General features: G+C 43.5%; 1 protein-coding gene across 1 annotated transcript; it reads right to left on the bottom strand.

Annotated features, from left to right (window-relative positions):
- Positions 1-27,094: 27,094 nt before the first annotated feature.
- Positions 27,095-56,208, bottom strand: BEND3 (BEN domain containing 3). Its single transcript, XM_082252108.1, is given in 5 exon segments — positions 27,095-27,764; positions 27,766-29,988; positions 34,821-35,020; positions 35,446-35,497; positions 55,940-56,208. Coding segments are annotated over 5 exon segments (2,673 nt in total). The 5' UTR covers positions 56,114-56,208; the 3' UTR covers positions 27,095-27,740.
- Between the last annotated feature and the right edge of the window lie 4,740 nt (positions 56,209-60,948).

Consider the following 60,948-nt stretch of genomic DNA (forward strand, 5'->3'; position numbering starts at 1 on the left):
TGCGCAACGGGGGGTTGAGCAGGGTTCCTTGCCAACCTGGGGGTTGGCGACTAGGGCAGGGATGTCCTCTGGGCTCCCTGCGGTGGTTGTTGTGCTGGAGAAGCAGATGTTTTTACCATCCGCGGGCACTCCCAGCCGGATCCGGCCAAAAATTTAGGCTGCCTTGTTTTTGGCCTACTCGTCAGAACCTATGTGAGGCAACCCCTGTGAGGATGGCTGAGACCACTGCCTCCCATTTGGGCATCCACCTTCCCCTCTGCTGCCCCAGGGTGGTCGGCTCCCGTGGGGCACGCATCCTGGCGCCCTCAAAAACTGTAGGCTGCAGCTTGCGGCCTACTAGGCCATGCAGTCGAGTTAGGCACCACCATTGGGGGGCGGCCTCAGTGCTTGTAGCTGAAGCCCCCACTCTTCCTTTGGGTATCTGCCGGGCTGAGGATCCGTGAAATTGCGGCTGGGGCCCCCCACAAAATTTTAGGCCTGCTGGGCCATATGATCAGCTTGGCACCTACCTTGGACCGGGAGGCGCTGTGGGGGTGCTTCATATTTAATTACAGTCTTGCCCCCATTATTGTGTGGGGCACCTCTGCCTTGTTTTAGCGAGGGTACCCTACTTGCGTGTCTGCATCACGGCAGGCCGCTCCCTTTTAAGGGGGCCATGTCCTATGATGTCCTCTATGGAGGGCTCGGAGGATGACCCCCTTGTTTTTTGCAGGGTCCAATAGATGGTCCATTTGTGGACTCTTGGCCTTGGCAGGTGTTTGAAAAATGACTAAAAAAATATATATATATATATTTTTTTTTTTTTACACAAAGTTGTCATTGAAATGATATATTGCTCACGCCTGCCATAGGTATATGTGTAATTACACCCCAAAATATATTCTGCTGCTTCTTCTGAGTACAGGAATACCACGTGTGAGACTTTTTGGGAGCCTAGCTGTGTACGGGACCAATCACCACCTTCAGGTTTTCTAATGGCGTAAATTTTTGATTTCACTCCTCACTACCTATTACAGTTTTGGAGGCCCAGAAATTTCAAGATAGCACAAACCCCCCCCCCAACCCAAATGACACCATTTTGGAAAGTAGACACCCCAAGCTATTTGCAGAGAGGCATGGTGAGTCCATGAAATATTTTATATTTTGTGAAAATAAATTGGTGCGCTACAATGTGTTCTGATGTTTACATAAATAATGATAAAGCATATACAGTGGGTACGGAAAGTATTCAGACCCCCTTAAAATTTTCACTCTTTGTTATATTGCAGCCATTTGCTAAAATCATTTAAGTTCATTCTTCTTCCTCATGAATGTACACACAGCTCCCCATATTGACGGAAAAACACAGAATTGTTGACATTGTTGCAGATTTATTAAAAAAGAAAAACTGAAATATCAGATGGTCCTAAGTATTCAGACCCTTTGCTGTGACACTCATATATTTAACTCAGGTGCTTTCCATTTCTTCTGATCATCCTTGAGATGGTTCTACGCCTTCATTTGAGTCCAGCTGTGTTTGATTATACTGATTGGACTTGATTAGGAAAGCCACACACCTGTCTATATAAGACCTTCCAGATCACAATGCATGTCAGAGCAAATGAGAATCATGAGGTCAAAGGAACTGCCTAAAGAGCTCAGAGACAGAATTGTGGCAAGGCACAGATCTGGCCAAGGTTACAAAAAGATTTCTGCTGCACTTAAGGTTCCTAAGAGCACAGAGGCCTCCATAATCCTCAAATGGAAGACGTTTGGGACGACCAGAACCCTTCCTAGAGCTGGCCGTCCGGCCAAACTGAGCTATCGGGGGAGAAGAGCCTTGGTGAGAGAGGTAAAGAAGAACCCAAAGATCACTGTGGCTGAGCTCCAGAGATGCAGTCAGGAGATGGGAGAAAGTTGTAGAAAGTCAACCGTCACTGCAGCCCTCCACCAGTCGGGGCTTTATGGCAGAGTGGCCCGACGGAAGCCTCTCCTCAGTGTAAGACACATGAAAGCCCGCATGGAGTTTGCTAAAAAAACACCTGAAGGACTCCAAGATGGTGAGAAATAAGATTCTATGGTCTGATGAGACCAAAATAGAACTTTTTGGCCTTAATTCTAAGCGGTATGTGTGGAGAAAACCAGGCACTGCTCATCACCTGTCCAATGCAGTCCCAACAGTGAAGCATGGTGGTGGCAGCATCATGCTGTGGGGGTGTTTTTCAGCTGCAGGGACAGGACGACTGGTTGCAATCAAGGGAAAGATGAATGCGGCCAAGTACAGGGATATCCTGGACAAAAACCTTCTCCAGAGTGCTCTGGACCTCAGACTGGGCCGAAGGTTTACCTTCCAGCAAGACAATGACCCTAAGCACACAGCTAAAATAACAAAGGAGTGGCTTCAAAACAACTCCGTGACTGTTCTTGAATAGCCCAGCCAGAGCCCTGACTTAAACCCAATTGAGCATCTCTGGAGAGACCTAAAAATGGCTGTCCACCAACGTTTACCATCCAACCTGACAGAACTGGAGAGGATCTGCAAGGAGGAATGGCAGAGGATCCCCAAATCCAGGTGTGAAAGACTTGTTGCATCTTTCCCAAAAAGACTCCTGGCTGTATTAGATCAAAAAGGGGCTTCTACTAAATACTGAGCAAAGGGTCTGAATACTTAGGACCATGTGATATTTCAGTTTTTCTTTTTTAATAAATCTGCAACAATGTCAACAATTCTGTGTTTTTCTGTCAGTATGGGGTGCTATGTGTACATTCATGAGGAAGAAGAATGAACTTAAATGATTTTAGCAAATGGCTGCAATATAACAAAGAGTGAAAAATGTAAGGGGGTCTGAATACTTTCCGTACCCACTGTACATATAAACAAAACAATCAATGTGTTATCCACATAGTGAATACAATTGCTTGTTTACATTAGCCGCCTGCCTTTCTCCCTCTGCACCGACGATCGTGAGTGACCGGCGGACGATCGGGTCCGCCGGTCACACGTGCGGGGGGGGGGTCCGTGAGACCTCCCGAGACCCTCACAGGCTAGCGACCTAGTACTACGTCGCTCTGCCTGTAAGGGGCTGACCGCTGCAGTAAATAGTCGTGCGGCAGTCGGCAAGCGGTTAAAAAAACAAATTGTCACCTTCCCGAAACTTAGGGCAAATATAAAATACTCCATGGACTCAATATGCCTCTCAGCAAATAGCTTTGGGTGTCTGGGTGTCTACATTCCAAAAAGGGGTCATTTGGGGGGGTGTTTGAACTGTCCTGGCATTTTATGCTCAATCTTAGCCACACATCCCCCACTCTTCTAACCACTTAAAAACCAAGCCTTTTCTGTGACTTTTTGTTTACATGAAAAAATTTTTTTTACTAGAAAATTACTTTGAACCCCCAAACATTATATATTTTTGTAAAGCAGAGGCCCTACAGAACAAAATGGTGGATGTTGCAAATTTCTTTGTCACACGGTATTTGCGCACAGATTTTCCAAACGCAATTTCTGCAAAAAAAATATATATTTTTTTTAATTTAATGCACAAATACACTATATAATTCCAAATTGTTTGGTAAAATTTAAATGATGATCTTATGCCGAGTACATAGATACCAAACATGCCATGCTTTAAAAATTGCACACGCCTGTGCAGCGGCAACAAACTACGTACATTTTTAAAATCGTTTAAAAGTCTTTACAGGTTACTACTTTAGACTTACAGAGGAGGTCTACTGCAAGAATTACTGCCCTCGATCTGGCGTTTGCGGCGATACCTCACATGCATGCTGCAATTGTGGTTTACATATGACACTAGACCAACGATTGCGTGCGCCTTTGCACGGGGGGACAGGGGGGCTTAATTTTTTTTTTTTATTTATTTATTTTGCTTTTTATGTTATTTTGACACCTTTCCTTTCATTTTTTTTATATAATTTTTATTGTTATCACAGTGAATTTAAATATCCCCTATGATAGCAATCTGTAGTGACAGGTACTCTTTTTTTAAAAATTGGGGTCTTTTAGACTCTAGATCTCTCTTCTGACCTTAACGCATCTGACCACACCAAGATTGGTGTGATAAGATGCTTTCCCAATTTCCCAATGGCCCTGTTTATTTCTGGCAAAACAGAAGTCATGAAATGCTCATAGCTTCCGGTATCTTAGGCCATAGAGATGATTGGAGCCATTCTCGTCTCCAATCAGCTCTATGATTAGATAACTGAACCACTGGCTGCACTCTCGGGTTAACTGGTGGGACAGGAGAGCCTGAGAAAAACCGCGGAAGGCGGCAGCCCGAGAAAAACCGCGGAAGGCGGCGGGAGGGGGGGGTGTAGTTCCCTCCCACTGCTTGTAAAAGCAGTCTAGCAGCTAATTATCTGCCAGGATCGCTAAGCCGACCGCTGGCTGTAAAAAACGATACCAAGATGATGCCTAAATCTGCAGGCATCATCCTGGTATAACCACTCAAATTCCAGCAACGTACCAGTACATTGCTGGTCCTTGTTTGGCAAATAGTGTAGATTTTTGTTTTTTTTTCATGCAGCCTGTGGGCTGAACGAAAAAAGAGAACCTAACAGAAATCTCTGCAAGAAAATTGTGTAGTATATCCACCATTAGCCGCCCAAAACATCCAAACCCACTTTCTAATGATAGGTATACATGACAAAATTCCAAGTATACCTAATGGTTTTTTAACTGCGGTGGTGAAATCGCCTCCTACAGAGCTACAATACAATACAGAAAAATAGGCAAATGCTATATACTGTCTATAGTATGCAATGTGACAGGGGGTGTAGGGGTTAAATCTTTATTGGGGGGGTGGCGGGGACCCTAAATCTACTTGGGACAGAAACTAACTCGCTAGCGCTAACTGAAGTCACAATCACACTATCACAGAAATACAGAACACCACTATATTACCTGTATATAGTGTGCAATGTGACAGGGGGTGTAGGGGTTAACTTGGGAGGTGATCGGGGGGTTAATTGTGCCTAGCCAGGTGTGTGGAAGTGTGCTTGTGCGGTACTCACAGTTTTGATCCTCTCTCTTCTCTTGATGAATCCAAAAAGGATTTTGGGAGGAGAGAGCGGGTCATTTGTGCCTGTTTTTACATTACACAGGCACAAGTCAGTTTCTGATTGGGCAGGACCGATCAACAGGTCCAGGCCAAAAATAATTGGCCTGGACCTGATGACTGATCAGTTCTAAACCCAATCAGACCATTAGCGGGGTAAAACTGCGGCGGGCAGTCGCTAAGTGGTTAAATTCTAGGCTGTCTGTATCAGCAGCGGCCCTTCTGCGTATTTTCTAGCTGAAATGCTAGTCTGCATGCTAGACTTCTAAAAAGCCGTTATCTTACCTCCCTCTTGTAGGGGGGGGGGGGGTTGCCTGTTTGGAGCTTCCTTGGATGACATCTTTAAGAGTCCCACGCGGGGAGGAGTACTCTTCTTCCGCAGGCTACCAAGGTCAAGGAGCCCCGTGGTAGACCTGGGCCATTCTCCCCAGCTCCTAAGTGGCCTCTTCATCTCTCAGGATCTCAAGATTAGGGATCAAAAGTCAGGGCCTCCACCAGAGGTTCCAAGAGGTGCATGAAGAGGTGCCCTCACCCGTATCTGGGGACTTCTTCGCTGGTTCTGGATCCCTGGACCTCCCTGGTACAGGTCAAGTGGATCCACAAAATGATTCGGTCAGGCTATGAGATAGAGTTCGGTGTTGTCCTCCGGAAAGGTTTTTTCCCTTCCAACCTGCACTTATCCCCAGATCACTTACGGGGTCTCTTTGGGGCAGTGCAAGACTTGTTATTTCAAGAGGTGATTGTTCCTGTTCCAACTTTGGAACATTTTCAAGGGTTTTTTACTCAAACCTCTTTACAGTCCCCAGGAAAGAAGGCAAGGTACGTTCTGGACCTCAAGGCGCTAATGCTGCTTTGTGTTAGTACAGAAGTTCTGCATAGAGTCCATTCACATGGTAGTGGCGTCCCTACATCAGGGGGATTTCTTCTCACTTCTTTCACGTCAAGGATGCGTACCTTCACATTCTAAGATGGGCTGGTCACCAGCGCTTCCTTCGTGTTTCCGTGAACGAGGAGCATCATCAGTTTGTGGCACTGACCTTTGGTCTCTCACCTCCGCACCTCGAATCTTCACAAAAAATGGCCTATCTGGGTCTGACCATGGATTTGGCCTCAGCCAGAGTGGTTCTTCCTCTGGAAAAACTCCAGACATTGCAGGAGGCAATTCAGCTTCTGTTGTTCAGCAGACTGTCATTTCTCCAGGCTTGCCTGCACGTGCTGGGCCTTATGGTGTACACCCTCGAGGCAGTCTGTTTGCACAGTTCCACACAAGATCTCTGCACTTTTCATCCTCGCTCCTTCTCAGTGGTTTGGATTAGGGATCGCCCGATTATCGGCAAAGCCGATATATAGAGAGGGCCGATATGCACTTTCCCCGATATATAGGAATCGGCCCCGGAGGTTACCGATATTACAGACATTTCAGGAAAGTGCTTGTACCGGAGTGATGCCTGCAGCTAAGGCATCACCCTGGTACCAGCATCTTTAGCCGACGGTCCGCTGTCTTGTAATGACACGGCTGCTGAAGGCCTGATCAAAGCCGCATTCAGCTCTGATCGGTTTTCTATGCAAAAACCCCGAAGTGATGTCATGACTTCCGGAAGTTCCAGGTAATGGCGCCAGATTAAAAAAAATGACAGCATTCAAAACAGCCAAACTTGGCGAGTGCAGCGGAGGGGTTTGAGGTCCCCCAGATCCCTCCACAAGAGTACCTGTAAAGTAAAAAAAAAAAAGTTTTAAAAAAGGTACGAAAATAATCAGCCGATTCCGATACGCGACGACAATATCGGTCGATCACTAGTTTGGATCATAACCTTCCTTCAATGGGGGTTGAACAAAAATTGGCCTTGAGTACCATCAAGGGCCAGGTATCTGTTTTTGGTGGTCTTTTTCCAACGACCTTTGGCCACACACTCCCTGGTGCGTACCTTTTCTTCAGGGTGTCCGACATTTGATTCCTTCAGTGCGGGCTCCGTTATTGCCCTGGAATCTTAATGTGGTGCTTTCAGCTCTCCTGAAGCCTCTCTTTAAAAGTATTTGGGAAGTTTCCCTGCTTACACTGACCCAGAAGGTGGCCTTCTTTGGTGGTTATCACCTCTGCATGCAGGTTGTTGGAACTGATGGCGTTATGCTGTCGTTCACCTTATGGTGCTTCACAAGGATAAGGTGGTGCTTTGCCTCTGTCCATCATTCCTTCCTAAGGTGGTCTCTGACTGTCATTTGAATGAAGATGTTGTGTTGCCTTCCCTGTGTTCCAGGCCTAAACATCTGAAGTAAATTGCCTTGCATGCCTTGGATGTGGTCCGGGCAGTTAGGGTGTACCAGGCAGTTACAGAGTCTTTTAGGAAGTCAGACTATTTGCGCTCATGGACAGACCTCACAAAGTGTTGTCCGCTCCCTCTGCGATCAATTCCGGATGGATCAGACAGACGGTGGTTCAGGCCTATAGCATCAGGGGTCAGGTTCCTCTTTTCCCTGTAGGCACACTCTACTAGGGTGCTTAGTGTCTCCTGGGATTTCCGTCTTCAAGTGTCAGTGACGCAGGTTTTGCATGGCAACCACCTGGTCGTTGGTGCACACTTTTACAACGTTTTTTTGTAAAGTGGTCGTGTTGGCATTTGCGGATGCTTCTTTTGGCCACAGGGTTTTGCTGGCTGCTGTTTAGAGCACCTGGTCCTCTTTGAGGGTGTATTGATTTTCAGGTGACCTGGTTGGCCAATTTTCTCAGATTTTTTCCCACCCCTCATGTTTAACACTGCTTTGGGATTTCCCAATATTTAAGAAGAATCAGGAGCTGTGTCCGTCAATAAACAGAAGAGAAAATGTGATTTTTGACTTACCGTAAAATCCATTTCTCGGATGTTCATTGACGGACACAGCACCCACCCCTCTGTGGAGTTGGCTTTATTCTGACACTGCTTATAACAAAACTGAGTGCCTCTAGCTGAGGTGGGTGTACTGTATACCCTCTGGGACTGCCCATAGGCGTAGTCAAGATTTTTCCTGCCTGGTGTCTTACTCCTGTAGGGAGCAGTGTAACCCAATGGTGGAGAAGAATCAGGAGCTGTATCCATCAATGAACATCAGAGAAATGGATTTTACTGTAAGTGAAAAATCCCATTATCAGGCATCCCCTGCAACAGTAATGTCATTTTTCCATACTCCCAATAGGAAATCACGTCTCAAGGGATGCAGGCCCAGCAGTTTCCCTCATTAGTGCCTTGCAGCTGATTGAGAATTATGAAACCACTCCCATTTTGATTGAAAGCTCTGCATCATAAACAAGGAGCAGAAGCTGTTTGTGACATCTTGGTCACTATGCTGGGAACTCAGAAGAGCAGTTCCCCTTGGGCATATAGGTATGGCAGATCAGTGTTAAGGCCCACCCACCGTGCTGCCACATTATACAGTATGCCTACAGCTGTTAGGAACTGATTTAACACCTCTCATACACAAATTACACACATAAAGTACACATGCGCACTATGCACATTTTGTGTGTTGGTGTGCATTAACCCCTTGATGCTGATGTAACACATATGTGGCTCCACTGCACTAGGCTTTTTTTCTCCAAAGGGCCGCATATATACGTATCTCCCTTTGTGCTGGAAGTGCATCACACAGCCCCATGGTCATATACTAACGAACAGGACCCAGATCTCCTGATTCTGGGTCACCTGATTGCTGTGGTAGCCTCTGATTGGCTAACCAAGTGATCAGTCACTGTGAAGTCCACCATTGTGTTTCTATTTGTGAATGCTGAGGAAAGATATAAATGTAACTTTCTCTCTCTTTGCAAAATAAATCAAAATTAAGTTTAATCTAGGTCAGTGCTAGGGTTAGTGTTTGGGTGAATGGTCAGGGTCAGTATATTTTGGGATGGATTTTTTCTTATTTTTTTAAAATAGCATCAGTGTATTTTAGGTAGGACACCAAAAAAAAAAAAAAAAAAAGCAAAATAATGCACACAATGGCTTCTGGGCTGTACTACGGTGTTTAAACAATAAATAACATACACACATGTGGTATTGCTACGATAGTCAGGAGCAGGAGAATTTATTTCATATTTGGTGGTAGGTTATGGTAGTAACAAGAAATATACAGCTAAATTTAAATAAAAAAAAATAATATTTTTTTTTTACTATTTTGGGCCAGTTTTGCTTTGATAAGGAAAAAAAAACGAAATCAGGGAGATATCCATAACCATTTACCACCAAATGAAAGCCAAAATGGTCCTGAAAAAAACAAGCTATAATCCACCTGGATGCACAAAGTAGTTGTGATGATATGTACAGTTTTAAGAACACCATGTCAAAGTAGCAAGATTTTACTTAGGCGTTCAGATTTGTTTTACCCTTAGGTGTGAAGGGGTTAAGGCTCGTTCACACTAGTGGATGCACATTATGGTACACATGTAAACATATGGTGCAGTACATGGTTACAACCCATAGCAATGCTTATTTTTATTCTTTTTTTTTTTTAACCAATATTACCATTATTTAACCACTTGCCGACTGTCTGCCGCAGATACACTGCGGCAGGCTGGCTTGGCTGCACAGACTGCTGTACCTGTACGCCGGTTCGCAGTAGCGCTCCTGGAGGTGCGTGCCCGCCCATACTAGCCAGCAGAGATGCCGATCCACGGGACCGGTGGCCGCAATCGCTCCCTGCTGAGAAAGAATGACGGTCTGCTGTTGTTGTAAACACAGCAGACCGTTTTTCTCTCTGAAATGAACAGAGCGCCTGTGATTCTCCTATTTAGGATCACAGGTCTCTGCGTTCACTTACAAAGTCCCTCCCCCGTACAGTTAGAAAACACTCCCCTAGGCTCACACTTAACCCTTTCATTGCCCCTGGGTTAACCCCTTCCCAGCCAGTGTCATTATTACAGTAACTGCATATTTTTGCACTGATTACTGTAGTAATGTCACTGGTCCCCCCAAAAGTGTCAAAAATGTCAGTTAGGGGTCCGATCTGTCTGCCGCAATGTCGCAGTGCCGCTAAAAGTCGCAGATCGCTGCCATTACTAGGAAGAAAAGAAAAAAAAGACAAATCTTTTCCCTAGTTTGTAGTTGCGATAACTTTTGCGCAAACCAATCAAAATACGCTTATTGGGATGTGAAGAATCTTTTTTTTTTTTCTTTTTCAGAATTGTCGCTATTTTCTTGTTTAAAGCACACAAAATAAAAACTGCACAGGTGATCAAATACCACCAAAAGAAAGTTCTTTTTGTGGGAAAAAAAGGAGATCAATTTTATTTCGGTTCAGTGTCGCACGTCTGTGAAATTGTCAGTTAAAGTAACAGTGCCGAATCGCAAAAAATGGCCTGGTCATTAGGGGGCAAATCCTTCCAGTCCAGAAGTGGTTAACACTTGCCATGTTATGCGATAAGTATGCTTGGATCATTTTTTTTTGCAATACAACACCAAGGCAGCACAGACCCCTTTGCAAATCAGATGTTACCGCAACACTTGTGAATCCAACCTCCAGATTTGTAGCCTAAGCGGTTTACGGTTTTATGTACTTTAAATTTTCACAAAAGGCACCATTTAAAATGTGTTATTTTTTAACTTAATACAGGTTTTTTTTCTAAATTCAGTTGGAATTGTTAAGTTATGTTGGGTTTGTTTGTAGGCTAGTAATAATTCTAGTGTATTTTTTTTAAATAGTGGTTTGATAAACATTTGTGCAACTATAACAGAAGGCAACTATTACAAATATGGTCTGGCCACCTGAGGTTAAAATTGGAGCGCATTGGCCTGGCAGCGAAAGGCTTCAACAAAGCTGCTTGAAAGTTGCTGAATGCTTTGCAACCTTGTTGAAACCGTTTCCTTAGCATTCTTTCCTTGTCCAACTTGTATACAGTTTGGTTTGTGGAGTATAGAAGTGGTTCTAAAAGCAGAAGGTTATTTTACCCTAATGCAATCTATGTAATAAGGTAAAAAAAAAAAAAAAACTTCTGCGTGCAGCCCCCCCTCCTTATATCCACCTGAGCCTGACCTCGATCCAGCGCTGTGCATGAGCGCAGCATCTCTGCTCACTCATGCCCTCTCTTACCCCTCATTGACCCAGAGGCCATCACAGCCAGTGAGGAGAAAGTGAGAGCTAGGTTGAGCCACACCATGTGTCAATGGGCACACAAAGTGCAGCTCAGTAGCGAGCCTGCATGAGTGCCCCCATACCAAGTGGCTTGCTGTGGGGGCATTCAGCGTGTTGCGCCAGAAGCATAGGCGGGAGATCAGATAAGAGGAAGATTGGAGCTGTTCTCTGCAAAACTATTGCACAGAGCAAGCAAGTAGAACATGTTTGTTAACAATTTTTTAAAAAGTATATTTTTCCCTTTACAATAACTTTAAGCAGTTCAAAAATAGATGTCAAATAGAATCCTAAGTACAAAGTTTTTTTTTTTTTTTTTTTTTTTTTAATATTTAGCTTTAGATATTTTAGAAGTGTTTTTTCTGTAAGTATCTAGCTCTAGAATTGTATACCGCCAATACAATTATTAAAAACACATAAAGCAGGTTTATTTGATAAAAATGTGTTTACTTCATCTCAATTTTTGGCAAGGAAAACAACTGGTGCATTATTCTTAAAGGAAAACGTGTTAGTAAATAAGTAAATAAAAAAAAAGTAGATTTTCTGATGAAAATATTTAATGGCATACATATCTAAATACCAATGACTAACCTGAGATTTAGAGCATTTTGTACAGATTCCACACCTGTCGCTGATGTCAGACAATTCAATGAATGAGCTGCCACTAATAACACTAATAAAATGTATACATTACATCTCCCTGTGGGGTTTAAAAGCAGGTTGGTAACTAAAAAAAAAAAAAACACAAAAAACGGTAAATGAGTAGTAATCTTAGCCACCTAGGTATAGCTAGGGGACTGCTCAAAGGTCTAGCCTGGGAAATGTTTTACCTACATATCTTTTCACTCATTCTAGACTTTTCTAAATTGTGGAGTGCTGCCATTTGGAATTCCAATAGATTTAATGACACCAATCTAATAAGCTGAATAGAGTTTACCTGTGTTACATGATTTAAAAAAAAAAAAAAAATACAGAAGGCCCCAGAATGTACGACTACAGTAAACCCCCCTCCATTGCGGGGGTTACGTTCCGGACCCAGCCGCGAAAAGTGAAATTCCACGAAATAGAAAAACCCTATTAAAATGCATTGTAGGCATGTTTTTTTACTGTCACTCTACGTGTAAAAGCATTTTAAGGTCTTTTAACACACTTTTAAAACAATAGAAACTAATTTAAACACATAAAAGATACTAAGAGACAGAGCAAGAGCTGTGAAAAACACAAAAATATTTCATTTTTAATGATTTATATAGTAAAATAACATTACAAAAAAAAACGCGAATTACCGGGACCGCAAAAACTGAACCGCGATGGAGCGGGGGATTACTGTATACCCAATATAGCAATTATGAAGGAATTAGCTATTGCAAGTCATGAATAATAATCTGTAAAAGTAATGATTTACTAAAACAAAAACAAAAAATTATATATATATAATTTTAACATCTTCAGAAGCACCAGCAAGTCTGTTATTAAAGTGTAATATGGCACATGATTATTCAGAGAAGCAACAAAGTGGTAAAAGGGAAGTATAAAAGAAAAGAACAGCAGAGATCCACAAAAGAGATGGATAAGACCATGATGAGACAACTATTAACAAGCCACTCTACAAAGCTACAGAGCTCTAAAGCAGGCCTTGTATGTGCAGACCTGATAGGCAGCCCAACAGCCAACCCAGAGATAGCAAGTGTCAGACTGAAATAGAAGTGCTGTGCTGGCAAGTTTCCCAGGCAAAAAAAAAAAAAAAAAAAATGCAATGAGGTATATCAGACATACCTGCAGTTTTTTTTTAAACTACTAAGGATTTTCCCCCTTAATGACCAGGCCATTTTTTGCGATACGGCACTGCGTTACTTTAACTGACAATTGCATGGTCGTGGGATGCTGTACACAAATAAAATTGATGTCCTTTTTTCCCCCACAAATAGAGATTTCTTTAGGTGGTATTTGATCAGCACTGCGATTTTATTTGTGCTATAAACAAAAAAAAAAAAAAAATAAAGAGCGACAATTCTGAAAAAAAAAAAAATATATATATTTCTTTTTTTTTTCCTTTTCTACATTTGGCTATAAAATATTTACAATAAAAAAAAAGTAAAAATCTATTTTTTTTTATTATTTTAGGCCAATATGTTTTTAGTGGGACTGCGACATTGCGGGGGGAAAGATCAGACACCTAACTTACATTTTTGGGGGGACCAGTGACATTACTACAGTAATCAGTGCAAAAATATGCGCCGTTACTGTAATAATGACGCTGGCAGGGAAGGGGTTAACACCAGGGGCGATCAAAGGGTTAAATGTGTCCCTAGGGGATGCTTTCTAACTGTGGGGGATGGGCTTGATGGATGAACACAGACCTGTACCAGTATAAGTACGGCGGCTGGTCGGCAAGTGGTTAAAAAGAGTAGGAGCCTATTTATGAAACAAATTCCTGATAAGGTATTTCAGGAAAATACCACATTATCGCCACTAGATAGTGTGGGCAATCACAAGAAAATATGGGATTTTAGCCTTACAGTAAAATCCATTTATATGATGTTTATTGACGGAAACAGCTCCTTATATTCTTAACTATTGGGATATACTGCCCCCTAGAAGAGTAGGACGCTAGGCAGAAAAAGTCTGGTTACGCCTATGGGCAGTCCCAGGGGGTATACTCCTTCTCTCTGCTATAGGTACTCAGTTTTAGAGAAAATACAACTCCACAGAGGGGTGGGTGCTGTATCTGTCAATGAACATCAGAGGAATAGATTTTACGGTAAGTTAAAAATTCCATTTTCTCTTTCGTTCATTGACAGACACAGCTCCTGATATTCTTAACCATTGGGACGTTCCAAAGCAGTGTTAAACATGAGGGGTGGGAACAGTAAAAAATTCCTAAGGGTAAAAACAGTAGCCAACCAGGCAACAGGGGCTCAACCAAAACAACTGGAGCCCACCTGGAAAAAAACAATACACCCTCAAAGAGGACCAAGTCCTCTAAACAGCAGCCTGAAAAACCGTGCGGCCAAAAGAGGCATCTGCAAATGCCAACACATCCACTTTAAAGAATCCAGCCGAACTTCCTCAGGGTCCATATGGAGATCTCCAGGTTTTCCACCAGTGCAGTAGAAGATTCCGCTCCCAGAAGAAGGTCATCCAAGTAGCCCAGGATCGCAATCCCCTGCTGACGCAAAAATGCTAGCACCGGGGCCAACATTTTCGTGAAGACCCAAGGAGCAGAGGCGAGACCAAAGGGTAATGCCACAAACTAAGTATGAGCCGGTGCGGTAGGTAAAACGGGATCATCCATCTTCTTCTGCTGGGTACCGTTGTGGTAAAGGAGTGTTGCAGGGTGCCGGTAGCGCGTGGAGGCTGCTGTTTGGCAGCATGTCTAGTGGTACTGCGGTGGTGGAGGACTCTCGGCGGGGCTTCGACTTCCTACTTCCGGTCAGCCCGACATCACTGCTCAGTTCTGCTCCCCCCGGATAGATTATCATGTTCGCATGGCTGATAGAGATAACACTTTGTTCTCGTATGATTTCTATTCAGTTAATCGGGTTAATTCAGTTAGACAGGCTGCCAAACCAACAGCCTCCACGCGCTACCGGCACCCCCCAACCCTCCTTTACCACAACGGTATCCAGGAGAAGAAGGTGGATGATCTAGTTTACCTACCGCACCGGCCTATACTTACCTCAGAGTAGGTCACTACATGTTTTTTTGTATTAATAAACCTTATGCCTCACTAAGCCGGCGCTGCTTTCTTTTTGCTTATACTCCTCAGAGCCTCTCCTTGCTCCAGCTGGCAGCCGCTGTACGTGCCCCCCCCCTCCCCCCTTCCACCTCATCTTTCAACATATTTTTCTACCCATTTTTACCTTTTTTCCCCTCATGGTGTGCCACCCACCAACATCAGAGAGCGCCATGTAATCATTGACTTAATGCCACAAACGGATAATGCTCCTCCCCCACGGCAAAGTGGAGGAAGCGCTGGTCCCCCTGATGCAGGGAAGCCACCACCATGCAAATAGACTCCATTCTGAACTTCTGCACCTGCACAAGCAGTTCAGCACCAAAAACTCCAGGATTGGACGCACCTTGCTTTCCTTTCTGGGGACTGTAAACAGGTTTGAGTAAAACCCCTGAAAACATTCCGAATTTGGAACTGGGACAATCACCCCTTGAAGTAAAAGGTCTTGCAACGCCCCAAAGAGAGCCTGTAAGCGGACCGGGAACAACCGCATGTTGGAAGGAAAGAACCTTTCCGGAGGGTGAGAACGAAACTCAATCTTGTAGCCGGTCCGTATGACTTCCTGCATTCTTTTGTCTTGTACTGGGGAAGTCCACGGGTTCAGGAACCAGTGAAGACGTCCCCCCACACCAGATACGGGTGAGAGTGCACCTTCAAGCTGAAGGGTCCTTGTCCTCGGGTCTGCAGAAGCCCGCTTTTGACTTGCTAGACCAAGGTCACTTGGATCCTCCAGAGGAGACCCTGAAGGGATTCGATCCCTTGTTAGTCGACCCTGAAAGACGAAAACAACTTCTTATGAGCCAAGGAGGAGGGCCCACATCTAGGACGAGGGTCCTTGCCCTTAGTAGCCTGTGGAAGAAGGGTACTCTTCCCCCCCTGTGAAACCTTTAATGATTTCACCCAGGGTAGCACCAAACAGGCGATTTCCTTAAACGGGTAGATCAGTCAAGGCCTTTTTAGAAGTCTGGTCCGCAGACCAGCATTTGAGCCTAAAGACAAGCCGAAGGATCACCGTCGAAACAGAGCAGAGCAGAGCCACATCCAAAGAAGCATCACAGATAAACTGCAGCCCTTGGACCAGCTGGTCCGCCAGCTCAGCAAAGGCAGGGGGGAGCCGTTCTCCCTTCAGGTCACAGCGTAAAAGGTTAGCCTACTCGGTCAGAGTGTGCGACACCAGGGCAATGGTGAATATCGGCCTCAGTGCCGAACCAGCCAGGATGTACATATTGCGGGCCACAGCCACCGCCTTTCTGTCAGCCGGGTCTTTAAAAGCCAGAGACTCTTCAACCAGAATCATGGTTGCCTTGTTTAATCTAGGCGTACATCCGAGAGTACTCAAGGAACTCAGTAAGGTTATATCTAGACCACTGTTCCTGATCTTTGCTGACAGTATTAGGACAGGAGATGTACCAGGGGATTGGAGGAAGGCTAACGTGATTCTGATATTCAAAAAGGGCCAGAGGCATATCCCGGGAAATTATAGGCCTGTCAGTTTGACATCAATAATATGTAAACTTCTGGAGGGGATGATAAGGGACTATATCATAGAGTATGCTAAAGACAACAACATCATCAGCAGTAATCAGCACGGGTTTACAAAGGTTCTTGTCAAACCAATCTCTTAGCATTCTACGAGGAGGTGAGCTGTGAGCTAGATAGGGGCAGACCAGTGGATGTGGTGTACTTGGATTTTTGCTAAGGCGTTTGATACAGTTCCCCACAAGGGCTTAATTTATAAAATAAGGTCTGCAGGTATCGACAGCAGGGTTTGCTCTTGGATACGGAACTGGCTAAAAGGCCGTGTCCAAAGGGTGGTAATAAACAGCGCATACTCAGACTGGTCTGAGGTAGTAAGCGGGGTGCCCCAGGGCTCAGTCCTGGGACCAACCTTGTTCAATTTATTCATAAACAGCATTGAGGACGGGATCAGTAGTTCGTTATCAGTTTTTGCAGGTGACACAAAATTGGCCAGGGTAATAACTGCACAGCATGAAGCAGATATCCTACAGAATGACCTGGACAAAATAACGGAGTGAGCAAAGACATGGCAAATGAGGTTTAACGTGGAGAAGTGTAAGGTTTTGCACTTGGGGACTAAAAACATAAAAACAAAATACACGTTAGGAGGGGAACCCTTGGGGGAATCAAAAATGGAGAAAGATCTGGGAGTCTTGGTTGATGATAGATTAGGCAACAGAATGCAATGTCAAGCGGCAGCTGCCAAAGCCAGCAGATTATTAGCATGCATAAAGAAAGGGATGTATTCCAGAGATAAGACTATAATCCTTCCACTTTATAAAACTCTGGTCCGACCGCATCTGGAGTATTCTGTCCAGTTCTGGTCGCCAGTCCTCAGGAGGGATGTGTTGGAGCTGGAGAGAGTCCAGAGAAGGCAACTAAACTGATTAGGGGGTTGGAGGACCTTAACTATGAAAAGCGGCTGCAATTGCTCGATTTATTCTCCCTGGAGAAGAGACGTCTGAGGGGGGACATAATAGCAATTTATAAATATCTTAATGGGGATCTCAGCTTAGAAAAAAAGCTGTTCATTCGAAGGAATTGCATGAGGACTCGAGGACATACAATGCAATTAGAGGAGAAACGTTTTAACCTCAGGCAACGAGGAGGGTTCTTTACTGTTAGGGCTACAAGATTGTGGAATTGTCTACCACAAGAGGTGGTTTCTGCGGGTAGTATGGTGGCTTTCAAAAGACTTACATCTCAAGGATCATGACATTAAGGGGTATGTGAGATGATTACAGCCACACACACCTACACAGGTTGAACTGGATGGACTATTGTCTTTATTCAACCTCACCTACTATGTAACTATGTAACTAATCTGGAAACCGGAGGGTCCACCACGGGTGGAACAGTCCACTTCTTAAGAAGGGACTCCTTATAGGGGTATCGCCTAGCAAAGCGCTTAGGGACCCCAAGGGGACGCTTCGGTCATCCCCACTCTTTAGGGACAATTCTGTCAAAACAGGATGGGAAAGGTTACACCTTTGCCGCTCTGGATGGCTTGTGAGTGGCGGCTGACTCAGGTTAAGGATCAGAGGGGACAAATGAGGCAGGAGAAGGCGGGGGCGTTTTTTTGCCAGCCCGTCGCTCAAAAGCCAACTCCACCCGGGACTCAAAGGACTCCAGGACTGCCGTCAGTACGTTGATGGATGGTTGGGACCCGGAGGGCCCCGCGGCCCCAGAGAGGGGATCTGCTCTAAAAGTCTCCATGAGTCACCAGGGGGACCCCACAAAAAAGCGTAAAACACTACTAAGGGAAAACACTGCTCTGGCAGCACACCCGGTTGCCAGTCACAGAGCCCCAATCAATCCTCAGCAGAGAGGGAGAGGACCCCACCAGACTCCCCACCCCGCAAAAACCAGGAGAATCTGCACTACACGTACGGAGTTCAGGAAAACAAAGGATCCAGGAGTCAGCACCAGGGGATGAGGAGGGGCTCCCACCACCGAAATCGCAGCCCATAGGGCTCCACTGTCATGGCCACCTCTGTTTTCTATGACAAACCACCGCAAAATGGCTGCCGGACTACACAAACATAGCCACCGTGCATTGCAGCAGAAAGGCTACAAGAAATTGGCAGCACCACAAGGCTCCCAGGAGGAATCTTTAGGCTTCAGGACAGGCAGGCAGGATGGAGGCCCTAGCAGGAGCCTCCACCAGGTACATCCTCTCCGCACAGCTGATCGTCCGGTGGCGCACCCCCGACCAGCATAGTGCCCTGCCCCCACCCCGGGAGGTGTTCCAGACCAACCACACAGCCCCAGCATTAGTGGAGGGGGGGGTAGGATGGGTAAACAGGTGAGCACGGTGCCCAACAGGAAGGAGGGGAAACCTGGGGTCCAACCTTCCCATGGAGGGGCACGCACCCACCCCAAAACCCTTCAGGGGGATAGGGAGGACAGCTACTCACCATACCAGGAACCAGGCGGGCACCGCTCCAGACAGAACCCATCGCCATCAAAATGGGGTCAGGAGGAATGCTGCGACTCAAGCCGAGACCTGGTGTGTTTAAGGTGTTTAACTCGCAGGCCAGCACCCGTCCTGTGGGGCTATGTCACGGCCGACCTAGCGCGGAGCTGAGGTCTGCACGCGCTCTCTGGCCAGACTGGGGTAACCACTGGATCTAGATTATCCAGCCTGCGCCCAGTCCGGCAATTGATTGTAGATCTCCCAGGAAAGACCAGAGAAAAAAATCTATCTAAAAGAAAAAAATTTGCCAGGACCAGAGATCCCAGCAAGGAACTAGGTCCTTACCCCCGTCTAGGCAGAAAAAAAAGTACCTATAGCAGAGAGAGGGAGTATACCCCCTGGGACTGCCCATAAGCGTAGCCAGACCTTTTTCTGCCTAGTGTCCTACTCCTGTAAGGGGCATTATAACCCAATGGTTAAGAATATCAGGGGCTGTGTCAGTCAATGAACGAAAGAGAAAAATGTAAAATATACTTATCCTACTCTGACGTCTGCTGTAATCGCCAAGGTTAAGCGGACAATACTTGGCCTTCCCCTTGGAGAGCTAGAGATCCTTAATCCCTGCAATAGGCAGAAGCACATTCCCTGTGACAACCAAATAATTAGTAACAGGACAATCTATTTGAGAATCTTAAAGACTGTTCATGAACATCCAGATGCACAAAGCTTGCAGAGACACTCAAAAATAGTTGCAAATAAAGGTGGTTTCTAAGACCTATTGACTGAGGGGTGAATACTTACGTAACTCAAAAATATCTGCATAAGATTTATACAGTAAAAAATATTTTGTACTGTTAAGGTGTTAAGCATGGTGTGTAAATGAAATGGAAGCATTTTCAATTAAATACATTATCATATTAGTTTTTACACCGCAAGATAATTAAGGAAGGAACACTTATGCAAAGCACAGTTTGTCCCTAAGGAACAATGAAACTTTATTAACATTTTATGTAAATCTAATCTGAAACACCCTATTTGTGCTACGAAGTATAAAAAAATAAAGCACCAAAAGTAGACGTTTAACATTGTATTGAACCAATAAAATTCCAGTGTATTAGCCTTATGAGTATATTCAATAATACCAGTACAAGAGCAATGATGATAAGTGTGGCATCCTATAGCAATCAGTGATGGCCCACTATTTCTCCCACTGACACCAGTGATGGACCACTATTCCTCCCACTGACACCAACAGTGGGCCACTATTCCCCTCACTGACACCAATGATGGGCCACTATTCCTCCCCCTAATACCAAAGATGGGGAACTGTTTACTCCCACTGACAGCACTTAATTTTCTACCCCCATTGGCCACAGTCTGGCCCCCTCTAAAGTTTGAACAGTAAACAGGCCCTTTCTTTACAAAGTTTGGAGACCTGACTAACACACCTATATGGTCAAAAGCATGTGGAACCTGCTCTAAATTATTGAGTTCAAGTGTCCAAAAAAATCATATAAGGCGAGACAGTGTTGGTAGATCTTGCTGGGACTTGAAGATCTACAGCAGATAGAACACTACTGGCTGCTGATCATTGCTCTCTCAGATGACTTAAAGTGTTACTAAACCCAGGGCCTCAATATATCATTCACTATATCTGATCTCTCACAGAACATGGAAATGCAAAAGTTTTAGTAAATAGAGACTGCTAAATAGCTTTTCTCATTAGCAGTAAATAGCAGTCTCGTGACTTCTATGAGTGTCTTGTTAAAGCTTGTAGGAGGAATTTTCATTCTGCTCTGACTGTCCTATAAGGTTGCAGGACCTCTGACCCTCTGGCTGAACAGTGCTGATTGGCCCTGTGCTGATCATATGCACTCTCCCAAGAAAAAAAAAAAAAAAAACTCTCTAGCAATACACAACAAACTGAGCATGTGCAGCTTGTCCCCTAGCCTCTGTTCTAGCAGGGGATGGTTTGGGGACTATGGAAAAAGTGAAGAAACAGAAGACAGGATCAAGCATGCTTTACTGCATATACAGACTTGTTTTACTGTTGTGGGTTTAGTAACACGTTAAAGCAAACCTAAAGATTTTAAGCAAACCACCTAGCAAAAGAAGTGGTTCTATTTTTCAGTTTTCAAACAACTGTGGTCGCCAAAGAATCTTAAGCATCTGAAACACTTCCGGGTCTGTTGACACTCCCTGCTGTACACTGTGGTTTAGATACTTTAGATTTTTTTTGGCTGTTGTAGCTCTGTAAGAGAGCAAAGATGAGCAAAGAGGAGTCACCACCTGCCAGGTTTGGTAAGCTTAATAATACCTTTTCTTTTGCATAGTGGCTTGTAATTAAATGTTTGTCCTAGTGACAGAGTCGCTTGTGCTGTGAAATAGAAACTTAAAGACATCAGCTAATTTATCAGTTAGATCATAAATACATTCTTTGTAAATTTTCTTTAAAAAATAGATATAGTGGTCACGGTTTATTTATATCTGCTCGTTCGTACAGTTGCTGACCTCTTTCTGAAAATGCTAGTTGCTAGGCTCTCTCTGGTTTCCATAATTTGAGTGGCATGCAGCAAAACTGGATAAAAAAGAAATCAGAACTCTTAACCTGAGGCCAATGGATCTCCACAAATAAACAGCGTTTAGCATTTTCAAAATGATAAATCTGCAATCGCAGCCTACATATTGTTCTATTTAATTAGTGCTATCTGTGAAAGATGTTAGCCACACTGAATTAACTGGCTGCAGGTAAAAACAAATAAACTTACAAAAACCTAAGTATATAAGGGTTATATACACAATCTGCTTTCAACAGATGAGAAAACACCTGAGTGTATGAAATGTACATCCTAAACTTAAAACATACAATTTGATAGCACTTACTAGCTGCTATTTTATTTTAAAAGCTAGCTACAGTAGACACCAGCATTTCAAAATATTTCATATATGGTTCAACTAGTAGAGTTAATGGACATTTATGTAGCTGTCAGCATCATTTTATAAACACATGCATTAATAAAAAATACCTGTCCACTGCAGAATGTGTTATAGGGTATGTGTTTTCTTTTTTATCTGCTCAAAAAACACCTGCGCGGAGTATAGACATGTACAGTGGGGAAATGATTTTAACCCTGCAGATTTTGTAAGTTTGCCCACTTACAATGAAATGCAGGGTCTATCATTTTTTATCATAGGTGTATTTTAAATGATAGTAACAGAATATCAACAAAAACATAAAAAAAAAACAAAAAAAAAAAACACAATATAAATGTTATAAATGGAGTTGCAGTTCATTAAGTAAAATAGGTATTTGATCCCCTACCAACCAACAATAATTCTGGCTCCCACAGACTACAGTATATACCCCAGTATGTGCGCATGTGGTACACAGATTTGTCCTGTCAATTTAGGAAGGTGCTCCTATGACAACTCGTTATGTATATAAAAGAAGAATGTCCACAGAATCTCTTTCTTCCATTCAAACCTCAGCATCATGGGCAAGACCAAAAAGAGTTGTCAAAGGACATCAGGGACAAGATTGTAGACCTGCACAAGGCTGGAATGGGCTACAAGACCATCAGCAAGAAGCTTGGTGAGAAGGAGAGAACCGTTCAAGCGATTTTTCGCAAATGGAAGAAATACAAAATACCCATCAATCGCCTTCAGTCTGGCACTCCATGTAAGCTTTTTCCTTATGGGGTAAGGATGATAATGAGAAAAGTGAGGGATCAGCCCAGAACTACACGGGGGGAGCTTGTACATGATCTCAAGGCAGTTGGGACCACAGTCAGCTAACAAACCACTGGTAACACGATACTCCGCCATGGATTGAAATCCTGAAGCGCCTGCAAGGTCCCCCTCCTCAAGAAGGCACATGAACAGGCCTCTCTGAAGTTTGCCAATGAACATCTAAATGATTCAGAGAAGGATTCGGAGAAAGTGCTGTGGTCAGGTGAGACCATAAATTGAGCTCTTTGGCATTACCTCGACTCACCATGTTTTGAGGAAAAAAAATGTTGACTATGACCCTAAGACCACCATCCCTATAGTCAAGCACGGAGGTGGAAACATTATGCTTTGGGGCGGTTTTTCTGCTAAAGGTTTGCCGCATAGTGGGGCCATGTATTGTAAAATCTTGGATGAGAACCTTCTTCCCTCAGCCAGAACACTGAAGATGGGTCATGGATGGGTCTTCCAGCATAACATGACCCAAAAAATACCACTAAGGCAACAAAGGGGTGACTCAAGAAAAAGCACATTAGGGTTATGGAGTGGCCTAGCCATTCTCCAGACCTTAAACCTATAGAAAATGTATGGAGGGAGCTGAAACTTCGAGTTGCCAAGCGACAGTCAAAAAACCTTAGGGATGTAGAGAAGATATGTAAAGAAGAGTGGACCAAAATCCCTCCTCAGATGTGTGCAAACCTCGTAAACAACTAAAAGAAACGTCTTACCTCTGTGCTTCTCCGCCAAGTACTAAGTCATGTTTTGCTTGGGGATCAAATACTTATTACATTTGTATTATGTGTTTTTCTGGATTTTTGGTTGATATCATTTAAAATACATCTCTGATGAAAATGAAACCCTTAATTTCTTTGTGAGTGGGCAAACTTACAAAATCTGCAGGGGATCAAATAATTATTTTCCCCACTGTATATGTTGTAAGGTGGACAGAGACCACGTGGATCAGTTGTTGCTGATACCATAAGAGTACCTAAATATATGGCACCAGAGTAACATCGGATGGAAATCACCTACGTGTGCAGGCAACCAAGGTGATGAGTTACCCAAAAAGACACCGCCCTGGCCAGAATATCAGCCAAACATTTTGGGCTATTAGCACATTAAAATGTATCTACTAGCACAACTTAAAAAGATGCACTGCAGTGTACAAGAGCCACTATTCTTGAAAAGGGATTTATATTGATATTTGTGTTGCATATATTTTAAAGTGCACACATGCCCAAAATATGGACAAACTACTTACATAATTTTAAGGAGCAGCAAGAGAGCTTCAAAAGGATAGGTTCACCTTTTGGAGCATGTTACACCCATATTTACAGTGTATCATGTAAAATGCTCCAGCACCTCTCTCCACACCCCCTGATCCCCCCATCCCTTTGAAAGCAAACAGGGGTTGCTCTCCCAGCACCTGTTACCACATTTGAGCCCTGCACAGCCGCATCATCTACTCACAGGAACCTGTGAATGAGAAAACTACAAGTTCCATCTCCCACTGCAGCAGGCGACTTGTAGCTCTCAATGGACTGTGAGGGCGCTGATGACCACCTTCGTAGTCTACTGGCATGTCTTCCAGGTTTCTAACAGAAGGCCTGTACAGAGGTACAGGTAAGAAAGCTGGAGGATATGTCTGCAGGAGCCTGATATAGCACCCACAGTGTCTGCACCCTCTTCAATGGCCTGCCTGTGAGCAGCTCTGAAGTAGATGCAGATACAGCACAAAGCATGTCAGCACCACCCGAATGAGCCCTTAGATAAACCTTCTCTGTGTTTACATTAGAGAGCTGGCAAATTGGTAATAGTTTGCTTTCATAGAGAATGCCTCTGTTGTAGACTTGAAAATGAATTTCTCCACAATGCCCATACCTAGAGGCGAACAAGGGCTTGTTTTAAAATGCTTTTAATCATTATTCAAAATATGTTAATATTTTTGTGTGCATAAACTGGGCTCAGGCTCACTTTAAGTAAGCTTTAACATAAATCCTGACCAAAAATGTTTAAAATCAAAAACAGAAAAAAGTGTCTTTGCATAAGAACCATACTACATTTTCAAAGAGGTAGATGCTGGTTCAAATAATCCTCATGATGACTGTTTTCATGGTGAAAATGAAAGTCAACAAATACCCTCATTTTTAAATAGGTGGCTCAATCGCCTTTGGTCCTAGTCAGTGCTGTATTTAGGGATTCCAGTTTGCTGAAGTAGAGGAGAAAAAATCTCCTTCAAAAAGCAAGTGGTTTTTTTAGCACACAAGTGCGAGAGCACTTTTAAGATGAATAGGCAGTGTGTCCACTCCTCATATTCTACAAAATCAACAAACAGGATAAATCTGCATTTGGATGGAGTAACCTTTTAAGAAAAATTATGACCCGTTATCCTGTCAACTCCAACAAATTAAAAATCAACTTCAGTGTAACAAATAAATATAAAAGAAAAACAACTTTTTTACTGTTGTAAACGAAAATAAAAATATGGCAAGTCACCAACTTCTCACCAGTAACCCACTGCTGCAAGCATGACAACTTGAGGGCATTAAAAGGAAAAATGTAAAGACATCCTGTTGCTTTGCCCTGCAAAACCAACATCAAGGTTCATTTTAGTGGAGGTGCCATTCTTACTGTTGTGAAACTAGTTCCCAGTTACCCACGCAGCCATATGGCAATCTTCATTAAAAGTTTAAAAGATACTGCACAGAAAATCAAAACACATTGGGACTGAATTACTAAATAATGAAATGCTGTTCACTTTGTGAGCCGGTTCACACTACTCCGACTTGTCAGGCGACTTGGTCGCCTGACAAGTAGCACTCCAAGCTGTGCAATGGAACCCTTCTAATCACAGCGACTCAAGTCGCTCCGACTTAGAAAAAGGTTCCTGCACTATTTTTGGGCGAAGTCAGAGCGACTTGCATTGACTTCTATAATGAGAAGTTGTTTGCAAGCGGCGATGAGTCGTGCTGCACGGGCGACTTCAAAGTCGGGGCAACTTTGATTCGGAGTAATGTAAGCCGGCTCTAAAAGTGTATGTAACTTTAAATACCAAATATGTGGGAAGAAAACGCAAAACAAAAAAAACACACAGGATTTCCGCTGGGACATTATTGGTTGATTGAAGTAGTGTAGATCCAGCTTTATCCAATTTATCAAGCTAGGTGAGCAGTTTCTGTTCAATTAGTAAATCAACCACAAAGCCTTGGCCTCACCAATGTATAATAAAAAGTGAAGTCTAAAGCTAAATACACACTATACAACTTTTGTTGTTAGATTTCCTTTAGATTTACCTTTTCTATGTAGTGCAAGGGCCTGCCAGATTGCATACAACTTGAAAGTGTTTAGGTTTGACCTCATATTATATGGTTTTGGTAAATCTAAAGGAAAAAATCTAGGACATTTATATAGTGTGTATGGCCCATAAGAAATGTGAATTTGTTAAAAGGAACAGAGGAAAAAATAAAACTGTAATAAACCCAGAACCTTAAATCTATTATATTGCAATTGGCCAATTCTTAGATATGGTTGCTGCACTTTTTTTTTTCAGGATTTTTGCCCTTTATTTTTATCTTTTGATCCTGCAAGTATGTATATTACTTTTTCATCAGACCAAGCTCTCCAAGTTAAAAGTGTCAAGGAAAACTTTTTACCACTGACAGGTGGTTACAACGATCAGCTATTTTTCATTTGTGTAAACCTTTTATCCCAAAAAGGAAAATAAAACAATTTGCTGTGACTGCTTAAAAGGATAACTTCGCTTTTGGTAACATTTTACATCCAGATTTAGCACCCCCATGCTCCTGTAACAAATAATAAATGCACATTTTTTTTACATGCATTACCAAGTATTTGTTTTTTTTTTTAAGGTGAACTCAGCCTTTAAAAAGTGTTAGCAGAAGTCAGATTTTTGTTTGTTAGTCAAGCCCTAAAACCACACTCTCCCCAGGATGAAAAGTGTAGCTGTTGTGCCTCCATCCGGAGTGGAGACACCTTAAAGGGGTACTAAACTCTTTAAAAATAGTTTCCCCCTGCAAAGCAATATCATACTAGCACACATTATGAAAGACTTACCTTAAAATGAAGCCCTCCAGTGGCACGCTGTCAACGCTGAGAAGAGCTTCCATCTTCACCTGGTCTTCCTTCTGGGTTTACGTTCTCCGGCCATTTGACTGGCCGAGCCGCGATGACGTCACTTCTTGCATGCCCGTGGGAGTCTTGGCTGCAGACCACAGCTCTGAAGAAACAGCACGAGTATGCCGTTGCTTCACAGTGCATGCGCCAGTGACAGTACCGGCTGCAGCTTGCTAGAATATCTCATATTCATTTTACCTTCAGGTAAGCTTTATTATAAGCTTACTTGTGGTTAAAAATAAAAAATGAGAGTTTACTACCACTATAATACATTAAGCATGTTACTGGCTGGCTCACCATCAGTGATTAGCTCATGCTTGTTCAGATATGATCCCAAACCCATTTGAACTATCCCACAGCGCGGCTGTCAAAGCCAACACTCCATTATGGGGGCTGCAAGAATGTAGGGAATGCCACTTACGACTGACTGTCAGCTTGGAAAGCTTTCCAGTGAGCTAGCTCAGCTGGGTTCCCTAATAACCATTTAAAAATAAGGGAAAAAAGGCTAAAAAATAAAAAATGAATGCAGCCACCACATACAAGGATTGGTAAGCTGCAATATATTAATTGATAGTTTTTGGGTTTAATCCTGCTTTAATAGACTACACTGTTTAATAGACAAAATGACTCTTATTGTGGTTTTAGTTAAGAAAAGACTATATATACCAACTAGTGTTGTTTGTTTTTATGTAGGAAATTCTACAGCAATTTCTTTACAAAAATATTGGTAACCCATTACTAATGTTGGATTCCACACCACTTTACAAGCAGCAAAAATAGTATACCTAGAAAAATGAAATGTAACGAGCATATTGAAATGAACTATATAAAAAAAAAAAAACATTCAAAATGTACAAAATTGAACAAACTTCTGTTGAGAAAGCAGTTAATATTAAACACACGGAAATGTTTTAGGGGAGTGCAAACACGCAGTCTCACATTCTAACAAACTATTTTTCTATACTCTTTTACAAGTAATTTTCGGAAAAGAAAAATAGGTGAAAGCAGCACTATAAATCTCTATAAAGACAACTAAAATAATTTACTATCATTTACTACATTTTCAGCAGTTATTAACTTGATTTTTTTGTAGCTTTTTTAAGTATGTCACATTTTTTCCTATTTGGGCGCCTGCACCTTTCATCAATGCTCGGAATACATTCATAATGCCATACTTCCTCCATTTTGTCTACAGGGTATACAGCTTCCACATAGTGGCGTATCAATCTTAGTCTTATGGGATCCAGCTGCTTCTTGTTGCATGCACCTGAGTGGTTGTACTGCAGCCTAAGATTTTCTGGAGTAAACAGCTCTGGAAAGAGTCTCACTAATAGTCTGGCAGCAAAATTCCCAACAGAAAGGCTCTGTTGAACAATGTCCCTTATTTCTTTGTCACTAAGTAAGTAAATTGTAGGCACAGGGAAATCAGGAGGTGGAATGACAATCTTATCCAAAGGTATTTTACAAAAGTCTTTCGTGCTACGTTCAGGAGGCAGAGGTGGTCCTTCTATAAGATCTCTGTATCTTTCAGAGTTCAACTCGAAAGGCACAAAGTCTCTTCTCTCAGGCAAGGGTACATACACTTTTCTTTGCTGCTGGTAAGATCGTCTTTGTTCTGTATCCCTCCGCCGACATCTTTCATCCAGTTTCCCCACAAACTCCAAAGTCCAAACTCTATCATTTCTTGCCCTGGGGTAAAGTACTTGAACGTAATGCCGGATAAGTTTTACACGAACAGGATCTAGCTGTTTCTTACCCAGTGAACCACTGCAGTTGTACTGTTTTCTCAAATTCTCATGTGTGAAAAGTTCAGGGAACAAATGCACTAAAAGACGAGAGGCAAAATTACCAATAGACAAGCTAGTCTCGTATATATTTTTGAGTTGCTCTTTGCTGAGCAAGAATTGTGGAAAAGGAACCTCAAAGTCAGGGGGTGGAATGTCAATTTTATCAAAATCAAAAGGAACAAGCCAAATTTTTTTGGACCTTCTTCCTGGTTTTTCCATGTCATTATCCGTGTCATCTTCAACCTTTACAATAGACAGGTCATCAGGTAGACCAGATTCGTAACAGTCATCTCTCAGGTCATCACACTCACTACCATCCATGAACAGACTCTCCAACTCATCATTTATTCTTTGCACACACTGCTGCAGCCAAATATCATCTTCCTGTATTTCTGGAAAGTATATTTCTGTGTACTGACGGATGAGCTGCAGTCGGTGAGGATCAAGAGTAAAATTCTCAGGGTCTCCGAAATTCCTTTCACCAAGTTTTCTTTGGTTAAATATTTCTGGAAATAATCTATGAAGCAAAAATACTGCAAATTCTCCTGCATTAGAAGCCTCTTCTAAACATTCATTGAGGTCATTCACATTGATGGCATATTCTGAAACTATAGGGTTGGCTCTTTCTAAAGTGGTGTTTTCCTCTTGTTCTTTACTTTCAACAAAATGAGAATTCTGACATGGTTGATTTTCAAAGAAGGGGGAGACCTGCATACCATGATGGCTGCTTTCCATTTCTCTCTCAGCCCAAAAACGATTAAAGAAATCATTAACTTGAGGCAAGACTTCAACCTGCCAAACAGCATTATTCTGAACAGAGGGATAGCATGCCTCCACATAGTTTCTTATGAGCTGCAGATGAAGGGATTCTAGTTTAATCTTGTTTACATAGCCACATGTACTACAGCTCCTGGACAAAGCACTGCTTCCAAAAAGCTCAGGGAACAGTTGAACCAGCAAATGACATGCCAAGTCACCAGCTGAGGTGCTCTGGTCCATTGCCTGTTTAAGTTCAGAGGTAGTAAGCTGATACTCGGGAGGTGGATGAAATTCTGCCACCATGTCATTAGGGCTGACTTTTTTCTTTATTCTACTTACCTCAAGGGACAAAAGGTCAACTTTACTATGAAGGTGAGACATATTGGAATTGAGAGTGTTGAGTGTGAAAAACATTTTTTGTATTAAAGTGTAAAGATTTGACTCATCACTGACTGGTGAAGTTACGGAACTGGAGCCTAGTTCTCGTTTACGAAGATCGTTGAACATCTGAACTCCTGAAGAGCTACACTGATTTACCTTCTCATAAATGTCAAAAGATGCCAACAGGTCAGATGTAACAGAATGTTTTTTCTCTGTAATCTTGTGTGAGATTCCATACAGAGGTTTTTTGTAAGATGTGGCACATTCGCTTACTGTGTCTTCTTCGCCTGGGGATTCAGTACTGTGTTCAGAGCTGGTACTTAACTCAACATTTGCCTGGGCAGAGCATGCAGAATCCCTGTTTTTCAAACCTGAAGGAAGACCCTAAAACACAAAGTATAAATAAAGTATAAATAAAATAGAGTATGCACGTGTAGTAGCTGGGGATATCAAAACCTAATATACAAAAAAAATAAGGGATCCAATGTAAATAGAATGAACACATCCCTGGTTACTGCCCATTCACTAAAATCTAGATAGCGGGGCTCAATGGTTAAAAAAACCTAAACCAACCGATTTTTTGGCAGAACAAAGAAATGCTCAATATAAGGACCATTACCATGAGCCTCCGGGCCTTCAATGAAACTAAAAATCAATTAGAGACTACAGATTTAAATTACCTTTATTGCATATAAAAATATCAGGTACAAATATAATATAAAATAAAATAAAACCAACCACCTACCATCATCATTAAAAAGACAACATGGTCTCAGTACATACTATACGTCTAGACGTCATATGCACATTCACTCCACAATAAGGAAAACATGCTGACTAGCAAAATCATAAACCTGGATGAGGGGCTATAAAACGCTCTCCCAAATGGCATCACACAGATGGGGTCAAGGTGCTATATTGCAGTGGCTATTATCATTACCATCATGGGTAGTAATCCATCTATTTAGCTGCATAAGGTCCACAACAGCAAACATCAATGTGACACCAATTAGCATGCGGAACACTTTGTGACAGCCAGGCATGGGAGATGTCTCCCACCTAATCATAAATGCTTGTCTACTCCAGAATAATTAAATAGCAGGCAGGAATTTCGAAATATTGAATATAGATAATGGCCCCTGCAATATAGGACTGTGACCCTATCGGTGTGACGCCATTTGGACAATCCTTTTTACAGTCCCCCGGGTTTATGATTATGTTAGTCAGCATTTATTCCTTATTGTGAGGTGTATGCATGTGCGTATGACGCACATGGAAGATGGTTGGTTTTTTTTAATATTGTACCTGACTTTTTTTAATATATAATAAAATGTTTTTGTAATTCTGTAGTCTCCAACTGATTTTTGGTTTCATTAAAGCTCTGGAGGCTTATGTTAATGGACTTTATCTTTACCAGTTCTTTGTTCTGCTAATTAATTGGTTGGATATCAAATCCTGCACATTTGAATTAGTACTGAAGCACCAAAAAAAAAAAAAAAAATTGCCATTGTAACACTCCCAAGTATTATTTTACTGTCTAGAATTTGGGGTATATTATACAGATTATAAAATGAACTTGCGCTAAGAAACTTGCCTATAGAAGTTTTGTAGTTGTTAAAGCCATGCCTTTTTAACATCTTAACATACACAATATATACTTCTAGAATGGTAACAAATGGAATTTACAAGGACTACATCATTTTTTATAAAAATCAAACCTGTTACCTTGAACCATCAAATTATGTTGTACATTAGAATCCTCCAATACATAGTTTCATAGAAAACTATTATCAGTATTAGTATTGTGGTGAAAAGTTTTAACACATAGCTGGGCATTTAGCTACCAAAAGTGATGGCTATGAACATTCCTTTAGGACAAATGTATACACTCTGGTTGAAGTCCCTTTTCTCGGTTTGGGCAGAGCATCTGTCTGCCACCATAGGAAGCCACTTCCCATGGGGGGCACATATGCGGGCTCGTTCCCTTTGATTAACCACTTGGCGACCGGCCCATTGTAGCTTTACTGCTACAGGGAGGCCGCTCTGCCCAGAATCATATACACACATACACATCCGTGATTGTGCCCTTCCGGATAGGGGGCGCGCATGCCGCCTCTGCTGTGATTAGTAGCAGCAGAAGCTGATCAGTGGGTGCCGGCCTATGGATGACCGTCAGCGCCCGCTGATCAGCGAGGAGACAAACTGGACGGAGCTCCGTCATACAATGTAGACAATGAAGAGCTCTGTCCTGTCAGCGGGGATGTGCTGGATTTTGTTTCCCTGCGAAGGGATTAAAACCAGAACATCCCTTAGTGAAAGCATCACATAGTACACACAAAAACAATGGTTAGGCACACGTTTAACCCTTTGATCGCCCTAGATGTTTAACACTTTCCCAGCCAGTGACAGTGCATTTAAATATATATATACACCATAGTTTGTAGACACTTTAACTTTTGTGACTATGTAGCAGAATACATATTGGCCTAAATGTATAATGACATTTTTCAAATCTATTTATTGGATATGTTTTATAGCAGAAAGTAAAAAATATTGTTTTTTTTTTTTTTTCAAAATTGTCAGTCATTTTTTTTTATAGCGCAAAGTACCACCAAAAGAAAGCTCTATTATTGTGAAATAAATCTCATTTATATACAGCGTTGTAGGACCACGCAATTGTCAGGTAAAAGGAACGCAGTGTCGTATACAAAAAAATTGGCCTGGTCAGGAGGAGGGGTAAATCTTCCGGAGGTCAACCGGTTAATCATATTTTCAGAGAAGGTGTGTCGGCAGCTGTAGCTGTCAGAAAAGCAGTCTGAATCAGGGTTTATATAGAACCCAGAATATAGAAAGATACAAAGTAGCATAATGTTACTTTTGTATTGTTTTATTCACTCATCTGCGGGGATGAACTTCTATCTGCAGATAGATGTCAGTTAAAGCAACCTGACAAGTATAAATTAATATTCCTCTGTTTAACACCTTAACTCCGTATTCTCCTCCTCCATTTAGGCATTTTCCTGCTGATTTTTTTTTTTTTTTTGTTTGTTTCTATTAACTATTAATATTTAAATTTTTTCCATTTTTGTTACATTTCCTACTAAAGAAAAAAAAAATTGAAAAATAAAAAAAAAGGAGAACATTTTATTTCATTTGTAAATAACTGCAATGTTTTGCACCAGAATCCTGATTTTTGTGTCATTTTAAACAGGACAAATTACAGAATAAAATTTGCACTTTTTAAAATCATTGCTGCAAGACAATTTCATGAAAAGAAAGCCTTGTTTTGTCCTTCTAAAAAAAATAATTGTATTACCTTGATATCTTTAGTAATGACAAAGATATTACTGAATAAACAGGTCTAAAGCAGAATTGTAAAAATTGCTCTGGTCCATAGGGGGTGAACAGGTGTGAGAGGTAAGAGTGGTTAAAGAGATGTACAAACACTTTTTACAGCTTGTACATTTTATAGACTAAGTGCCGGTTCACATTTGTGCGATTACGGAGATCGCATGTAACTCGGAGCGCACTGCACCTAAATTACATGCGATCTCATGTGCGGTTGCGAATTTCAGCCATACACTTTTTATGGCTGAATTCGCACCGCATCCGCAATAAACACGCACATGAGGCTTTTTTTCATCCGCAGCAGAATCGGATCACATAGTGGTTCACACTAGTGCTAACCGATTCTGTGCGAGCTTGGAGATCGCACTGCGATATGCGATCGCAACTGGGGGTGTCGTTAACTTTTAATTGACACCCCCTGCGTATCGCATATGGCAGTGTGAACTGCCAGAGTTGCGGATGCGATGCGGGATCACGCTGCATATTCGCAGCGTTCCTGCATTGCACAAATGTGAACCGGGACTTATACCTTTTAAAGTGGTTATAAATCCTAGTTGTTTTTTTTTTAATATAAAAATAACAAACAAGTCTTTACTTACCTGCTCTGTGCAATGAATTTGCACAGAGCAGCCCTGATCTCTACTTCTGGGGTCCTCCGCCGTGCTCCATGCCCCTCCTCTTCATTGGGTGGAAGCCACTGCGCTCGTGCACATAGCTGATCAAATGGGTTTAGGTAAGGAAAGGGGGGGGGGCGATCTTGGAGGGAGCTGCAGCACAGAAGTTTTTCACCTTAATGCATAGAATGCATTCAAGTGAATGTAAAGTCTTTTTTTTTTTATTAAATAACAAACATGTTATCCTTACCTCCTCTGTGCAGTTGGTTTTGTACAGGGCAGCCTAGACCCTCCCTTCAGTTGAGTGCCCCAACGGCATGCAGCTTGCTAAGGGGGCAACTGAGCCGAGCTGCAGCTCCGTGTGTCCATTCAGACACGGAGTTGCCATTCGGCTCTGCCTATTCTCTCTCCCGATTGGCTAACTGACTTTGATTGACAGTGATGGGAGCAAATGGCACCATGGCTGTGTCTCAGTCAATCAGGAGGGAGATTCCTGGATGGCCAAGGGACTCGTGGACATCGCTGGAAAGAGATGGGGCTCTGGTAAGTATTAGAGAGTGCTCTGGAGGCTGCTACACACAAAAGGTTTTTTATCTTAATGCAAAGAATGCATTAAGATAAAAAAAACTTTCCGACTTTACAACTCCTTTAAGGTGAAAAACCTTAAGGCTTTAGAACCACAAGTTACATCTATTCATTCAACATTCCTCAAGCATGTGGACATCTGCATGAAATTTTATACATATTCTAAAATGGTATTAAAACTCAATTCACTAAAAATTGCTGTCAGCTGGTGTTTTTATAACAGAAGAGACCCTATCGGCCTCTTCTGCAATAAATGTTTCCCTCTGCCAGTCAGTTGTAATGTACACAGTGCAGCGTATATTTAGGGCACAATCTCTGTGCTGTGATGATAGGACTCCCATGTGCATGGGCGGATGTGACTTTCTTGCAGTCTGGCCATTCAAGCAGCTGAACAGATGGGACCCAGAAGGAAGGCCAGGTGTGAAGATGGAAACACGCAGGACCAGCAAAGGTGCTGACAGTGCAGGGCTGGAGAGCACGGTTTGACAGGCAAGTCTGCCATAACGTACTAATTAATGGTGCATACTGCCACATTATGGCATAATCCATAGGGCCAAATTTAGAAAACAAAAGATAACTATTTTTCACATTCTCTAGCTAAAATATCAAAAGTGTTTACATACACTTGTTAGGAGCACAAAAGGCAAAAGACATTTTGTTTAAATTCACCTCTTGAGTGAGTCGCCGTTTTTTAAAAGTTGTAAGATTTTCTGCTTCCCCACTGGACCCATTAGACATAAGAGATGCTTGTTTCCTTTTACTGGAGTGACAGTTAACAGTATACTCTGGATCCGCTTTGCCCACAGATGGTGTACGTAAGCGTCGCAGGCGAATTTCTTCTTTTGATGAATCCACTGTCACAATTTTTACTTTAAGGATGATAAAAAAAACATGGATCAGTAGTGCATTTTTTTTTCCATCAAAATAAAAAAAAAAAAAGTCTAGGTAATTTAAACACATGAAATATGTGCTAGTGGGGTTGTGAACGGCGCTACCGTGTTAAAAAATACACTTGGTGAATAAATAACGTAAAAATGTTGAAAGTGCTTGATATTAAATAATTTAATATTAATAATTAATATTTATTATTTAATATCAAGCACTTTCAACATTTTTACGTTATTTATTCACCAAGTGTATTTTTTAACACGGTAGCGCCGTTCACAACCCCACTAGCACATATTTCACTCTTTAACCCTTTTGGGTTTGGTTGTTGGCAGCTTACACCGTACCTACTCTCACTGTATATTCCATAGCGCTGGTCACCTTAGTTTCAATTAATTTAAACACATACCTTTATCGTCATCTTCATCTCGAAATTCAGCTGCGTTCATTGTTTTCTTCACCTGTAAAAATTTTTTAAAAAATTACATGTTTTGCTGCAACTGTAATTATTGCAACCGTTTTGCAAACTTACCCATCAAATTGTATCAATCACTTTTACACTAAAGAAGACATTTTGTGGGGGGAAGCCATAATTATGACTTTAAAGTCTAACAATTTAAAAAAAGAAAAAAACTGACAAAATTAGAGAAGATGAATAACACCCCTACAGCTTGCCCATGGCATTGACTGGCATTTGTGAAGCTTCAAAAATGCAGATGAAATGCCTGCTTTTTACGCAACCTTAAACTTAGCCGAACTTAAAGTGTGTGTAAAACCTGTAATTTGGCGGGGGTTTTTTGATCGTAGTGAGACTTTTAGACCAGGGGTGTCAAACTCAATTTAATTGTGGGCCGCATCAGCATTATGGTTGCCCTCAAAGGGCTGGTTGTATCTGAGATTAGATGCCCAGAGGACCCCACGCCCCCTTACACCCCTACATGAGATGTCAAATCCCCCCCACCATCACAAGTCAAGAGTCACCCACCCTTCCTTATATCACAATGCACCCCCTTACCTTGTTCTACTGCCAGGAAGAAGATGCGGATGGATCTGGGAAGAAGTACAGGGTCTGGAGGAGAACACAGCGGAGGGCTGGAGTTAGCTTCCAGAGTCTGCTGAATGCTGAGACCAGGGGAGGCAGAGGAAAGGTGGTGTTGCGGCAGCACAGAGAGGTGCAGGATCTGTAGGAGGAGTTCTGCCCTCCTCTCTGCTGGGGGCTGCTGAGAAGGGGTGGGGGTCAAAGACAAGCCTTTCTGCAGCTGCACAGAGGAGTGCAGGATCTGGCAAAGGAGTTCTGCCCTCTCTGCTGCCAACTACTGAGACAAGGGGGGTGCCACAGCTGCAGGAGAAGTGTGAGGGCCACATGGAATGGCCTGGGGGGCCACATTCGGCCCATGGGCCTTGTGTTTGTCCCTCTACTGCACAGGTGTCAAACAGTACTTGACAGCCCACATATTTAAATGAAAACAAATAAAGTATGGCACATTTCACAGTGTAAAAAAAACAAAACACACCCACAATGAACCAACTATCTTTAGATTTGCACTATCCAGTTAGTTTTACAGAAGGAAACCTAAATTGATAAAAGTTTTCCAGCCATCTCCCAAAAATGCCAGCTGCCTGGCTTTCTCTGGCTTTAATACTTAATTTCACTGACCTGAAACTACTATGCAAGACCTCATGTACACTGTATGCTACTGACGTTTTTTTGTTTCTCCTCCAGTAGTTTAGCAGCAGCAAAACAGGATAAAAAGACAAGTTCTGCATGGGCATTAATGCGCAATCCCATGTCTGATGTTAATTCACTCTATTAGGCAGAATTCTGAATGCATTATTGCACATTAAGTAGCTTTTGAAAGTTTTTATGCTCAAAAGCTCCTCTCCTGCACGCACAGCACAAGTCATGTTTGCTTTATCTGTTTGGGTCCTCTCCAAAATCCATACCAGACCCTTTTCCGAGCATGCAGCCCAGGAAAGGAGGGGGGGGGGGGACGAGCGAGCGCCTTTGATGTTGGAGCTACACCTGAAGAACATTTAAAAAAAATAAATAATTTTAACAAAGAACTTTGCAAAACTGGATGTCTTTTTATTCACTTTTACCACTTTTTTGGTAAAGCGTAAGGGTACTACATACATGGGGGGGGGGGGGGGGGGGGAGCCAGGATCTGGGCCTCTTCCAGATTTCAATAAGCCCTCCACCTGCAGTTTTACACAACCACCCCCCAATGTTGAGGGCATGTGGACTAGTATAGATCAGGAGGGGGGCGAACGCTCACTCTTCCCCCCCACCTTTTCCTGGCCAGCATGCTTGGAGAAGGGTCTGGTATGGATTGTGGGGGTGAACCCCACGCCAATTTTTTTTTATTTTGGCTTTACTACGGTACCCCTTGAAATCCTTTAATTAAAAGCTGTGAGTGGGGAATCACCCTAACAGCTGATGAGTCATTAGCTCAGCCGCCCACTCCTTAACAGCCTGATAGTCGCTACCAAACGCCGGTACAAAAACTCAAAATATTAGCGTTTATTATCTGGCTATTTTTTTTTTTTTTTTTAGTTTTTTTTTTTGTTTAGTTAGTGTGGAGCCTCTAACGTCTATAGAAGCAGCTTTTTCGAGCTTTAGTGTGCATAAAGCCTAAAAGTACTAAAGTTATTTTCAGAATGAAAGATAAGCAATAGTAGACTAAATATTAGTACAGGATTTTTTTTTTAAAAGCACAGTGCTGGAATACAAATCTTACTATTATTTATTTATTTCAGGTACTTATATAGCGCTGTCAATTTACGCAGAGCTTTTACATATACATTGTACATTCACATCAGTCCCTGCCCTCAAGGAGCTTACGATCTAAGGTCCCTAACTCACATTCATACATACACAGTAGGGCCAATTTTATACAGGATCCAATTAACCTACCAGCATGTCTTTGGAGTGTGGGAGGAAGCCGGAGTACCTGGAGGAAACCCACGCAGGCACAGGGAGAACATGCAAGGCAGGTAGTGTCGTGGTTGGGATTTGATTACTAAAAGAAAGCTTCATCTGATTCTCTTGCAGACACCAACATAGCTAGCTTAGTGCATGCTATAGTGCCAGTAATATGAATTAAACTCAAATTCCCTTGGAAGTGCATTGTCCATTATTCCCTTTGGAGAATCCAAAAGGAAGCTGGGGACCAGCCCCTAGTCAATTCTTCAAAGGAATATATAAAGAACGAAGTCAAGACAGGGGAAACAGGGAGTATAGTTCACACCAATTTACTGTTTTCTCAGGATGGGAAGTGCAAAAAAATCTCCAAAACAAAGCCAATCTTTAATACTCCGCTCAAACCTCCAAAAAATTGACTGGAGGTCCCATAAAAGACTAAGGCCTCATGTATACTACAGCTCCTAAACTTAAGTTTAGGAGCTTTTGGCTTTTTTTTGCCAAAGCTCCTAAACTCAACACCATAAAAGCCTGTGTCTCCCTCTCCAGAACGCAGAAGAATCATGTTTAGAATAAGAACGCTTTTACCACCGGCCTCAAGACACAGCAAAATTGCGGCGCGATTTTGCAGAATTTTGCTTTTTCCCGCACCCGGCAGTCAACATAGGCTATATGTACAAGAAGCCTAAGGCTGGCCATACATTATACAATTCTCTTGTACAATTTTCCTTTAGATTTACCAAAACCATATAATATGAGGTTAAACCTAGGCACTTTCAATTTGTATGCAATCAGGCAGCCCTTGCACTACATAGTTGAAGGTAAATCTAATGTAAATGAAACAAGAGAATTCTATAATGTATGGCCAGCCTAACTCCAGGTTTTTAAGAACTTTAAATAGTTTTTTTTTTTTAACCAAGCTGGTCCAAATTAACTATTTCCTTTAAAGTGGAGTTCCACCCTAATTTTATACTTACCTCCATCTTCTCGCTCCGGGTCACCTGAAAAACAAATGGCTAATCGCATTTTTTCTTTTTTTTACTTACCTCGTAGCGAAGAAAATATACTTACCTTACTTCCTTCTTCCTCCTTCCTCGGCCGCGGCCCGTCGTCACTTTCTGGCTCTGCAATGATTCCTGGGAGCTGAACGTCATAGCTCCCAGGAATCATTGCGCCTGTACCGGCCCCGACGTCAGTTCCGGGGCGCGCGCGTCATCCCCTTCTAATCAGCTTCTGGGCATGCCCAGAAGCTGTGGAGGGATGACGCGCGCGTCCGGAAGTGACGGCGGGGCCGGCGCAGGGCATAGTGGGACCGAAGAAGGCGGAAGAGGACTCCGAAGAGGATCGCGCTGGCTTCAAGCTGCTCACATCTGAGATGGCAGCGCTGGACAAGACTTTTTCAAGGTAAGTATTTGTCCTAACAGGTAAGTGCAACCCGGGACAGATCAGAGGCTAGCCATTGTGGAATGCACTAGCCCTGACTGTCCCGGGGGTATTTAAAAAAAAAAAAAAATTCCAGGGTGGAACTCCGCTTTAATAACACATTCAGCGCCTGAGTGCCGGTTCACACTTCTGCGAGTGCCGGGTTCGCATGTAATATCGGAGCGCACTGCTCCTTCATTACATGCGATCGCCTGTGCGGTGCGAGTTTAGCCATACAATTTGTATGGCTAAATTCGCATCGCACCCGCAGCAAACACGCACAGGAGGCATTTTTGCAGCCGCATCAGGATCGGATCGCACAGCGGTTCACACTTGTGCGATCCGATCCTGTGCGAACTGCACGATCGCACTGCGATATGCAATCAAACTGGGGGTGTCGTTAAGATTACATTGACACCCCCAGCGTATCGCATATGGCAGTGTGAACTGCCGGGGGTGCGTGTGCGATGCGGGAACAGGCTGCGAATTCACAGCCTTCCCGCATCGCATAAGTGTGAACCGGCACTGAGAGTGCTGCATGAACCGCGTATGTAGCATCAGCAACATACAGTACATGATGTGTGTAGTACAGGAAATAAACCTCCATCCATTATACTGTAGTCGCAGAATACTATCAAAATTGCCCATGGAACTTTTCTTGAGGTACATCAAAATGACAAAAAAAAAATTAAGAATGAAACCAAAAAAAAATCAATATTTACAAATATAAAAGACAATTAAAAAAAAAGAGTCGAAGACTGATTTACTATTGTGAGTTTGCTAACAAAACTAAATAGTTATGGAAGGGAGGGAGTGGGGCAGACCATGAGGGTATGATGTTTATAAGGTCTCAATTAGATATCAATAGCTGGGGAAGAGAAAGATGGATATATAATATCTCCAAAACATATCTATATATATATGCATCATACCCTCATGGTCTGCCCCACTCCCTCCCTTCCATAACTATATACTCGATATAGGGAGACGCCTCTTGGTAGGTATATTATCCCTTTTTCTATAAGATTTATGGGACTGATTCGATTTATATGGTGTGGCCATTGTACACCACTGCATGGCAATTCTTTGCATGACCATATGGGAGTGGGATATATTGTTTTCTCCCCCTCATTTCCCTGTGTTTTGGGCAATATTCTTTCTATCTTTACCACACAATATATATGATATTTATCCTATAACTTTATTTCACTCTTTTTTCGTCCCCCGCACTCGCCGGGGAGACGTCTGCATGCCACGCACAACCAAGGTCATCTGGTCAGTTTGTATGGTTTGCAGGGCTAGCGTGACTACTAGCATTTTTCACATGCTGGGGGAGCTGGGAACGTTTGAGAATTAATATTGCAATTATATGCATATTAATATTCCAATTTGTTATTTCATAGACAATAAAATAAACTACTTGTTATACTTATTCGCCCTTGAGAAAGTTTATATAGCAAAATATATCGGGCAAAAACATGGGTGGCAGCATGCAGGCCCCCATCTCAACAGTTTCAGAGGATCTACAACAAGTTCATCAATTGTCATACCATATTCGAATATATGTATATTTCTTTATGTATATTTTTGTGGTGTAATATATGTTTTTTTAGCTTGTAACTTAAAAATCTCAACTTTTTTTTATATTTGTATTAGTAGTGATCTATATTTTAAGTATGATACCAATAAAGTCCCCACACAGCCCCAACATTACCAATCCCAAGTAGGGGAGTTTGGTAAAAAAAATACTATTTATTGAATTTGGGATGTAGGTATCGCATGGTATCAATTTTCTAACTTATAGCACAATCATCTTTTTGATTATTGCTAACAAAACTAGTTCATAATTCGAATTTCTTATCCTATTTGTAAATACTCATATTGGAATTCCCCAGACTCACAGTTGAATGTAATGAATGAAATATTCACCTTTTTTGTAAGCTTCAAGCCTACCTCTAGTGTTACCATGGGCTATGGTGACCTTTATTCTCCAGCTGCGCTTGATCTGCCCCCCCCTGTTTGTCCCGTTGATCCTCAAAGGCTTTATTCTCACAGCTGGGGGTCACCATTTGGAAATGCTACTTTTTTGTTTTCATTTCCACAGCAGATTTGTAAGTATCTGGCCCTATGGTTGCTATTGTGACATTATTATTCTCTTTAAAATTCAAAATTTTGGTCTCTTATTCTTTAGATACCGTCAATAGCATCCACTCCTGATTAAGTGAATGGAATACAGGAAACGTATTGAGATTTGTGATCCGCTACATTTTTGTATTCAACTGTGATTCCGAAGAATTCCAATATGAGTATTCGCAAAGAATATATGATATTGGAATAATGAACTGCTTTTGTTTAACATACTGACAATAGTAAATCAGTCTTTGTTCTCTTTAAATTGTCTTCATATTTGGTAAAGATTGATTTTAATGGTAGGATATTAAAAATAAAAGCTTTTTTATACCTATTTTGCTGTTTTGATGTACCCTTTAAGAAGAGTCCCATGGGCAATTTTGATAGTATTTTTGTCTATTTACAGTATACAGCGCTGTGTTTCAGCAGCAGTAAAGGGACTGCCCATCCCACTCCCAAAATAAAATCAAGCTGGGCTGAGCGCTGCTCAGCCATTCACTTTTTATGAATACAAAGCTTTCTCTGAATAACTGAAGTGAAAAGCCAGGTAGATGATGTCACAATCTCCTCTTTAGCCAATCACAGAAAGCTTTGTATTCTTTTAAAAAAATAAACAGGTTACTGTGAATGGCTTAGCAGCACTCGGCCGGACTCTTTGGATATTACGAACAAAGAAAAAGATTTCCCAGCCCACTTACCAGCTAGCTTACAATAAAAACAAAGTTACCCCCCCCCCCCCAGTATGTGTTCATGCCAAACTTCCAAATTCTGTCACATCATTCTTCACCAACATATTAAGTCTTTCTCCCTGTAAAAAATTAGTGTTGGTAAATTTCTAGCTACACTTTTACAATTTAAAAAGAAATAAAAACATTAGAAAAGGAGGATGAATAATAAAAAAATATGAAAGGCAAAGATCAGTGCAGATAGGGAGAAGGATATAGGGGATAGGAGTAAAGAAGCAAATGACAGACACATGGATATTGTGCAATTAAAAGGGGATTTTGGACAAAACCTTTTTTCTGTTTTTGTGTAGGATCTGGAAGGGCTAGAACCTATACAGTTTTTATTTCAGACTTAAAATCTAAAGGAATTATAATCAGTGCAATCCAAAAACTAAATATTAAACAATGATAATCCATAGGCTGCATACATTCAGTGCTTTCACTACATCCAAATGATATCAGATAAATAAAATGCAGTGCCAAAAGGTAAAAATTATTAATCAATAAATACAATAATTAAATATATATCTCGTGACTGTATTCAGTGCATAAAGTGACAAGATGCGTAAATTTCATATTGCAAAATCCAGATCATAAAAAAATAAAATAATAAAAAGTCCACAATTAAATATCAAAAAGTAAGTGAAAAAATTCTTCTGTGCTGGATAATAAATATAAAGTGCTGGTGCTCACTCCACACACAAGTTATCAGTGTACTTCTGTGCTCAATAGCAGCTCACCTTAAGGCCACACCCCGCTGATGAAGTTACTGTGGTGACGTAACACTTACGGGGCGGAGCCTGCGCACAGACGCTGCATCCCAGCTCAGACACATGTGGGTGCAACCTGTATGTGTGTCCTGTTAAGTAATACAGTTTACAGAGAGCACTAGAAGTATTCTCCTGTTTTTTTTTTATACCACGGCCAATCATAGCCTGCATCCCTGAGCTCAAAGGAAGAAGGTGGAGGAGGCTGTGTGTCACTATTGCTAGTTACAGCTTGTCATTTGTGTGAGATCCTGCATCCCTGAGCTTAAAAGAGGAAGGTGGAGGAGGCTGTGTGTTATTACTGATTGTTAAAGCTTGTCTGACTCATTGAAATATATGGGTCAGACATTAAGGTGAGCTGTTTTTGAGCACAGAAGTACACTGATCAACTTGTGTGTGGAGTGAGCACCAGCACTTTATATTTATTATCCAGCAAAGAAGATTTTTTTCACTAACTGTTTGATATTTAATTGTGGACTTTTTATTATTTTATTTTTTTATGATCTGGATTTTGGAATATGAAATTTGCGCACTGTCACTTTATGCACTAAATACAGTCACAAGATATATATATACATTAATTATTGTATTTATTGATTAATAATTTTTACCTCTGGCGCTGCATTTTATTTATCTGATTTTATTGCAGACTGCTCCCATTGGGAAGATTTAGTTGTCACACGCACAGAAGCTGAAGGGAATTTTTTTTTAACCTGCTGCCATCCGCGCTACAGCCTATATACGGCTGCAGCGCAGACTTAAATTTTCGGGAGGCCGTTTTTAAACGGCCTCCCAGAAAGACTCTCCCCGCGCGCTCCTGCGAGCGCGCATCGGGGAGAATCTGTGTCGGCCGTGTCCCTTGGACACGGCTGATCACAGATCGTGGTGAATGGCCAATCACAGCGGCCATTTACCACGTGATCAAGCCGTCCAATGAGAGATGATCTCATATGTAAACATATGAGATCATCTCTCATCGCCGGCGCTCCTTCCTCACACAGAGCCTGCAGTGTGAGGAAGGAGGGGGAGCCTCACAGCGCCGGGGACACACAGCAATGTAATCAGGGCACTGATCACCAGTGCCCTGATTACTAGAGGTAAAACACATACACAAATTGCCCCCCCCATCAGTGCCCCACATCAATGCCCACAATCAGTGCCCATAGTGCTGCCAGTCAGTGCCCATCAGTGCCTGCTCATCTAGGCACTGAGGAGCACTGACTGGCAGCACTATGGGCACTGAGTGTGGGCACTGATGGTGCTGCCCATCAGTGCCGCCCATCAGTGCCACCCATCAGTGTCCATCAGTGCCATCCGCCAGTGCCCAGTGCCGCCTATTTGTGCCCATCAGTGCCGCCTCTCAGTGCCCAGCAGTGCCACCTCTCAGTGCCCAGCAGTGCCGCCTATCAGTGCGGCATATTAGTACCTCCTCATCAGTGCCCATAAGTGCCACCTCATCAGTGCCCATAAGTGCCACCTCATCAGTGCCCATCAGTGCAGCCTATCAGTGCCGCCTCATCAGCGCACATCAGTGAAGGAGAAAAATTTATTTTCAAAATTTACTCGCAGAAAATAAGAAAAACCTTTTTTTTTTTTCAAAATTTTCTGTCTTTTTTCTTTTTTTTTTTGTAAAAAATAAAAAACCCAGAGATGATTAAATACCACCAAAAGAAAGCTCTATTTGTGTGAAAAAAATGATAAAAATTTCATATGGGTACAGTGTAGCATGACCGCGCAATTGTCAGTCAAAGTGTGACAGCACTGAAAGCTGAAAATTGGCCTGGATGGGAAGGGTGTTTAAGTGCACAGATGGCAAGTGGTTAAATTCAGCTGCCACCAGAACCTAAATCGAAGGGAAATTTTTCAATGGATAGTAGGTAACTGTCACTTCTGGCACTCTACAGTTGCTTTTGTGTTTCTATGCAAGGAAGTGAAAAGAAATTCCACCAGCCGGGACAAAATCAGCAATAAAAACCTGAAAACACTTGTGCTGGAGTCAGGGGCAGACTGGCAACTTCCAGCCCAGGGGGCAAGTACAAACCAGAGGCCCATGGTGCAGCGACTTGGCCCCACTCTTCCTCTTTCCGCCATCCTCTTGACCCCCATTCCAGGCTGAAGCCCTGCTCCAGGTACTCTCTACTGACCTGCTGAATCCAGGTTCCAAACCTGGCCAGCAGGGGGCGGTTGGGGGGAACTGGGACAGCTGGGTTGGGGCTGGCCAGGGGAGGAGAGTCTCTAGTGGGGCACGGAACCGGCCTCTGCTCAGACACAGTTTACACCATCCATGCTTGGGAGGGAGGCCTGCGCTCTGTCCTTGTCTTCATCCTCCACACAGTAGGTCAGTGGTAGAGACTTTTTACTTCTCTTCACCAGGAATCCTATAGGCATGTCTGTGGCAGAAGCGGTGCAGCCTTTTTACAGGACATCAGAACGGCCCAGGGGGCAATTGTCCCCCTGCCCCAGTCCTCCCCTGGCTGGAGTGCACAAATCAGAGCCATTCACAGTAAGCTCGAGAAGGGAGCATGCATGCCCCACCACTGCAAGGCGCATGCTCTGAAACACGGCACACTGCTTCCTGGTCCTTGCTGATGTCAATCCGCTCTCTAGGGTGGGCTCCATGCTGCCATCCACCGGACCGAGAGGGATACTGTGACGGGAGTCACTTTGATTGGGGGGGCCTGTGGAACACAGATTACTTTAGAGAGATCAGGAAACTCCTTGACCAGCTTCCCCAGCCCCTCCTATGTGTAAGTCACCCTGTGTCTATTAGGAGCACAGGGTGACCAAGAACCCCAGTCTGGTCTGCACTAATCAGACTCGCTGTACAACCACACTGGACTCAGCCTTTCATGCTACCCCGGTTATCCTGGGTTCTATATGTGTGGTTTGTGTTGAAAGAGTGAGGGGCTCTTTCACTTGGGACAATAATATTTCTGAACAATGTCCCTCAGGAAATATATGAAGATGAACAGTTTGACTTTTCAGATTGCTAGAATATTGCAGGAGACCTTTGCTAGTGGGGTTGGGTTTGTTATTGTTAAGTACCTGCATCCCGGGGGGGCGTGGCCAAGCAAGGCATGTGAGCGGACGCGCATCACGGAGCTCCCGCTATTACCCTGTTCATCGATCCTTCCTCCGGTATCCACCTTACCTTTAACCGGCACCGACGCCTTCCTCTCCTCCTGGGGAATCCACCGGTATCCTCTACGCCTCGATCCGCACGATGCTTACCCGGAAAAACCGTGAGGAATCTACCGGCCTGGAAATCCAACATGGCGCTGCGGCCTCCACGTCGAAGGGGACGCCGCGCGCCACGGACAAGGGCAAGGATCCTGGGGGTAAGTCCGGTAAACCCCGCAAAGAGGGCACCAAGGACATGTTATATTATGCCCAGAAGCTCACGTACGCCCAAGCTGCGGGCCCGCAGGATGGTGGTGCGGGGGGAGCGGCTTTAGTTCCAGAGCCCGGCCTGGAAGCGGATCCCTCACCCAGTCTGCCTGGTACAGACGTCCCTGCTGCCATGGATCTGGGGATGGACGGGGATGTGGTGGATGGTGATTCTCAGCCCACCCTGGGCCAAATACTTTCAGCGGTGCAGCAGTGCACGGCCTCTGTTGGCAAAGTGGAAGTACCTGCATCCCATTGTTCTTCTATTGTTGTTCTGTCTGCCTTAAGATACTTATTATGGGATGTATATGTGTATGTGTATTGGCTGCTAAGGGGGAGGGGGTTGTCCCACAGTGTATATCTGTTTGTGCCTGTGTTTCAATAAAGAGTTAGTTGCTTTCAGACACATACAAGCTAAGTTCAGGCTAGTTTTTGTATGTAGGGCAGCTGGAATCTCCATCTATGTTCAGAATGTAGGAAGCCGTATACTGACGAAAACCCACAAGTACGCTGTGGGTCGGCGGTACCGTTACAGACACAGGCCAGCTTCCTCCTCATCCCTGGGACACAAATTACAAGACATCCGGCAGTTCCCATGGCCCCGTTCCAGACACTTTTCAGCTATGGGGTTAGCTATTCAGCAAAGATTTTGTTATTACTAATGACAGAGAGGTGAGGCAGGCATTTCTTTATTTTTGTGGTGGCACTTTCTGTAAAGATTGAGGTTCAAGGGAAAAAAAGGAAATATTTCAAAGAAATTGTATGCACAGTAAAAATTTAAGAAACTATGAAAAAACAGTTGAGAAGAGAATGGGGAGGAAGGAGCAAATAAGGCCCTATGTACACTTGTGCGTTTTAGGAGCTGTGCCCTAAAAAATCCTGTTTGCATACCTTTAATGAAAACGCATATTATATACAGCCTGCACTGCTCCTAAAAAAAATTGTGGGGCCTTAGCCCCGGTTCACATTTGTGCGATTGCGGAGATCGCATGTAATCCGGAGTGTACTGCTCCTAAATTACATGCGATCTGATGTGCGGTGCGAATTTCAGCCATACACTTTGTATGGCTGAATTTGCACCGCATCCGCACTAAACTCGCACATGAGGCTTTTTTTTATTCGCAGCAGAATCGGATCGCATAGTGGTTCACACTAGTGCGATCCGATTCTGTGCGAACTTGCAGATCGGACTGCGATATGCGATCGCAACTGGGGGTGTCGTTAACTTTTAATTGACACCCCCTGCGTATCGCATATGGCAGTGTGAACTGCCAGAGGTGCGGATGTGATGTGGGATCAAGCTGCATATTCGCAGCGTTCCTCCATCGCACAAATGTGAACCGGCACTTAATGTGATATTAAAGTCTTGTTTTTTTTTTGTTTAAAAATACCGAACATGTTATACTTACCCCAGATCCTTCTCTTCTCGGGTCCCTCCTGCCAAGTGCTCCCACAGCAAGCAGCTTGCTATGGGGGCACCTGAGCCGCTGCTCTGTGTGTCTATTCAAACGCGAAGCCGCGGCTTGGTCCGGCCGATCTCCTCATTGGCTCACTGACTTTGACAGCAGCGGGAGCCAATGGTGCCTGCTGTGGTGTCTCAGCCAATCAGGAAGGAGATTCCCAGACAGCCGAGGCTCTTGTGCAACATCCCTGGACCGAGATGGGCTCAGGTAAGTATTAGGGGGGCTGCTGCACTGAAGGTTTTTTATCTCAATCCATAGAATGCATAAGGATCCATTCACACTAGCGCGACTTGTCAGGCGACTTGGTCGCCTGACAAGTCGCGGTCGGTCGCTCGCCATAGAATAGTACAGGACCCGTTCTAATAGGAGCGACACAAGTCGCTCCGACTTAGAAAAAGGGTCCTGTACTACTTTGGGGCGACCTGGAGGCGACTTGCATTGACTTCAATTATATGAAGTCCCTGCAAGTCGCGCCGAGGTCGCGGTGCACGCTGTGCACTGTGACTTCACAGGTCGCCCCAGCAAGTCGTGTTGCGCCAGTCTGAATGGGCGCTTAAGATGAACAAAAAAAAACTGCGTTTAGAACCACTTACCATAAATATTTTCTTATTTTCCATGTGTGTGTTCACATATGTGTTTTATAAATCATAATTTCTATAATTTTCATGTACTTCTTCTATCTGAAGTACCTGGTTGATCCTGCCAGTCACCTTTTTTCTTTGTAAACTGACCACACAAAGCACAGAAACTGATCTGTGTTAGTTTGGTCAGTTTGTATCATTCAGTTTGGAAGAGAGCAGCACAGGGTGCAAGGATTAGCAGGTATTAAAAAACAAACACTCACATCTGAAAAAAATGTGCTTCAGTTACAGTGGCACTGAGTGGAAGGAATGTACAGAGGCAGCAATCCTAGCGACTGGATGCCCAATAGTTTAACATGCACACAGTAAGGGACCTGCTGATGGGATGGATGGCTGGTGGCGTCCACAGCCGCCCCCACAAGCCGCTGACAGGAGCAGGTGCCGGCTCTTTCCTACACCCCTTCAAAAAGGCAGAATCATGTTAAAATTCTTTTTCATCTGTTAGTCTCACAGAGGAAGGGGTGGAGAGACTGCAGTTACAGTGTGGGATTGGAGGAAAGAACACACCCCCTTCACACAGCAGAAGAATTGTGTTGTGAATAGACAAGCTCCGTGATGAGCTCCCTCCTTACAGAAATGTATCTTGTGTCGGGAAAACTTATCACAAATGACTCATGCCGATAACAGAGGAACGAAGCACCAGAGAGAAACAACACTTAGAGCTTTGGAGAGAGAGAAGTAAACACTACAGATATATGTGCTTTGTTCAGATTTCAAGACTGGGGTTTACAACGGTTTTAAAAACAAACCTAAACAATTTTTTTCTGCTTTAAAGGACTTATTGACACCAGGTGCAGTGAGTGGAATAAGTGCAAAAATTGCGTGTTTTCCTGCAATGCAAAAAAAAGAAGCATTGCTTTTGCAGGTGCAAGTGGGTGCCATTAATGCTTGATGGTGCTCCCACGCATCTGCCATTAGAGTGCGCTCGCACCTACGAAAACACATAGTACCGCAGTACCATGCAATTTGGTGCGGTGCAATGTGAAAAATCGTGCCTGCACCTTTTTTGCATATTTCATGTTCATAGGCAGCAAGTGTGGGTGTGGAGACTAAGGAGAGAAAGAAAGACTTGACAGGGTATGAGGTGCATCCTAGATTCTAAACTGGTTAAAATAAATACCTGTTTACCTTTGAGGTTCATTTATCTCTCTGCTGTGTATTAGGACACATGGAGGTTGATTTACTAAAACTGGGAGTGCAAAATCTGGTGCAGCTGTGGAAGGTAGCCAACCAGCTTCCAAGTTTGTTTATCAAAACGTAACCGAATACGCTGAAGTTAGAAGCTAATTGGCTACAATGCAGAGCTGCACCAGATTTTCAACTCTCCAGTTTTAGTAAATCAACCCCATTTCGTCAAGCTTTAACATGCACCGCATAAAGGCAGCCTAATTAAAAGGAATGAGCTGCCAAAGCATGACCTTTTTTTCTAATATAATGCACTACTGTGCATTGCATCAAGCTACAGTGCACCTGCGTTGCTTTAGTACATTGCAATGCCATTCAAAATGAATGGCACTGCAATGCAGAAATGTATGTTTTTTGCTTCACTGCAACACGTTTGAAGTGGGCCCCTTACAATGTACACCCCCGGTCATAATAGAAAAAAATAAATAAATAAAATTCAATACATCCCTGTGATATATGACTGCTTAGAGTGCAGGGATCCCACGCCGAGAACCCACGCCGAGACTGCTAAGTGCAACGATCCAACTCCGAGACCCCACACCAAGACTGCTAAGTGCAGGGATCCCACCCTGTGCAGAGTGTGTACGCCGAGACTAAGTGCAGAGAGTGTACGCCAAGACTAAAGCCCCGTACACACGTACCGATCGTCGGCATACAAACGTTCGTCTTTTCTCCCCGGGATGTCGGTGTCTGTTGAAAAGTGCAAAGACTGCCCAAGAATTTTGTCCGCCAACTACAGCCGACTGCAGAAGTGATGTCATGTAATGGTTAACTTTCCCTGTGTTTTTTCTTTTCTGAGCATGCCCAGTCTTGCAAATCTGCGGTCTGTCGGCAGAATTCTGTACTGACTGGCGAACAATCGTCCGTTCTAGTGTCGGCATACAAAAATTTTCATGTTTGCAAGAAAGACTCTTGTCCGCAGAATGTGCGCAGACAGCTGTCGGAGGCACCATACTAACAAGCGTACAATCGGCAGATCTTTCGTCCGCCGACGTTTGTATGACGACGATCGGTACGTGTGTACGGGGCTTAAGTGCAGAGAGTGTACGCCGAGACTAAGTGCAGAGAGTGTACACCGAGACTAATGCCCCATACACACGTGCAGATTATCTGCAGACTTTTGTCTGCAGACTTACCAAAACCATATAATATGAGGTCAAACCTAAACACTTTCAATTTGTATGCAATCCGGCAGGCCCTTGCACTACATAGAAAAAGGTAAGTCTGCAGATAATCTGCACGTGTGTACGGGGCATAAGTGCAGAGAGTGTACGCCGAGACTAATGCCCCATACACACATGCAGATTATCTGCAGACTTTTGTCTGCAGATTTACCTTTTCTATGTAGTGCAAGGGCCTGCCGGATTGCATACAAATTGAAAGTGTTTAGGTTTGACCTCATATTATATGGTTTTGGTAAGTCTGCAGTAGGGATGCACCGAAATTTCGGCCACCGAAATTATCGGCCGAAAATGAGTTAACATTGCCGAAAATAATGGCCGCCCTGGAGAAGGAGGAGGGCGCAGCGCAGCGCAGGGCAGGCTTTAAAAGTCCCGCCTCTGGCCGGCCGTCCGCCTCTCAATGACGTCCCTACTACTCTGTGCATTAGTGAATGGACATACCAGGCGGGAGGGCGGGGCGAGCGGCCGCTATAGATATTACTATGTGATCCTTCCCTGTGCATCCCTGTCAGCCTGTCAGTGTCAACTATGTGTGAATGCGAACAGAACTGACCTAACACCGGGCGGGGGGGCGGGGCGAGCGGCCGCTATAGATATTACTATGTGATCCTTCCCTGTGCATCCCTGTAAGCCTGTCAACTATGTGTGAATGAGAACAGAACAGAACTGACCTGACACCGGGCGGGGGGAGCGGCCGCTATTAGCTGTAACTATGTGAGCGATTCACTTCCTTGTCAGCGGAGATACATGCCTGTCAGGGAAGTGAAACGCTCCCATAGTTACAGCTAATAGCGGCCACTCCCCCCGCCCAGTGTCAGGTCAGTTCTGTTCTGTTCTCATTCACACATAGTTGACAGGCTTACAGGGATGCACAGGGAAGGATCACATAGTAATATCTATAGCGGCCGCTCGCCCCGCCCTCCCGCCTGGTATGTCCATTCACTAATGCACAGAGTAGTAGGGACGTCATTGAGAGGCGGTGTCCCCGGCCAGAGGCGGGACTTTTGAATGAAGGACACCCAAGGAGGGGTAGCTGGGGCAGTGGGGGGGGGGGGGGGAGCTGAGGCAGCTTACCAATGATATTTGTATTATGAAGCATGAGGGGTTAATGTATTGTCACTGCTGGTCACTCATCTATTAGTGACTGACCAGTGGCAGGTAATTAACCCATTTGTGCTGCATTAGTGCAACCAGTATCAGTGCAACCAGTGTTAATTAACACTGATACTGGTTGCACTAATGCAGCACAAAGGGGTTAATTACCTGCCACTGGTCGGTCACTAATAGATGAGTGACCAGCAGTGACAATACATTAACCCCTCATGCTTCATAATACAAATACCATTGGTAATTAAATTAACCTCTTGCCAACCCGTCACAGTACATATACTGTGACAGGGTGGCAGCAACAGGTGTGCGCCTGCCTGTTTTTGGTGTATGCCCCTGTTCTATCCATTTTACATTTTTTTGGGGGAAAAAGTCATTTTCGGTTTCAGTTTTCAGCCAAGGGCATCCTGCATTTTCGGTTTCGGCCCAAAATTTTCATTTCGGTGCATCCTTAGTCTGCAGATAATCTGCACGTGTGTATGGGGCATAAGTGCAGAGGGTGTACGCCGAGACTAAGTGCAGAGAGTGTACGCCGAGACTAAGTGCAGAGGGTGTACGCCGAGACTAAGTGCAGAGGGTGTACGCCGAGACTAAGTGCAGAGGGTGTACGCCGAGACTAAGTGCAGAGGGTGTACGCCGAGACTAAGTGCAGAGAGTGTACGCCGAGACTAAGTGCAGAGGGTGTACGCCGAGACTAAGTGCAGAGGGTGTACGCCGAGACTAAAGCCTAGTACACACGCAACGATTTTCCGCCGACCAGTCGTTCGTCTTTTGTCCAGAGTTGTGTTTTGTTGGTTGGAATGTGCCTAGACTGCACTGGACTTTTGTTGACTGACAAAATTCTACTTCAGAAGTGATGTCATGTGTTGGTTTGCTTTCTTTGTGTTCTTTCTTCTCTGAGCATGCCTAGTCTTGCTCATAAGATTTTTCCCTGTCTAAATCTGTACTGACTGCATGAAAATAGGCCGTGTTTTGACGGAGGACAAAAATGATATAGCCTGCACACCAGATTTTTTTCGGCCGAAAAGTCGGTTGTCGGAAGCATCATGCTAACAAGCCGAAAATTGGCAGATCGGTCGTCGGACGAAAATTCCCGGCCGAATTTCGACTCGTGTGTACGCGTGTGTAAGTGCAAAGATTGTATACGGACACTAAGTGCAGAGATTGTACACTGTACACCGACACTAAGTGCAAAGATTGTATACGGATACTAAGTGCAGAGATTGTACACTGTACACTGACACTAAGTGCAAAGATTGTATACGGACACCAAGTGCAGAGATTGTATACTGTACAGTGACACTAAGTGCAAAGATTGTACACCGACACTAAGTGCAAAGATTGTACACCGACACTAAGTGCAAAGATTGTACACCGACACTAAGTGCAAAGATTGTACACCAACACTAAGTGCAAAGATTGTACACCGACGCTAAGTGCAGCGACTGTACACCGACACTAAGTACAGAGATTGTATACTGTACACCGACACTAGGTGCAGAGATTGTATACTGTACACCGACACTAGGTGCAGAGATTGTACACCGACACTAGGTGCAGAGATTGTACACTGTACACCGACACTAGGTGCAGAGATTGTATACTGTACACGACACTAAGTGCACAGATTGTATACTGTACACCGACGCTAAGTGCAGCGACTGTACACCGACGCTAAGTGCAGCGACTGTACACTGACACTAAGTGCAGAGATTGTATACTGTACACCTGACACTAAGTGCAAAGATTGTACACGGACACTAATGGTGCGTTTCCACTGAGCTTTCTGGTACGGTTCGGTACGCTATTTATGCCGTTTCCATTATGAATGGTACCCTAATTCCGAACCGTACCGTACCACTTTTTGGTACCCTTTCATTGGGGTACAAAGCACATTAGACCCATACCAACTGGGTGGAGCTACACTCTGCAGAACTTTGATTGGTTGACAGAGAATCGTCTATCACAGCTTTCCTGCTGTGACCAGCTACACCACGCCTATCATGAAAAGGGTACTATTGGCAGTGGAAACGCAATGTGTACCGTACCGAACCGTACCGTACCACTCAGTGGAAACGAGGCATTAGTGCAGAGATTGTATACTGTACACCGACACTAAGTGCAAAGATTCTACGCCGACACTAAGTGCAAAGATTGTACACCGACACTAAATGCAAAGATCGTACACCGACACTAAGTGCAGAGATTGTATACTGTACACAGACGCTAAGTGCAAATATTGTACACCGACACTAAGTGCAAAGATTGTACACCTACACTAAGTGCAGAGATTGTATACTGTACACCGACACTAAGTGCAAAGATTGTACACCGACACTAAGTGCAAAGATTGTACACCGACACTAAGTGCAGAGATTGTATACTGTACACCGACACTAAAGCCCCGTACACACACGTACTGATCGTCGGCCGAACGATCGGCCGTCTTTTGTCCAGGGCTGTCGTGTCTGTTGAAAACTGCAAAAGACTGCACACGAATTTTGTCGCCCAACAACAGCCGACTGCAGAAGTGATGTCATGTGATGGTTAACTTTCCTTGTCTTTTTTCTTTTCTGAGCATGCCCAGTCTTGCTAATCTGCTGTCTGTCGGCCGAAATCTGTACTGACTGGCGAACAATCGGTCGTTCTGGCGATGGCCAACAAATATTTTAAAGTCTGCACGACAGATTCTGTTCGGCCGAAAATGCGCTGTCGGAAGCATCATACTAACAAGCCTACAATCGGCCGATCGGTCGGCGGCCGAATATTTACGGCCAACAATCGGTACGTGTGTACGGGGCTTTAGTGCAAAGATTGTACGCCGACACTAAGTGCAGCGACTGTACACTGACACTAAGTGCAGAGATTGTATACTGTACACCGACACTAAGTGCACAGATTGTACACCGACACTAAGTGCAAAGATTGTACACCGACACTAAGTGCAGAGATTGTATACTGTACACCGACACTAGGTGCAGAGATTGTACACTGTACACCGACACTAGGTGCAGAGATTGTATACTGAACACCTGACACTAAGTGCAAAGATTGTATACTGTACACCGACACTAAGTGCAGAGATTGTATACTGAACACCTGACACTAAGTGCAAAGATTGTACACCGAAACTAAGTGCAAAGATTGTATACTGTACACCGACACTAAGTGCAGAGATTGTATACTGTACACCTGACACTAAGTGCAAAGATTGTACACCGAAACTAAGTGCAAAGATTGTATACTGTACACCGACACTAAGTGCAGAGATTGTATACTGTACACCTGACACTAAGTGCAAAGATTGTACACCGAAACTAAGTGCAAAGATTGTATACTGTACACCGACACTAAGTGCAGAGATTGTATACTGAACACCTGACACTAAGTGCAAAGATTGTACACCGAAACTAAGTGCAAAGATTGTATACTCTACACTGACACTAAGTGCAGAGATTGTATACTGTACACCTGACACTAAGTGCAAAGATTGTACACCGACACTAAGTGCAGAGATTGTATACTGAACACCTGACACTAAGTGCAAAGATTGTACACCGAAACTAAGTGCAAAGATTGTATACTCTACACTGACACTAAGTGCAGAGATTGTATACTGTACACCTGACACTAAGTGCAAAGATTGTACACCGACACTAAGTGCAGAGATTGTATACTGAACACCTGACACTAAGTGCAAAGATTGTATACTGTACACCTGACACTAAGTGCAAAGATTGTACACCGACACTAAGTGCAAAAATTGTATACTGTACACCTGACACTAAGTGATGCTCTGCCAGTCACATGATCACTCCCCTTGGTTCGGCGGGCCGTGACGTCACGATGACAGCAGACGTCGGCCGTCACAATGGGCTCACAGTGCTCTCCTAGCAGACAGTGAAGTTGGGACAATGATGACACAGTGTGGGTGGGTTGCACTTGTGTCTGTAGTAGCTGCAGGAATAGACTTACCTCGCATATAGCCGTGTGACAGGAATCCAGCAATGTTCCTGAGTGGCCCCCCCACACGCTCCCTCCCGCCCGGTGCACGCTGTACACGGCTCCTCTCCCGGCGTGTCTTGGTGCCTTTGTGTGCTGCGTGTCCGTGCGCTCTCGCGTGACGTGACGGGACTCCGCGTGTGTCATTTCCGCAGAAGGACACAGGAGACAGAGGAGGCTGCGGTGGGAACAGCCCCCTGCCCTCTCGCCACTAGACGTTACACAGTGCCACGGCGGGGGGAGGGACACCGAGCAAGGACACAGCGCTCATGTGCTTTCCACTGGAGGCACTCACATGACTGGCTGCAAACTTTCCTCCCTCACAGCTCACTATTCACAGGACTGACCACAAACTACTACTGAAGGCATACACTAAGGGAGGACTGTATCTCTATCCTATTGGGGAAATGTCCCTTCACTTCTGTGCCAGAGCCAAACATGGAAGTGAGAGGAAATCCCTACAACAGAGGGAGTGTCCCCAATGAAAGATTTCCTCTTCTGCTGACAACCAAACATTTGGGATTTTTCTCACAGCTGGTGATATCAGTGAACATGAAAAGTTGACAGGGATATCTCCCTAATAGTGGTCATACACACTTCAATAAAGGATCAATCTTCTCCCATAAGAATAATCAATCTATAGTCAGTTCACATGGCACACACAGGGATGTGGATCTCAATGATTAAGCGCTGATCCAGGCTATGACTGTAAATGATCAATTGCATCTCTTTTTTCCATCATAACATCTCATAATCTGTTCAATACCATTTGTATTTCAATTGATCAAAGTATCTCTGTGATGCCGATCAATAATCAATAATTCTTCACCTTGGCTGATCAAATCCAATCTGGATCAATTGGAAGAGAGCGCATGGCATTTCAATTGTTTGCTAATTCTATCGTTTTGATGAATTTTACATCAATAATTAACCCCTTCCTGCTGAGTGTACACATCAACGCAGAAGTGGGGTTTTGCTGTGAGAGAATGCTGCCAACACACTCCCAACAAAGGAACTGAGCTGTCAGTGAGAGCCCCAGGCCTGCTACTAACAATCAGGAAGCCCTGTTCTTGATCACTCTGACAGCCTTTAACCCCTTGGCACTGGCCGCATGCAAATCTGCCGCCTCTCCCGAGCTGTCAGGGAGAGCCCCAGGTCTGCTACTAACAATCAGGAAGCCCCCTGATCATTCTGATAGCCTTTAACCCCTTGGCACTGGCCGCATGCAAATCTGCAGCCTCTCCCATAAGAGCCCCAGGCCTGCTGCTACTAACAATCAGGAAGCCCTGTTCCTGATCATTCTGAAAGCCTTTAACCCCCTGGCGCTGGCTGCACGCAAATATACGACCAGTGCTGTATTTTGGCCTAGGCCGACAAGGCCCAGGCCTAGGGCGGCACTTTGCAGGGGGGCAGCAAAACCCCCCCCCCTCCACCTGAGACTCTTTTGGCCACTGGTTGCTAGAGCCGCCTCTCCCACCCCTCCCTCCTCTCTCTCACTCACTCTGTCTCACCCCCCTCTCTCTCTCGACCCCTCTTCTCTCATCCCCCTCTCTTTCTCTCTCATCCCCCCTCTCTCTCACCCCCTCTTATCCTCTCTCTCTTTCACCGCCCCCCTCTCTCCCTCTCACCTCCTCTCTCTCTCACCCCCCTCTCTCCCTCCCTCCCTTCCTCACCCACCCCCCCTCTCTCTCTCCCATCCCCTCTCACCCCCCCTCTCGTGAGATCTCAGGTTCATGCTGGCTTTTGGAGTCCTTCAATTTTGGAGGGAGTCACATCCGTTAAAAAGGAAGGAGTGGGGCAAATTTACATAGAAGGGGGCGCTCAATTTTAGTCTTGCCTAGGGCAGCACAAAACCAAAATACACCACTAAATACGGCCTCTCCTGAGCTGTCAGGGAGAGCCCCAGGTCTGCTACTAACAATCAGGAAGGAAAGGTTTGTGAATATTAGTTACCCACGTGATCGCGCCTAGGTATTATCGATTGTGAATTAATTGCTGTGTGTATACAATATAGAAAAGAAATTGAGCAGCTAGTCTAAACAACAATAGGTTGTGTGGATAGTGGTAAAAGTGAGACAGCGCTCAAATTAATAATTAAATAAATGAATATAAATACACAAATCACAAAGCAATAAATAAGATGGAATATAAAATAAAAAATATTTTATCAATTATACAAGGTTTTTTTTTTTAAAAAAGTGCACAAATATTAGAGTGATTGTGCATATATTAGCATTCCAAATATATTAAAGTGATTGTGCATTTATAAAGTGCAGGTGCAAAAACGTGCAGCAAAAAACAATTCTTTAAGGTGCTTCATGTGCGGCAAAAAGCATTTCTTCATGCAGATGGGGAATCCTTCACCTAGTGCTCAGCCCACTTACCAGACAACCCCTTGGGGTCTAACATAGGTAAATGGTGTCTTTACTCCCAATGAATTCTATTTCCCCGCTGGAGTATGACCAAGGTATCCTATGGCTGGTTACAAGGGCTGGCTTAGGGTCCCAGTGTCCGTCCCGTTTCAGGCATAGGGTGGTATCGGCATGATATAAAGGATGCAAAAAACTCTCATGGTGTAGTATGCATGGATTGTGGTTTAATAAAGGAAAGTAGTCACTTACAGTTTGAGTTTCATACAGCCAGCTGAAAGACAGTGCCGTGGCCGGTTTGCGTTTCGGCTGCATTCCAGAACCTGGAAGTGACGTAGGGCGTAGCACGTGATCCAACGCGTTTCGTCATCAAGCGTATGACGTCATCAGTGAATCCCTGATGACGTCATACGCTTGATGACGAAACGCGTCAATATATGCCCTCTCCTGAGCTGTCAGGGAGAGCCCCAGGTTTGCTACTAACAGGAAGCCCTGTTCCTGATCACTCAGATAGCCTTTAAGCCCCTGGCGCTGGCCGCATGCAAATATGCAGCCTCTCGGCGGCTGGGCCTTGGCACAGAGTGGCCACATATTTGTGTGAATTAGTGACACTGCAGGTGTGCTTAAACCCCACCTTCCAGCATCTTTTAAGGGGCTGGGAGGCACCAGCACCAAGAGATTAAGGCCCTGTTCGGTTCTCTGCAATGTCCTGTATGTGTTTTTTGGAAAGGTGCAGGGAGTATTTTTTTAACATAGCATGGTGTTTTTCGCTTCATAGACTTCAATGAAATCACATCAAAAATGCATCAACATATAGCTTGCCATTGGCCAAAACAAAAAAAAAAAAGAAAAAATGCATTAAAATCACGTGAAAAAAAAAATCAAATGAAAAAACACAAAACGTTCCCGGAAAACTGGGTTTACATCTGTGCAGGTGGTTCCCACTGCAGGTTCGCACCTGCTTCTGCAGTCGCAACCACTCGCTCAGAAAAAACGCTCTGGATATGTATGGGTGGCATTAATCCTAATGGCACGCCGCACACACTGGAAATCACACCCACATGGTGCAGGTTTTCGTGTGCACTGCGATTTATGAAATGTTGCAGGGACCTTTTCCCTTTCAGGAGACACGGCAGCCCGTTCGTTTGCCCATTCCCGTGCAAAATGTGGCTCACAGAGCTGCATAGGTGGGAACCTAGCCATGGCTATCACAGTAATCAGTCATTGTACAGCTCACCTCTTGGAATGGAGAATAAGATACATTGTGTTACCTACTACCAGATACATTATATAACACATTGTATCTTTTTCTCCTTGCTAGGGGAGAATATTTAAAAAAAAAAAAAAAAAGTGTGTCTAGTAAAATAAATAAATAAAATAAATTAAGGGCTGGTTCACACCAGATATGGTGGGTCTACGTTGAATGGCTGTTCCACCACAGTCACACTGCATGGACAAGGCAAAATGCCTTGTCTCCTATGTACTAGGTTCACACCACTGCCTTGTTGTGAGAAAAAGTTCTGCATGCACTACTTTTTATTAACTCAGTGCAGTGCAAGGCAATTCACTGCCTCACACTGCACAGCTGGCAATTGAACTTTATGAGATGTCTGTGTGACATCTCAAAAAAGTTTGTTAAAAAAAAAAAAAAAAAAGTAAACTGTGCAATCCCCCAAGCTCAGCCCCACCACACACCAGCTGCTTCGTTGTAATGCAGATCAGGATTTGATGTACGTAGGTCAGGGTAAAGGCCCGTACACACGTACCGATCGTCGGCATACAAACGTCGGTGGACGAAGGATCTGCCGATTGTACGCGTGTTAGTATGGTGCCTCCGACAGATGTCTGCGCACAATCCGCGGACAAAAGTCTTTCTTGCAAACATGAAAATATTTGTATGCCGACACCAGAACGGACGATTGTTCGCCTGTCAGTACACAATTCTGCCGACACACAGCTACAAATCCCAACACGCATGATCAAACCAAATGAGTTCCCGGAAGAATTTTCTCTAGTAAACTCAACATTTTATTCAGAAAGAACTTTCGGCTCGCGGAAGTCCAAGAAATAGGTGAAATGCGGAGCACATGCTCATCTTGATAAATGTGAGAAGAAGGAAGATGCTGCTCATAATGCCATACTTTTCTAATAAAAAGGCATGTGTTCTGTTATGATGAAGATAATGTTTGTCTATTCTATCTGTTCTATCAAATTTTAGAATTAAATAATTTGAACTCTTCACCATTATTTTTGTATTTTCACACCAAAGATCTAACTATTGATATGACCCTTTATTCTTGTATGAATTAATGTCTAAAACATATTTTTCAGGTTATGCACAATATTAAACATGTTAACAAATTCAGATAGGCCATTTTTTATTTTCAATTTTCTTTATTTTTTGGATCTCAGCAAAAAAAAAACAAAGCAAACATCAATACTTTCCGTATAATAAACTAAACATAAAAAAGGTCCATTTGGACAAAATTAAACTAGAAACTGGCAAACAGGGGTAAAATAAATAATAGGGGGTTACACAAATTAAAGTTGCTGGTAACTGTAATCAGGTTGCCATGAGGGCAGGTTTGGATCCTGCTGGCCATATTGCCACTG

Source organism: Pelophylax lessonae (genome assembly GCF_965119305.1).
Source record: "Pelophylax lessonae genome assembly, chromosome: 3".
Taxonomy (NCBI): domain Eukaryota; kingdom Metazoa; phylum Chordata; class Amphibia; order Anura; family Ranidae; genus Pelophylax; species Pelophylax lessonae.